General features: G+C 33.6%; 6 protein-coding genes across 9 annotated transcripts; 4 read left to right on the top strand and 2 right to left on the bottom strand.

Moving 5' to 3' along the window:
• The first annotated feature begins 8367 nt into the window (after positions 1-8367).
• On the top strand, positions 8368-11949 carry LOC146956693 (protein SIEVE ELEMENT OCCLUSION B-like). The gene is made up of 7 exons (XM_085730674.1): positions 8368-8658; positions 8909-8977; positions 9067-9479; positions 9760-9848; positions 9942-10078; positions 10266-10754; positions 11115-11949. Exons 1-7 carry the CDS (start codon positions 8443-8445, stop codon positions 11718-11720), a joined length of 2019 nt encoding a protein of 672 aa, XP_085586800.1. The 5' UTR covers positions 8368-8442; the 3' UTR covers positions 11721-11949.
• Positions 11950-20819: 8870 nt separating this feature from the next.
• LOC146956694 (protein SIEVE ELEMENT OCCLUSION B-like) lies at positions 20820-25874 on the top strand. 2 transcript variants are annotated; one of them, XM_085730778.1, is made up of 8 exons: positions 20820-21136; positions 21253-21306; positions 21522-21934; positions 22032-22123; positions 22232-22371; positions 23237-23469; positions 23743-23995; positions 25000-25874. In XM_085730778.1, exons 1-8 carry the CDS (start codon positions 20891-20893, stop codon positions 25594-25596), a joined length of 2028 nt encoding a protein of 675 aa, XP_085586904.1. In that variant the 5' UTR covers positions 20820-20890; the 3' UTR covers positions 25597-25874. The 2 variants fall into 2 exon arrangements, with proteins under 2 accessions (XP_085586904.1, XP_085586913.1); XM_085730787.1 differs by having other exon boundaries at positions 21259-21306.
• Positions 25875-28031: 2157 nt separating this feature from the next.
• On the bottom strand, positions 28032-28502 carry LOC146956695 (uncharacterized). Its single transcript, XM_085749622.1, has one exon. The coding sequence runs from the start codon at positions 28500-28502 to the stop codon at positions 28032-28034; it is 471 nt and encodes a 156-aa protein (XP_085605748.1).
• A 2914-nt stretch (positions 28503-31416) lies between these two features.
• Positions 31417-35182, top strand: LOC146956696 (protein SIEVE ELEMENT OCCLUSION B-like). 3 transcript variants are annotated; one of them, XM_085730797.1, is made up of 7 exons: positions 31417-31620; positions 32329-32397; positions 32584-32999; positions 33268-33356; positions 33467-33600; positions 33687-34157; positions 34306-35182. In XM_085730797.1, exons 1-7 carry the CDS (start codon positions 31471-31473, stop codon positions 34915-34917), a joined length of 1941 nt encoding a protein of 646 aa, XP_085586923.1. In that variant the 5' UTR covers positions 31417-31470; the 3' UTR covers positions 34918-35182. The 3 variants fall into 3 exon arrangements, with proteins under 3 accessions (XP_085586923.1, XP_085586942.1, XP_085586934.1); XM_085730816.1 differs by lacking the exon at positions 31417-31620 and adding an exon at positions 31907-32047; XM_085730808.1 differs by lacking the exon at positions 31417-31620 and adding an exon at positions 32085-32181.
• A 1795-nt stretch (positions 35183-36977) lies between these two features.
• CFM3A (CRM family member 3A) lies at positions 36978-43386 on the top strand. The gene is made up of 9 exons (XM_085730827.1): positions 36978-37988; positions 38562-39051; positions 39133-39263; positions 39810-40160; positions 40442-40598; positions 40788-41080; positions 42461-42520; positions 42630-42719; positions 42847-43386. Exons 1-9 carry the CDS (start codon positions 37161-37163, stop codon positions 42964-42966), a joined length of 2520 nt encoding a protein of 839 aa, XP_085586953.1. The 5' UTR covers positions 36978-37160; the 3' UTR covers positions 42967-43386.
• Positions 43372-48502, bottom strand: LOC146956698 (calmodulin calcium-dependent NAD kinase-like). The gene is made up of 9 exons (XM_085730836.1): positions 48371-48502; positions 48091-48282; positions 45735-45958; positions 45574-45635; positions 45147-45359; positions 44627-44756; positions 44209-44552; positions 43962-44106; positions 43372-43854 (listed from the first exon to the last, which is right to left on the bottom strand). The coding sequence occupies exons 1-9, from the start codon at positions 48378-48380 to the stop codon at positions 43609-43611; spliced, it is 1566 nt and encodes a 521-aa protein (XP_085586962.1). The 5' UTR covers positions 48381-48502; the 3' UTR covers positions 43372-43608.
• Between the last annotated feature and the right edge of the window lie 23587 nt (positions 48503-72089).

Raw genomic sequence — 72089 nt, forward strand, 5'->3', positions numbered from 1 at the left:
CTTCTTGTTTTAATCTCATGGTGGATGAAGAAATTAACTGATGTTATGTGAAAAGAATAGATTTTGATTTTCAATAATTAAAACTAAAAAACATAACAATGAAACATAATGAAAATAAGAGATCTGGTCATAAACATTATTGTTGTTGGTGGTTGAATTTTGGGAGTGGAATAGGAGGCCGGAGAAGAAAGTGTGAAAATTGAATTGGGAGTGAAAAAGGATGCGTGTGTCTAACTTATGGACTTATAATCTCAGCCATCTATTTTAATCTAAAGGCTGAAAAATATTCTCATCATTCTCACATAAGATGGTCATTCTCATGTGATATGGCGCATATATATATATATATATATATATATATATATATATATATATATATATATATATATATATATATATATATATATATATATGTATATATGGTTTTGCTAGAAGACACCTTTTATGAAGGTGTCTTTTAGCAAGTTATTCTATGAACATTTGTTAAAAGACACCAACTAATTTTTATAAAGGTGTCTTTTAGCAAAGTTATAACTAAAAAGTTGAAATCACACCTTGAGGTGTGGATTGCTAAAAGACACTTTCATGGGTGGCTTCTAGCAAAACCCATATATATATGTTGTTGACCCCAACTGTACCGACTACATGCTACACACAACACAGTTCGTTCCTGACAATGGCCACAAGTCACCACACAACATGCCCTTCTTTGATCGTCTAGAGGTTGATGGCGTGACCTTGTAGCCCTTGCATAAAAATTGTCAAATGTGTCCGTCCAACAATAAGATGGTTTATCGCCACTTGCCAGGGCGGATGATGAGACAATATGGATGTGTTCAGACCATTCTAAGACATCCTTCCTCCATCCCAAAGAATAATGTCTTCTAGATAGACCAGACATTCAATTTTTTTGTTGTTGCATGTATTTGAGGATGAGCAGAGTATATTTCTAGAGACACATTGGCAACATGCACCAGGTTACATTTCTTTTACTACTGGGAGAACCATCTAGGCCAACAAATGTGGAGGTTCTAATAGAAGAGGAGCATACCAGATATATTGTGGATACATTACATATAATTTTATGGCATCTCCAATATTCAATTTTGAATGTTGATTCAATTTCAATTGTTGATTGAAATAATTTTATGGAATTTTGAGTGTTGATTGAATTTTGAATGTTGAGTGTGTTTGAGTGTATTTAAGTGTATTTGTGAGTTGATTATGTTAAGTGTTTGTGTATTGCATCCTCAATTCTATATTTTGGTTCCTGCGACTGCATTTCTTCCTGCTATTGCATCTTAAATTTTTTTTTAGACGAATTAATTATATAAACCATTATTTACACTTGAATAGAAGGCAAACGGGCAACAACTTGCGCCGTTAGACCTTTTTGGATGACAAAACTAATCCTCGTAAACACAACATTCATGGTCTTAGGAGACATGACATTGATATGCATGACCTTTTGAACTCTATCTAAAAGGTCAACAACCTTTGGTGCTAGGAAACCGAAAGTGTCAAAAGCAAATGGTATAAAAACATGTTGATTGTCAGAACATGCTTTCTCATGTTTGGCCACTTTGCTTGACGCAACTTTTAGGGCTGCCTGTCCTACTGTAAAAGGCCCGACACCTAATCCCACAAGTGGTGAAACCCCAGTCAAGTCTACACATGCATGTTTTCTTCCTACCCATCCGTACACCATAACATCCGCAGGCTTGAGTGTTAATCTTCTATCCAGTGGGTCAATCAGGAAGTTCACAGACGCCTCCTTCTTCAGTGATACTCCCGCTCGTCTGAATATCAAAAATGACATCCCTAACAAAGTCGTGTCTGTACTTAAAGACGGAAAGCTTCTTACAATGAATGACATGCTCCCCAAAAGTATTCTGGCACGCCTTACGACAATCAGGGCACACCTCATCAATAGGAAATAATGAAATCATAAGACGATATCTAAGGATAGTACGATACTCCACTGGTGACATATGCTGATCTAACCCATCAATCAGGATAGCTAGAAGAAAATCCTGAGCATGTGCTGCTTGCAAACATCCAAAAATTGCCTTCTGTCTCGTGGTCATGTCAAACTTAACTTCCATATCCTGAACAATTTTACTAAGAAGAGCACTCGCCAAAACATGTTGTGCTTTAGGAGGGACAATGTCTTTGCCAGTAAAACTGCTAACATCAAATTCTGGAATTTGTGAAGAAGATTTCCTTCTTAGACTTGACTGGGTTTTGATGATAACAAACACACATCACAAAAGAAGAAAAACCATGGAGGCTCAAGTTAAAGAATGAAGACAATGGGACTTAGGCTTCATGGTTATATTTTTGTAAGTATGACACTTATCTTTTGATTTATCATTCTTAACTTATGGAACTACTTAGAATGCTCAGAAAATAATTGCTAACATTTTTCTAAGTCTCCATATGAAGCAATGCTTAAGTTCTCATGAAAGTAAATCACACACTCACAATCATTTTTATTTAAATGTGATTTTGATTTAAAATATTTTTGCATGAAAATGTTTTTGATTAGAAAAATCATTTTAGTTTTTGGAAAAATCATATAACCAATTATGCCACAAATAATTTTGTTTCAGCACATTTATCTTTGTAGGCATGATTATATATACATATATCATGTGTTTAGTTTTTATTTGTTTCGAGGGCCCTCAGTGGATGGTGTTGTTGGTTTGTTTGTAAAAGTTTGTATTTGATGCATGAGTGTTTGTTTGGGTGTTCCACATATATACATCACACTTTTCCATTGTATGTTCCTACGTAAGTCTCCTAGCCAAGCATTTCTTGTACTTGCTAGGATTTTTTTGCGTTTTGAATAAACTTCATTTTAGCTTCTTCAAAAAAAATACATATTTTTAAAATTCATTTAGCATGTATACATACTTTAGCCTTAAGCACATTTCGGCTAGTTTGAATTTTTTTTATATAACGGCTATTATTTCCAACTGCCAAGACTTTGATTTATTTTCCAACGGCCATATATAGGTTTAATTTGTTTCAATTTTGTTATGATAATTCAAATACGTTTTGGTAACCCTTCTTGAAAGATATTATTGCTTCATTAATATCTTTTTAGCCTCTATAAATTCAATTGAGAATCAAAACATTTAAGACAACAACTTTCATTATCTCAATTGACATTTTCAATATCACTTGCTTTTAAACTTTCATTCATATTGTTTGGAAAATTTTGCATACAGTTTAACATTTATTAAAAAGTTTTCTGAGCACTAAGTCCATTTGTTAGAGTGATATTGATAAAGATATACAACCATACATTTGTTATTTTTCAATTATTTTATTGTAAAATTTTTTGCCATTGTTGGTGAGAATTATTGTTAAAGATAGTGGGGTGCTATATTGTGATTGCTGTAAAAGGTTCTTTGATTCGGGAAGATTCAAAGTCCACCAAAAGTGTTTGGTCTTTGTGTTGTAATCAAGAGAGAAGGTTTCTTTCTTGTGTTTATGTTAGAAAGATTGTTAGGGGTCTTGGGGTGAGATTGCTTGTAACAAAGATTCTAACATAGTGAATTCCTTCGCGGGGTGTGAAGGGAGTGGACTGACCCTAAGGTTTAGAGGGGAACCATTATAAACTCTCTTGTTTTTTTTTTCTTCCCTTACTCTTTTATTTTTCCGCATTCATACCTTCATCATTATTTATCGAAAAAATAATCAACAACGCGAAACTCTTAAAAATTGACCAATATTCCTAGAAACCTAATTCACCCCCCTCTTAGGTTACAATCTGAACTTACAGAATCGTACCACGAAGACCATCTAAAGCATTATCAAAATCGGAGTCCATGCCACATAACCCACTGTCTCTCAAAATATGATCTTGTAGCACTCATAATTGTGCCCTATAAGCCACAAAAGCGTACGTGGAAGCCACTAATGCTAAGTACAAACCCAACCCTCCATTGAAGGTCCCCAAAGAAGGGACCTCCACCAACCACAATGTCCACAACCGCTTCACGCAACTCTTTATCTAACAACATAGCTACCTTCTCCATGTGAATCGGTTGGCACGTCCTTAAGCCAAAGAAAAGTTTGGCAATACCCATGCATGATTGAAGTAGAAGAAGCTCACTCTGAGGATCTCGTAACTGAGGAAGATGCATTAACTCAGCAGCCCTGGAAGCTCTCTTCATAGCTAACAGCCCCTCCACGCAATTTCACCCCATCGCCGGCCTCCCAATATCCGCAGGGAACAACCCTCCACGATGCTTATTACCATCACATGAACGCTAAAAGATCTCAATCTTACGAATAATCAATTCAAGGCCCAATTCTGGCCCAAACACCCATCCTAGGAACAGTCAGCAGTAACTCCCAATTTTGGGAACCGTTTGTAACTCTTATTCACAAGCAAACAATTCGTAACTCCCGATATGACTATTTTCATAACATACTACGATAAAGAAAACTTCCTAAAAAAATATAGGATAAAATCACAATGACTTTTCTCTTTAAAAAAGTATAAAAGATCAATTTTCATAGTTATGGTTAACTCTTGTAATTTTGATTGTGATTAAACTCCTCTTTTTTTAGGGGAACTCCTCTTTTCTTTGTTTCCTTTTAAATATTTTTTTTGAAGAAGCTAAATTAACCCACTCAAATTGACACCGGAGGGAATCGAACCTGAGAATTTGAGGAGGATTTCCTTTTAAATATTATTATTCACAATTAAATATTATTTTAAAATTTCGATATATTAAAGATTATTGTGACTATTTGTTATACATTTAAAACCAAAATTACCAAAATTACAATTACATCAAGAGTAAATGTTAAAATGCAGTAGAACTTTCCTCAAAAAAGAAAATGCAGTAGAACTCAATCTCTTTACTCTTCCCAAAAGCTGCTATAGGTTGGCGTTATTGTTTACAGACCAAACGCATCATATCCTACATGATATTATTAAATTCTCTTTTAATCTTGTCTCTTTCTGTTTACGATGATTCTATTATTTTGCTTGATCTGTCAACAAAAAACAAGAAGATTGTTCTTTTGCTAATAAAAGTTGCGGGGGCCTGCTGTGACGTTTACGATTGTCGATGATTTGGCTGGCTTGGTTATAAAGAATATAAAATTGTGAAACTATATGAAATTAAATTATAATCCGTTTATTTAGATTGATTGAAGAATTTTAATTTATATTCATACAACTTATTAGAAACTTTAAAATAGATCCCACTAAACTTTACAATATATCCCTAAATCCAACCTATAGAAGGAAAATTGTCATTGCCGCACAGAGGAACGACTTTGAGTTTGGTAACGTTCATCACTTCATTGAAAGTAAAATATCAGTTATCTTCTGTAAAAAAAACTGACATGGTGGCTTTGGTAAGTGGTGGACACGGTAGAAAAAATACTGATGTGTAAACTCCTAGTGTTTTTCGATTGGTGAAATTATTCACTCTTGTCTTTAAAGTGTAGGATTTTTATTTTCTGGTAACGAGTTTTGAGTACCGCTACATCACATTAATAAAATTTTGAAGGGTTCAACATTTTTGTTGAGAGGACAAAAGATTCAAAATATATCTCATTGTTGCCGAAAATAAATTTGCAATAATTCAACCCATTTGGGTTGGTGAGCAATGTTGATATGAGATCTTAGAGTGTGATGCTCTCAAAGTTTTAAAGTTTAATTTCCTCTAAGTGTTAATTTCGATGAATTAAGTATAAACATAGCTATGCTCTGACTTTAAATAGGGCCCACAGATAGACGGTAGAGTTGAACCTCTTAAATTAGTCGATCCTTTAGCTGAATACCAAGTTAAAAAAAAAAAAAAAACTACGGTTCTAGTATTAAAGTTAGTATGTTAAGAAGTTCTAAATTAATGGTTGCTATTCATGGGTCCATGATTAACATATTCAAGCGTAAGACCATTCTAAATTAGATGAAGTTCCAATAAAATCCCAGCTCTTTCTATGTAATGAACACGACATCACCGCAGCGTGTTTCACGTTTAGAGACCAAACTTGCAACTTGATATTACTTATATTCTCTTATAGTATGTTTAGGATTCTTTTTTTGCTTCTGACAACAAAAAAGGAAAAGAAGAAGTTGCTAAGTTGCTTTATGCTGATAATAAAAGTTTCTGGCTAGCTTTCAATTTACGATATGGTTAAATTATAGTTGTAGTAGTAGGTTTATATAGATATATTCAAGATTTTTTTTTTTACAAGATTGATTAAAGAGTTTAATATTTAAACATGTATTCTACAAATATTTTACACAAAAGTTCCATTAGTTTTCATCTTTTAAATATATTGCAGTATATTATTTTTTATGATATACTCATAAAAATCTAAACAGTTATAAGATCTTATTAAATATATGAGTATCACTATCTATTCTATACTACGGTATATATAAAGAATGTGTAAATATATATAAAGAATGTAAGCTGGGTAATGTTTGACTCAATTGCTGGGTAATGATAAAGAATGTAAGCCGATTGAGGTGATTTTTTCTCTTTTCAATTATACTCATAAACAAATTTAACATAAGAATGCTATTTTATTGGTGCCATTAAAAGAGATAAGAATTTAGATTGTATCTGTTAGATTTTTTTTAAAGATATTATATTTACTAAATTGTTGGTATCATTGAAAAAGATAAGTATAGTTTGTTACATTATGAAAGCACAAAATATTTATTATCAATACTTATAATTTTAATCAAAATTTCTTAAAAATTACTGTTCATAATTTATACGCATTAACATAATAAGAAGAGCGGACAAACGGACACAAAATGATACACATTTTGTAGATATAAGTAATCAAACAATAAAATGTTGCAGAGACGTTTGATATGCTAGGACAAGGAATCGAACTCACAGTTTCTCACTTCTCTACGCTTCTTGTGTGTGAGTCGTCACTAAACTCATTGAAATAATTAAGTTAAGAAGCATTTGAAAAATGCTTAATTTTTGTCCATATAAAAAATATGATAGAAATCTCTAATGATACTTTAACTAATCTATTTTTTCTTGTATCATTTTCTCTAATCATTTTTTTAACAAGCTAAACTGAATATACTACTACGAAAAAAATATTTTGTCTAACACAATGAGTGCCAAAACAGAACACATAGTTTAATAAATGGTTACAGTGCAGAATCAAACAATACAAATGAGAAAATTACACGCCGAAACTCACACACTATAGGATTAAACCACCAATTGTGATACTAATCGTTAAACTATCCCATGCACTATAGATCTTCTCTAGGCATGCAATAGTTTCAGGAATACTTAAATTTTCTTTCAAATCACTCATTGATATTATATTCTCATACTTGCAAGTTTTTGTTTGTTTGTTGAAAGAGTAGTATTTTTTTCCTTTTATGTAAGTAAATAATTTGCAATTGTACCAAAAAAAATAATTTGCAAGTATTTTTTTTATGTAAGTAAATAAATTTGTTTTCTTGTTGAATCTTAGTTTTCCCAATATTGAATCTCATATAATATTGTGATTTTTTTTGCTTCAATTAGAAAACAAATAATACAACTTTACACTTTTTTTTTGTCCTAATATTCTAAATCATCATGGACAAGCGACCCTAGCTAATCTGAGAAAATCTTGTGTGGTCCTGGTCCACACAAGTGGTCTTTGGTCACACAGAGAAAAAAGAGAAGAGAGAGAAGAGAGAAGAGAGAGAAAATGGAGAAGAGAGAAGAGAAGAGAGAGAAGGAAAAAACTTGTGTGTGTGACCAAACCAAAATTCTTTGGTCCTGGTCCACACAAGTGTTTCTCAGCTAATCTAGAGTTCAGTCCAGGATAAATAAAGTATGGCTCATGGTTGTTTTTAGCTAGGTATCGAACTTACTTGAATGTTTCAACTTTAGTATTCTTTAGTTGAAATTTATCACTTATTTAACTATGTTAACCAACTAGCTAGTGTTAAATAACACAAAGGTCTAATGGAAATAAGAAAACAAAATATTGATATAGATGACAATATAATTTGATAAAAAAACGATTAGATTTTTTTTTCATTGGTTGCTTCCATTTTGGATAATTTCATCGAGGGTTAGATATCTCTCTTAGTCGGGATTCAAACATTGATTCGTCATATTGTGAGAGTCTAATCCATTCCATTAGATCCAACTTCATTAGTGATCAAACGTTCTTCTAATTAAAAATATCCTTAGCACATTAATAACTATAAAATCATAATAACAAAATAGCAACTTTATTTCATAACACTGTTCTTTTCCTTCAGACAAGGTATCAAACTTTTTCTTAGAAATGTAAACGTCTCTTAAACTCTCACGCATTCCAGCCTATAAATAAGTTGAGCACCTGCTTCAACAAATCAAGCCAAACCATCATTCATTTCCTCTTAAATATACAAACCTTAAGAGGTTACTACTCCTCTCATATTGAGTCATCATGTCCCTTTCCAACTTAGGTGGAAGTGCCACTAATAGCAATTTGAGCCAAAAGAATGCCACAAATTCACTACAACAAAAAGCTAATTTCTTGCCAAACCCATTTGATCTTTCTGACCCACAGATCTTGGACAGAGTCTATCTCACCCATGTCACTGATGATGAATTTTGTGATACAAATATCATTTTTGAACTTGTGTCCAGTGTTGTACTTCAGGTTATACGCATTCACTTTATTTTTTTTTAAAGACAATTTAATATTATTTTGACCATATCAATTGAAGTCTTTAAAATATATACATTAGATCTCTTTATTTTATTTAAATGTTAAATTTATGTCAATGAACTTATGGACCTTGATAAAATAATAACATTGGTCACTATAATAAGATTGATTTGATACCCTTTTATGTATATATTAAGTAGTTCTTTAAAAAGCACAACTAACTTTCCAAATTGTTTTGCAGACTATTCCAAAGATTTCTGTAACCAGTTTCAAACCAGAATTTCCTACACTGAAGCTGATTTCTTGTCAGGTAATTATTTTCTACTTTATGTGTTATCTTAGTAGATTAAGGTTTAAAAAGAAAATTATGCATTGCTAATATAATTACTACAATAACAGATGATAACCACACGTAATGATGCTCATTGCATACACCAAACAACACTATGGATTCTTCAAAACCTGAGATCTTACTCATGGGATGCAAAAGCACTTATAACTCTAGCTGCTTTCACTTTGGAATATGGAAACTATTTGCACCTTAACGGTGTCGCAACAACGGACACACTTGGAAACTCATTGAGAGTAATGAATCAAGTTCAAACCAGAAAGATTTCAGATGATGTAACTGAATTGGTCAAACATATAGTGGAGATGTTGGATCACCTGAAAGAGTGGGCAATATGGTCTGCTGAAGGCTATGATCCGGTTGATGTTCCTGCTTTGACAGACGCCTTGCAAGAAATTCCTGTCTTTGTTTATTGGACAATTGCTTCAATTGTTGCTTCTACTGGCAACCTTGTCGGTGTTTCGTAAGTTTTTATGGTCGTAGTTACTATGCAAACCTTGATATTACGGAAAAATGTGGGAAACAATGACTAATGTGGCCACAATTGCGGTTGTGATGCTGTCGTGGTCTTGTGGAGACCACAAAAAATATTATTGTTAGATATAACGATCTAAAGTAACAAATATAACTAACTATCAACTAATCATAACTAATTTGTAACTACTTTAAATGATATTCAACTAATTATAACAAATTTCTAACTATATGTAATATTCAACTTATTACTTATCTTTGTTTTCTAGGGACTATAAATTATCAGCTTATAGAGAGAGGCTTTCTGGCATTGTTGAGAAGTTGGTTGCGCAACTGGGAACATGCAAACAGCAAATAAGTTAGTACTTTAAGCTATTTCATGTTTCTTTATCCCTCTGAGATTTTGATCACAAATAGTGCTATAATAAGAGCTTATATCTATTTGTTGCAGGCGCGATAGAGGATATATTTAACCGCACGAACAACTTTAAGAGTCCCAAAGATATTGTTGATCGTTTGAAAGCTTTGATCCACCGCAATGGAACTGATTGTCCACAAATCTTTGAAGGCAATGCCCAAGTTAAATCGGTTAGTTTTGAAACATGTAGTAGGAATCAAACTCAGTACCTTAGAGTTTACAGCACTCGCACACACTTCATACCAATCATTTGCGCTAGACCTCGGTGGTGCAACATGCATTAACTGATTATATATATGAATCAAATTAAAGAGAATCAGTGACTATATGTGTTTGTTCATTTATGTAATATTGCAGGGTCTTGATATTTTTAAGCAGAAACATGTGTTGCTATTCATTTCAAGCCTTGATAGCATTCAAGATGAGATCACACTTTTGAATTCAATCTATGAAAGATTGCAAGAAAATCCGAAAGAACCAATAAAAGGTTTCAAGAAAGAAGACTTCAAGATTCTGTGGATCCCCATTGTGAACAAGTGGGATGATATCCAGAGAGAAAATTTCAAAACATTGAAGAGTGGCATCAAATTTTATGTAGTGGAGTACTTTTCTGAGTTACCAGGCCTCAAGATAATAAAAGATCCAGAATTAATAGGCTACATTGATGATAAGCCTATTATCCCAGTGTTCAACCCTAAAGGAATCAAAACCAATGAAGATGCTATGGACTTGATTTTCCAATGGGGCATAGAAGCATTCCCATTTAGGAAAAGTGATGGTACTAACCTCAAGTTGAAGTGGAGCTGGCTTTGGGATGTCATCAAAAGAGCAACTCCTGGTATACAGGTAAAAACCTCACAATTTGAATAATTTTGATATATGGTTGAATCATGAATGACTATAAAAATTATAAACAATGTGGATCCAATTAAAAAGAAGTAAAATGATTATTTTCTGATCAATTGGTTATACTATCTTGGCGCAATTGGTAAAGTTGATGTCATGTGACTGAAAGGTCACGGGTTCAAGTCCTGGAAACAGCCAGGTAAGGCTGCATACAATACACCAAATGGTGAGACCCCTTCTCCGACCCTGCGTATGCTGAAGTTTTAGTACACCAGATTGCCCTTTAATTGGTTATAATGTCTGTGCATATATGAATTTATGAAAAAATATCTTAATTATCCATTTAATGATGTGATTCAGGTGAAAGTGGACAGATACATCTTTATCTATGGAGGTACCAACAAGAAATGGATCCAAGATTTCACACTTGAGTTGGAAAAGGTCAAAAGGCACGAGACTACCAAGCGTGCAGACGTTATAATAGAGAATTATCAAGTGGGCAAAGATGACCCTAACCGTGTTCCAAGTTTCTGGATGGGTATAGAAAGAAAGAAACAAAACAAGAAGCATCAAGAGACTGTGGATTGCGAGATTCAGGAAATAGTGAAAGAGTTGTTTTGCCTCAGACGTGATCCACAAGGATGGTTTATTCTAAGCAAAGGACATAACATTAAACTTCTTGGTCACGGTGAACCGGCTTATCAAACTTTGGTTGAGTTTCAGAATTGGAAAGACAAAGTGTTGGAGAAAGCAGGGTTTGATATTGCATTTAAAGAGTATTATGAGATTAAGGCTAAAGAGATATCTGATCGTGAACCATGTGAAGTTCTTAATGTTGATACCTATAGTTCAAATGTTATAGGTACTATATCATGCCCAAATCCTATGTGTGGACGTGTGATGGAGGTTAGTTCTATTCATTACAAATGCTGCCATCGTGATGAACCAAACAATCTTGGTGTTTGATTCATGTGACAAGTGATTGTTCCTAGTTAACTTGCTTTTGTTGTGCTATTTCAATTTCTGTTATGTTTTTGTTTGTTGACAGCATGTGACTGTCCAAATAATATGTAGTGTGTGATGTTTATGTAATAGCCCTTTAAATGGGTGAGAATAAAAGAGTGGCTTCAATATGTATTCTGTATGATATTGAAGTTTATGAATGAATAAAGTTAATTATACATGTATTCCGTAAGATATTGAAGTTTATGAATGAATAGCCCAGTTATGTTCTTCTGATTCGTTAACATTGTAGCATTTTTGTCATTCAAAGTGTAGTGTGTATATTTGATTAGGGGGAGGCACACTCCCAGTTAAGGTCGCGGAGAACCACAAACTTTATTGAGAATTTACAATAAAATTTACGCATAACCTACCAATTTGCAAAATTTTATACTAGAACTCAAATTACATTTAGTGTAATCGGAATGATTAACCTACTAATTTGTGAAATTTTCTACAATTATGTTAAGGGAATACTAAAACCTAGTGGAAGCGTGTTGAGGTTATTATATTTTTTTTAAAACTCGGTATCTGATCTAAGGATCGACTAATCCAAAGGGGTACAATCCTACCGTCCATTTGCGAGGGTCCTATTTAAAGCCAGAGTCAAAACACCATATGGACTAGTCCACTAAAATTGGCACAAGAGGGAAATTGAGGTTATTATATATTATAAACTTACTTTGTTTTGTTGTATTTCATGTCATATATTAACTTTTTTTTAGAAGAAAGACTGACCTCTTAACATAATATTTCAAGGATTGAGTTTGATTATACTTCTAGTATCAAATGGACAAAGAGTGCAATAGGAATATAGGATAAAGATGGAATGCCTATAAATATAGTTTAAGGTGTCACCATTATATCCTAACAAAAGTAAAGAAGACATAATTTTTAATCCTCTTTCTGGTGTGTCTTCTATTCTATATTAATTGGACGGCTTTTGTTCATCAATATAAAAATGGGCAAATGCAGGTATAAATATACATTGCAGATTTTTTTTTAGAAAGTGAGCAAAATATATTCACCGTCATTTTACATTGAAAGAGTATAATAATGGCCAACAAACATATTTAAAAACTGGGGGCTTCTACAGCGCACTCAGAAAATTGATTTTTTTTGGAAAAGTTATTTTGTTTAGCCAATAGTATAACTGCCGATGTCATGTCAGCTAGTGTCTTGCCGGTGGACCACTCTAAAACTAAACTTTACCTTATTACAAATCAGTCCTCATACAAAATATTAAGGGGAATTTCAATCTTAGTGCACAGATGGGAATCTATGTTTAATTTTGATTTAATCAGAGACACAATTGTAATAAGTAAAGATATAATGACACACCTTATGGGCAATGTGCAATACACCATATAATCTGACGTGACATGAATTAAATACACAAATGCTCAATGATTAATCATTTAACTTCACCAAAAAATTCATTCTCATGACTTCACCATAGAATTTTCCTTATAAATTATGCAAAATAAGTGAGCAAATTACAAGAAAGATTAATGTCTCGCATGCTGGGTGGGGGTTGTAATAGTAATGCAAAAAGGGGTTGTCAATTGTCAAATGGTGTTAATTATTTCAATAAATTTCTATATTATAGTAAAGTATTTTTACTTATAGGATAATCAGATATTGATTTATATTTTATTCTCAAATTTATATTTTATTCTATTGTCATATTTGTTAAAGAATGGAGCAGAAACCATTGTTGTATGGAAAAGAGATTGCATTGTTCTTGCCTTTTCATTATTCTACCATAAGCTTGTGTCGGTAGTTAGTCTCACATTGTCTATGAATGAGTTTAATATTTTTTTAAGGGATGAATGAGTTTAATGTTAGATATGTTTTATCTTGGTTTTCGGGTGTCAAACATTGATTACGTTTGAACCTTTTTAACCGGTGATATCTTATTTTTTCTTGGGAAGGGAAAAAAGTAAGCAAAACCCTTGAGAATCGAGGTCCGGGAGTTGTTTTCGCTACGGGAAAGTGTTAGGCACCCATAACGACTATAGTAACCTATAGGAACCGTCTTTACTTTCTACGCGCGCGCGTAATTTTTAAATGCTATTTTGAAAGCGTTTATTTAAATCTAAGAATTTCTAAGTGAAGAATTGGAGGGAGAAGAATGTGTTTGAATTTTTATTTTATTTGAATTGAAGGAATTTTGTTTCCTTGCCTACGTACCCGTTTAAGGGATCAAATCCACCGTAGTTCTCTTCCAAAAATGTTTTTGTTTTTTGTTGGTTGATTTTAAGTTTGAAAATTGGAGTTTGAAGAATGAGAGAGAGGCCTTAAAGGCGTGAGATTGTGAAAAAAGTGGGGTTGAATTAGTTATTTTGCAAAAAAGGTCTAAGCATGATTAAAGTTCATTGAAATTTTGATTAAGAAAATAAAAGGAAAATTCAATGGGATTTTAATCCCAAGGTTTATTAAGAAAAATATTTGAGTGATGTTGTTCATATTTTTGGGAAAAGAGATTTTTCTAAGTATAAAGCCTAAGCATTCATCTAAACATACAATCCTAAACATACATCTAAACATGCATATTCTAAGCATACATCTAAAGTGAGGTGTGTGCATGTGTCGGTGCTTGTGTCGGTGTACATTATTAGAGTCCATTGTCCTTTACATCATTGGCCTAGATACATTCTATGGTCTTGCAAGAATTTAAATGACATGAAAGTAAAATACAAAATATCCTAAGTATTACATTCTAATTTTTGCATGAATTTTAAAGTGTAAGAAAATAAGAGATGAAAGTATGAGGTGAAATGCTATGGAAATGAAACATGAAACAAGAAGGGTTAGTAGCATGAGTGAAATAGAAACAACATACTAAAGGCATAGTAAAGGAAATGTGACTTGAAAGTGAAGTAACAAGCAATATTAACTAAAAGTGATAAAAGAGACTTGACATTTTAATACCATTCTAAGGTATGGTTAAAGGCTTAAATCCTCATGACATTAGAGAAATTTTGAGTGGCTTAGTTCAAGAAAAAAGCATGAGAATTAAGGTCATTAACTATACCAAAGATCATAAAGGTTGCAAATCCTTTATACACTTTATTTCACAAGATAGCTTCGCATTATTTACTAACACAAAATTCACAAAAAAAACTATGCCAAGACAGCAAGCACACATCACATTTAATAGGTAAACTCACTCCAAAGATTACATGGTCAAGGCCACATTTATGCACCAAATCTCAAGAATAAAATCACATCACAACTTTCACAAGAAACATAACAAAAAGTACACAAATTAACAAAACACGAACACATATATTTTGAAGCAAGTTTCAACATGTGAAACAAACACTCAATGCCAATAATTGATCACAACAACTTCACACAAATGCTTTAGAAATTTTATCAAGATTTGAACAAAAATTGACACAAAGCAGTAATCAAGGATTAAAATATTTTTCACATGTTGTGATCAAGATTTGGCATGTAAGATACATCAAAAATTATCAAAAAAAAACATAAAAGAACTACTAGAATTTTTGTGGAATTTTTACAAGAGTTTTTGAATGAACAGGGGTGTAAGCAGCATTCATGGGGGGGATATATGCAGTAAACAGAAAACAGGCCCAGGCAGTTCAAAAACGGGCTTGAGAGGTGAACCGGTTCGGGAACCGGGTCGGTTCAACCGAACCGTTTCAGCAAAAGGAGCATATAAACCGACTCTCTTGTCTCCTTGTCATTCTTTCCTCAACTCTCTCTTTCTAAAAGAAAAAGCTCTCTTCTCTCACTAGATGCAGTAGACCGGAGAAGACGGTGGAGATGGGACTCCGACGCGGCGGCCGGCCGGCCTCCGGCGGCGGAGCCACCGCGTCGGAAGATTGAAATCACCTTTTTCGAAGAAATTTTTTATGGATCTAGTCCCTCTTCTCCTCCTCTTTCTTAATCCGGTGTTCAATTTTCGAAAACGTACACCAAAAGCTCTAGATCTAAACGTTAAAGGTGGATCCAAACCGTTTTTTTTCAAAACCTTCATCGTTCTCAAAACCAACAGAAACACAACATATAGCAAACGCAGATTCAATCACAAATCGGACAAGAAAGGAAAGTGATGATACCGTAAGGTTGAATCGGAGAAACAGAAGGCTTCGGATAGACAACTGCAACAGAAAATCCGATCCAGTGAGCTTCTTCTCCGATTTTGATCGATTCGTCCCCGTTCTTCGCCGATTGCTCCAATCTTCTTTGTCTCTGATTCGCGGTTGTGATGCTGTTATTGTTGAATGAACTGATTCTTGGTGTTTGTGCAAGATGTGATTGGAATCTCTGAGTGATTGTGGATTGAAAATCGGATTTACGTTGCAATGATCTTGTGGATGAATCTGAGATATGAATTGGTGTTTTTTGGTTGGTTGCGGTGGTTGAAAGTGGTTTGAATGGTGGTTGGAGGTGGTTGAGAGAATTGGTTACGGTGGAGAAAGAATTGGTTAGAAGAGAGAGAAAGAAATTTTCTCTCTCTCTTTTTTCTGATTTTTTTGGAGTATTTTTGGGAAACTGTGCAGAATTGAATGTGTGTCCTCTTTGACCCTTTGACCTTGACTTTTATAGATGATGTGGTAAGCCTTGGACCAATTGGAGTGGGACATGTGGCACTGGACTTGTAACAAACTCTTATGGACCAATAGCATTTGGACACATGGCACTTGGACAAAATATCTGCAAGATGAACAAACAAGGACCAAAATGCAAACAAAAAGACTCTAGGGACTAAAATGCAATTATTATAATTTTAGGACTAAAATAAAATTGAATTAAAATTGGTAAAATGGAAAATAACGTAAAGTGAAACGATTAAAATTGACAAAACGGACTAAAACGAACCAATTACCTAAATGAGGTACTTTAAAGTAACCTCTCTCTGCCGAAATTTTGTGTGAAATGACCAAAATGCCCCTGGGGACTAAAACGACTCAAAATGACTCAGATGCAAATTTAAAAAGGTTTTTTTGACATGGAATTAAAGCAAGAGCTTATGTAAGCAAGATTAAAAGACTCAGAGACAATTTTTAGAAATTAGACAGTGTTTTAACACATGAAAAGACTAAAATGCCCCTAGGGGCTAAATTGACTCAAAATGACCCCAAATGCAATTTTTGAAATGGTTTTTGACATGAGATTGAAACAAAGGCTTATTCAAACTTATTTGAAAGGACTCAAACAATTTTTAAAAGATTGAAAGAAATTTTAACATAGAAAATGACTAAAATACCCTTTTATATGAATTTTGCAAGTAATATTGAAATAGCATGCAGAGAAAGATGTGATTGATCAGAGACAAATCAAATGACTTGAAATACAAGATAAGAAGAATTGAGTCAGTATTTTTAGGTCCAAAATTAGGGTATAACAAGATACATAAGAGAGATGACTCATATATCTTATGACTTAAGATTTTGGATGGAGATGTGACGTCTTCCTCTTTTGTAGTCCATAAGCATTGGTCAGTTGTTACTTCGGATACTCCCCAGAACTCTCCAAAAAGTGGTATCAGAGTTATGGTTCAACTAGGTAGGGGAGCGGAAGTGGAGAAAATGTGACTGACCAATCCCATGTCCCCAGAGCCATTGTTACTCTTAGCAATCCCCTGATTATGGACTCCTCAATAAGTGGTATTAGAGTCTTGATTTAGGTTTATGAAGGATTAGTAGTGAGATCTCGTGTAGATAAGATCTAGTAATTAATGTCAGTGACTCATTCTTAAAGGGGAGATTGTTGTAATTCAAGTGTGAGTGCATCAACTAATATCCTAGTGTGTTATATACATTAGAGGCTACTTTAATCAAATCAGGGTGTGATGTTTTGGTGCTCTTTATTCATTTTTCTTGATGGAGGTGGTAAAGGATTAAATGGGAAGAAGTTTCAAGGTTTATGTTGTTTGGCATAAGAGAAGAAGCAATGTTTCAATACATGATGATTATTTGTTTTAAATTGTTTCATATTTGAACCGCATGATCTTTTAAATTTAATGGTTGAGATTTGGTGTAAGTCTTTTGACTTACACGTTGACACCAAATCCCAACCGTTCAGATGAATTAATCATACAATTAACAATGTTTAATTTAAAAAAGGAAACTTAGGTATCAAAATTTTTCACTTGACATTTTGTCAATGTCTTTTCTCTATATTGTCTTGAGGTTTTCATAGATAATTATAGTGAGTGACCGTCGCCGCCGAGGAGAAAAAAGTGAGTATATGTGCTTTTGATCCCTAATATTTGGGTGAGTTTAGGTTTTAGTCTCTTAATTTTATTTTATTTTTAGATTATGTTCCTATAATTTAAGATTTTGATTTTTTAGTCCATATTTCATTTTCTCACCCAATTTAGATCATGTGCCATGCTGAAATGGAATGCCACATCGTACTTTGGTGTCAGTTGGCACATGGTTCCCAAATCATTAATTTGGGTTGGTTAATGGTGATTTGGAGTGTGCTGTTTTCAAAGTCTTAAGTTTGATTTTCTATAGTGTCCATGCATAACTACACTATGACTTTAAATGGGGACCGCAAATGGATGATGAAATCGGACCTTTTGAATTAAAAAATGCTATAGTTCTAGTATTAAAGTTAGTATGTTAAGAAGTTCTAAATTAATGGTTGCTATCCATGGGTCCATGATTAACATATTCAAGCGTAAGACCATTCTAAATTAGATGAAGTTCCAATAAAATCCCAGTTCTCTCTATAGCTCTTGTCAATTTGGGTTATGTAATGAACACGACATCACCGCAGCGTGTTTCACGTTTAGAGACCAAACTTGCAACTTGATATTACTTATATTCTCTTATAGTAATGTTTAGGATTCTTTTTTTGCTTCTGACAAAATAGAAATGTTTAGGATTCTTTTTTTGCTTCTGACAAAAAAAAGAAAAGGAAAAGAATAAGATTGTTTTATGCCATAATAAAAGTTTCTGGCTAGCTTTCAATTTACGATATGGTTAAATTATAGTTGTAGTAGTAGGTTTATATAGATATATTCAAGAGTTTTTTTTTTTTTTTACAAGATTGATTAAAGAGTTTAATATTTAAACATGGATTCTATAAATATTTTCACACAAAATAAATATTTTTACACAAACGATCCCTTAGATTTTTTTTTTTTTTTGTGGTGGTGGAGGTTTGAACCTCGGACCTTGCATATATTATGCATTGTCCATACCAACTGAGCTAAGCTCACGAGGACACATTCCCTTAGATTTATCACTTAAATATATATATATATATATATATATATATATATATATATATATATATATATATCCTTATTTATTAATTTTGTTACGTCTGCAGCAACTTAACCTAATTTTTTCCCGCTCATTTGCTTTATTAGGTTTGCAATTATTTAACCTAACAAATTCCATCTAAAAAAATGCATTGCACATCAATTTCATTCCTATCCGCTTGCCTTTTTTTTTTGAAGAAAATATTTTCTACCCTATCAATGATCTTACGGGTTAAAGATTATTTATTGGTCTCTATTATAGTCGAGAAAACCCGTGCGATGCACGGGTCAAAAGTCTAGTGTGTGTGTGTGTGTATATATATATATATATATATTAAGATATACACATTAAAAATCTAAACGGTTATAAGATCTTATTAAATATATGTGTAGAATTTTATATAATAAGTGTATATAAATTTAATTTAATTTGTAAATATAAGTGATCAAACGTTAAAATGTTGCAGAGACGTTTGATATGGTTGGGACTCGGGGTCGAACTCGCAATTTCTCACTTCTCTACACTTCTTGTGTGTGAGTTTCGTCACTAAACTCTTTAAAATAAAAACAAACGAAGTTAAGAAGCATATGAAAAATACTTAAATTTTGTCCATATAAAAAATATGATAGAAATCTCTAATAATACTTTAACTAATGATCTATTTTTTCTTGTCTCTTTTTCTTTAATAGTTTTTTTTAACAAGACAAACTGGAACATTATTACTATGAAAAAAGCATTATGTCTAGCACAAGCAGTGCCAAAACATAAGGTGCCAAATCAAACAATGCAAATGAAAAAAATTACTTGCTGAAACTCAAACACACTAGAGGATTAAGCCACCAATTATGATAATAATGGTTAAAGTATCCCATGTGCTATAGATCTTCTCTAGCCATGCAATAATTCACGCATACTTAATTTTTTTTTTCTTTTCAAATCACTCATTTATATTATATTCTCATATTTGCAAACTTTGCCTCCATAATATTTTCATCTATGCGATCCCCATTCAAAGACCATGATTCATGAAAAAAAGTCTTTAAATATATCAATTCAATCACCCCCTAAACACAATGAGATCTTTTTTTTTTTTTTTTTTGAGGTAGATAGTCGAAATGACAAAGTCATTATAAACACACATATATAACTGGAAGCGCCAGGGTTTGAACCCTAACCATGACATCTGACCTAACAATTTCGACATTTTATTAGTTGAGCTAAGACTTGTGAATAAACACAATGAGATTGAAAATATTAAATTATCGGGACACAATCTAAAAATAAATAAATTAAAGGGACTAAAATTAAAACTTCTCAATTGTCACATGGACCAAAAAAAAACACAAATAATCCAATAAAAATAAAGTAAACAGAGCATCTTTATTCATTTTTCTTTTTCTTTACCAATTGGCATGTTACTACTTCAAAAGCAAAAGTTCCATGGATCGTGATACTCAAATTAACAAACCCTCCAGAAGTTTGTTCTTTATCGTATTGAAGACAAAAAACAAAAAGAATGTGTACATAAGTTTGTACTTTCGTATTGAACACAAAAACAAAAAGAATATGTTTGTGAAATAATTTCAGTTAAATGACAATGAAATCCCTATTACAAAGCCAATCTCACATACCAACAAACATAGTCATGTGAGGGTATATTATGAAAACCACATCATATAATCATGTTTCACGTTTGTAGACCACTAATGAAGAAGCTACCTTCTTTATCTTTGTTTTTTACTTTTACTTTTAGAAATATTTGTCTATTGTACATGTCAAGTATAAATAGGGGATACACCTAGCAGAAATTAAGCAAGGTGACATAACTAATTTGCTAATTACTTATATCAAATCTTATTAATTTTTACACAAATCATCACCATGTCCACTGCATTGTCCAAAGATGTACCAATCAGTGGCACTACGACCCAAAAGAATGGTACCTCCCAAGAACAGAAATCTCAGCTCCCTAATCCCTTTAAGCTTGAGGATATTGATATCCTTAACAAAGTTTATATCACCCATGTCAAAGATTATGAGGAATATGATAATGAAACCCTTTTCAAGCTTGTCTCCAACATCCTCTCTGCCTCAACTCAGATTTCTGGAACTAATTCTGCACTTAACGTAATTAATTAACCTTTCACTTATACATTTTAATAAGTTTTGCAACTTACTTTATATTATTATTTATATAATGTCACACACACACATATTTTATTGTGCAATTTAATTGTTTTCAGACTCAGATTTCTTTCAAACCAGACTTCTCTGTCCTGAAGAGGATTTCTTGTCAGGTTAGTTGTTAATGTCGGTCATTTAAGTTGTTATTTTATACTTTGCATTTATGATAATAAAAAAAAAAAACTCCATCTGTTAATAAGGATAATTTAGTAAAATCACCATCTTGTTTCTTTCGTCTATCATCTTTTATTAATCTGTATGAAATGGTCAAATGCGACAATTATTGTGCAACAGAGTATGATAGATATACTGTTGCTAAATATGACAGATGATAACGACCCGCGGCACAGCAGAATGTGCACACCAGACAACAATGTGGATTCTCCATCACCTCAGAGACTTCTCCTGGGAAGCAAAAGCATTGATAACTCTAGCTGCATTCTCTTTGGAGTATGGTGCAATTACGTATCTTAATAGGATTCAATCATCAGACACACTTGGAAACTCATTGAAGCAACTTAGCCAAGTTCAATTCAGAAAGGTTCCTGCTGATATAACTGATCTTGTCACATTCTTATTGGATGTGTTACAAGACATTAAACAGTGGGCAGCATGGTCTGCTTTCGGTTATGACTTGGACGATGTTCATTCTTTGCCTGATGCTATGCAATGGATTCCTCTTGTTGTGTATTGGACAGTTGCTACCATTGTTGCATGTACTGGTAACCTCGTCGGTATATCGTAAGTTCTACTCTACTCAACTAAATGAAATTTCTCTCTAATTCCGTCACTATATCGTATATACATGTAAGTGTAAATGGTTCATTTTTTCTTGTAGGGAGCATATATTATCTGATTATAAAAAAAGGCTCTCTGATGTGGTGGTTAAGCAGTTGAGGCCTCATTTGGAAAGTTGCAAAGTGGAAATTGGTACATAAATAACTACATATGCGGTGCTTCTAAGTTTAATGTATTTTTTAATAAACTAAGTTTGATGTTAAATGCTAATTAATAATATATTGTTTCCAATTTTTGCAGGGAATATACACGCAAATGAAGATCGTCTGAAAGAGTCTGATACTATTAAAGATGTTGTTGCTTTCTTGAGACTTCTGATCAAAGGCAATGGAACTGATCAAATACCACCAATATTTATAGGCAACAACCAAGTTAAACAGGTTAGTGCTGGCCTGAGTGTCTTAACTATTATTGTCTCATATATATATATATACACACGCACACACATAGAGAGAGTATTTTTTTACTCAATAATCAAAGTAACTTTGTCAAAAAAATAAAATCAAAGTAACTTATCTTATATTGACAATTATTATGTCAATACCTAAAATAAAAAGAATGTCAACGCCATTTTTTTTATAGTGATCCCAATATAATTGTACTCAGATTCTTTAAGTAAGGTATTGAGTTCGAGTCTTGTAAATGAATAAAACATGGTTGTGAGTGGATATTTAACTAAAGATGACCATTAAGATTAATTTTCATGTGAAGATTAGTCATAGTTACAATTTTTTTATCCCCGACATGTTAATGAAATTTACTTTATATATATATATTGAAAAAAATTTACTTCATATACAAATGTCCAGATTTCTGTTTTCCATTTTGAATGATATGATTTTCAAATAAAATAATAAAATAACTTTTATATGAAATTAATACTTCACCTTGTAAAACACATGAATACATACATTACTAAATGATTACTATGCAGGGGAGCATCCAGCATAAGGCATAGTGTGGCTGTAGCCACACTAGATTATTACCCAATTTTTTTCTTCATATACTAGACTTAAATAATGCATTATATACAATTAATATATGTTGTATATTGTTTCATGTATTCTTACTTGGTATAAAAAGGACACATCCAAACCATTTTTGCTCTTGTGCTTTAAGTGTAACTAATTCGCTTTATTAATATATGTAGTTTCTTTGATATTTTAGTCACACCAATATGGATGGTCTAGGTCCGCCCTTTTACTATGTTATCTTTTACTTTTAATTTTTTTCTTCCCAACACAGGGTATTGAAGTCTTCAAGAAGAAGTGTGTGTTGCTGTTCATTTCGAGATTAGACAGCATTGGAGATGAGATTTTGATGTTAAATTCAATCTATAAAAGATTGCAAGACAAACCACAAGAAGTGATAAAAGGTTTCAAGAAAGAGGATTTCAAGATTTTGTGGATTCCCATTGTGGATAATTGGGATGAAGACAGCAAGAATGAGTTTAAATATTTGAAAGAAAGCATGAAATGGTATATGTTTGAGATTAAATAGAAAACATAACTTTAGATTTATGAAGTACGGATACAAACACGGATATGATACAGACATTGATACGCCGACACCGTTAATAATTTGATAAAATTACATAATTTAGTGTAAATATATGTGTCGGTGTCGTGTCGGTGTCACCGAAACACGTCTAATCCAATGAGTGTTTGTGCCTCGTAGCTTTTTAGATATGCTTAAATAATTTCCATGCATTTTGGTACTAACAATATTATTATTTTTGTTTTTAATAAAAGGTATGTGTTGGAACACTTCTCTGAGCTACCAGGGCGTGGGATAATAAAGAAAAAACTGAATTATGATATTGGTGACGATCCTATTTTCGCAGTGATCAACCCTCAAGGTGTTATAATGAATGAGAATGCAAGGAAAATTATCTTTGAATGGGGAATCGATGCTTTTCCTTTTAGGATAAGTGATGCTGAAGATATCTTCAAGAAATGGGAATGGTTTTGGAAGTTATTGAAGAAAGTAGATATCAATATTGAGGTGAGTCCAAACTACAGACACATTTTTAAACTTTCTACTTTCTTTTCTACTATTCACTACTAAAAATATTGAACAATAAAAAAAAAATCTTACTTGTTTACTAGAAAAATAGTGAAACATCCATAAATCTCTTGTTAATCTAAATCTAGAATTTATCAATGTTTTTTTATTATTCTTTTTTTTTTTTAAAGAATTTAGGGACGAAACTCAAATACAATAAATAATAAGAACAATTATTTTATTTTTTTAAGAAATCAAAATGATATATTAACACCAAACAACGGACTATCTAGGCGGCACAAGATGTACCATCTAAGACGACCGAAAAGTACAACAAGAGTTCAGCAAAAAGTATAATAAATTAGCCAATACCTGCACATAAGAATGGGTTTTGACACCAATTATGAAAGCTATAATAAAAGTTTACAGATGTAGCTTTAAACCACCAGAAGGAGAGAAGTTTAATATTCTCCAGTATCTGAGTCGGAGAATTTTCTTTATTTTGAAACAACCTGTCATTTCTTTCCTTCCATAACACCTACGAACAAGCAAACCAAATCAGATGCATAAGCAAACATCGAGATTTTCCATAGCCGGAAGAAGTACCAAATAGATAGAAATGATCTACAATATTAGATGGAGTAAACACCAAGCCAATTCCTAACCAACTACCATAACTGGCCAAAAAAATGACAAGACAAAAATAAGTGAGTCTCTGATTCCTGTTGCCCACAGCCAGAAACACACAGCCGAGCCTCAGAAGTAATAATGCCTCTACGAAACAAATTTGTCTTAGAGGGCAATCTATTCCGAAAAAGACCCCAAGCAAACACGGAAACCTTCAATCATAAGAACAATTAATAGATTGCAGATTCAAATTTGTATCCTATCATGTTAAATATCTCTACAACGATAGTTTTATCATCTAAGATGTATTTACGAATATTATATAATGTTTTTTTTACATGAACTTATCAATATATATGATGTTACCTATGATTCAGGGCATGAAATGGGATAGATACATATTCATCTATGGAGGCAACGACCCAAAGTGGGTCCAAGAATTCACAAGAGCAATTGGAAGCATTAAAAAACATCAAACCATAAAAAATGTGGACGTTGACATTGATTACCACCAACTAGGAAAAAAAAACCCAACAAAGATTCCATACTTTTGGATGGGTATAGATGGAAGAAAATTACAAAACAAAACATGCAAAGACAGCATAGACTGTGAGATACAAAATGCTGTAAAAAAATTGCTATGTCTCAAACAAGACCCATCAGGATGGGTTCTTCTATGTAGAGGGCATCATGTTACACTTTTTGGTCATGGTGAACCTATGTATCAAACTGTGGCTGATTTTGAAAAGTGGAAAAATAATGTGGTTGAGAAAGAAAGCTTTGATGAAGCTTTTCAGGAATATTATCAAACTAAGCTTACAGAGATGTCTTCTAGTGCTTCATGTGCTATTAATTCTTCAGATGTTCTTGCTACTATAACTTGTCCAAATCCTACTTGTGGACGTGTGATGGAGGTGACTTCTGTTAATTACAAGTGTTGCCATCGTGATGATCCAAATAGTTGCTGCATTTGATTCATGTTGAGGGAGAATTAATCAAGGAGCTAGCTATATATCTTCTAAAGTTTATGATTATCATAAGTTTGAAGTTTCAATTCAAGTTTAGTGTGTTTAATTTTGATATGCATATGTATGTGTGTTTTGGTCTAGACGAATTTATGTTGTGTGCTATAGCCAGTTTGTTCCCCTTGTTGAATGGGTTGAAACTAAATAATGGCTTTAATTCGTCTTGTATGTTGCTGAATTTATAGTGATTAATGAATAAAATTAGTTATGCAGTTATGCTTAGCTTACATGCACTTGTTTTAATATTTTTTATTTTATTTTTATAAGCAAATGTTAGTAAGTTGCGTTAGTTTTTAGATTTTGAACTTTGAACTCTGGATCTCGTGTATGTATTATTGTTAAGAGAAAAATGTTTCCAAAGAAGAAAGGTATACATGTAGAGAGAAAATTTTAAAAAGTTAATTTTTCAGTACAATAAAATGAAATTTTTTGCCAAAAAAGTTATTTTTTTAGTAAAATAAGAGGATCAAAAGTGTTTTAAGCCTAAATTTAAAGAAGTTAAATGAGAAAGGAACTAAGAAATCAAACATGTTTATGTGATTTATTTCAAAAAAAAAAATTAAACGACAAATGTTAATAATTATTTTTTGGGTTAGTGTTTTTTTCTTTTGTCCATGTTTGAACAAGTCCTTCAATTGTTTTAACATTTAACTCAAAATAGTTGAGCTAATGAGTTATCTCAATATTAAAATATCACACATGCTCTTTTCTTAAGATAACTTGTTAAAAAGGCTAACAAGGCTTACATAAAGTAACATAAATGAGAAATTCATGAAAATAATAATTTAAGGGACCAATTAAGGATGATAATAAACCGAGCCAACTCGAACATAATATAAAATTTGACTCGACAATTAATTCATTGAAATTGATTCATGAACCAAACAAGTTGAACTTGAACTAAAAATTAAGCTCGTTAACTAAATGCGTTTGACTTGACCTATATATATTTCGATATTTGGTTAATGAGACTCGTTTGGTTTTGAACTTTGTATTTGTGTTTATCTTTTGTACGCTCTGGTCTTTGCCTTTTTGAAAAGAAAAAAAAAACGATTTTTAAATTATGTGATTCGAACAAAGAAGTTGAATCAAACGAGTTGAACCAAATTATTTGTGAAACTGAGACAAGTTGAGTTTGAGCTGAAAAAAGTTTGTATCAAACTCAAATTGAATTTTAAGCCTAATCAATTTTTATTGATTCGAGTGAAGCTGATATGAGTTCGACTCAACTCATTTTAAAATTTAAGACCAATCCTAAAAAATGGTCAAACTTAAAAACCACAAATAGGAATTTTTCCTTTTCACAAATAGATACTCGTACATTGATATGAGTATTGAAAGTACTCGATCCATATACAATAAAACAATACAAAATAGTAAAAGGAAAATACATGATTACAAAAGAACCCCCAATTTTAGTAGAAAATCACACCCTAAATACACAATCCATAATATAAAGACAGCTCTGGAAGATTAGAACCTTTTTTTTCATTTCAATCGTCTATCCAAATAATTTTATGGCAGCCACTAATAATTGTTCTTTGCTTTTATTCAAAAAAAATAATAATTGTTCTTTGCTTTTCCATGTATGATGAAAACAGAGTTCTTGAGTAAGGATGTCCATTCGTACATGCAGAAAAGAAAGATGCCAAAGTAAATGTCGTAAGAGAGTTTAAGTCTTGAAACCAATCCACTAAATTTGACTCAAATTAATTGAGATTCAATGTGTGTTTTGAGAAGTCTCTTTTTTGACAAAAACAAAATAATATTCATTCATTCAAATCGAGAGATTACATCATTCAACACTGCTAAAAATGTAAAGGATGAACTTGCGAACAAACTCACATGATCCAAGTTAATAGCATATAACGGCATAATGCCTACAAAAATGTATGATAAAATTAAAGTGACAGGAATATTCGTGGCCTCCGGATCTGCAACGTTGACGCCCAAATCTTTGATTGAATAATCAATCTTTCAAGAAGACGGGAAATCAAACAGCGCCGCACAAGACGACGAACAACAAACCACCACACTTAGATGATGAAATCACAAAGACAAAACCTAGATCTATGTGAAAATCACTTATTTAGATTGAATAGTGAGAAAAAGATGAAGAGGGGGTGATTCCAGGTCAAAAAGTTGACCCAAAACCACCCCTCAATGAAGAAACTGAAAGAGAAAACCTACAGAGCGAGAAAACTAGGGGTCGGACAAAGAGTTGTGATGTGTTTTGAAAAGTCTCTAAATACTTATCTTTCTTATATCTTTAAAATTTATTATAATTTTAGATATATATTAACTTTAATATATCTTATAATTTCTTACATTTCCTGTATACGTGGTGCCTTTGAATCTTTTTTTTTATTTTTAAGGAAACATGCTTATAGCATTTCATTGGTAATAAGAGTTTCAATACAATTGGGTATATCATAATAAACAGCGGGACTAGCTAATAGCGTGGTTTCTCTTGCAAGAGCATGAGCAACCGCGTTGGTTTGTCGCCTAACAAACTCCACCCTAGAGTTAGAAAAGAAAGAGCTAAATAGCAAACGACAAGATGAAATAATGGAACCGAATTCAGATGTGTCGTTCCTAGTAGACTGAAAGGCCTCAAATGTCAACTTAGAGTCCGTTTCAAAATCCACGCTATCGAACTGCATATCACTTAGCCATTGTAAAGCCAAATGTAAACCTAAAGTTTCACCAACATCAACCGAAACAATACAAGGATATGTAACAGTCTTGGCCAGAACAAAAGTACCGTCTGAATCACGAACACAAATACCAATACCTGTACGATTGAAATGAGAGGAGAAAGCCGCATTGATGTTGCATTTATATCTCCCCGACATAGGGTGCTGCCACGCAGTAACAATATGTTGTGCTGTAGTAGAACCCCCACATCCGGAGTCGGTGAAGGCTGATGATGCGCATTTGATGCAAGGACAGCAGGAGCATTCGCCAGTTGCCAATCAACGACCATATTCCTAGCGCGCTCCACAACCGTAGCACTGGTTTCTGTAGTATTGTCCCAAACTCTGAGATTGCGGTGTTTCCAAATGCTCCAAAAGACAGTTGTCAGGCATTGGAACTAAATCAACAGACAAATGCTCTAGAAGTGAGAAAATGCTCCAAAAGACAGTTGTCAGGCGTTGGGACCCACCATCTATTTTTTTGTGTCTATCTCTTTCATAATGGCAAACTCCATTTATTTTCATAAATTGATAGGATTTCAACTCAATGCATACTGCATACATACTTCCCATAGCAAATATTTTATCTACATCTCAGTACACTCTATTGAGGTCAGCCTAATGTATTTGTAGATCTAAAACGAATTTTAAATTGAGGTCTCTTTTTTTTGGTACAACAAAAAAAATAAGAACACTAAATACTACTCCCTCCGTTTCAAAATGAATGTCGTTTTAGGTGTTTACACACATATTAAGAAATGCAATGATTAAAAGAAAGAGAATGGTTATTTTACCAAATTATCCTTATTAACTATTGGTTAGTTTTAAAAATAATATTTTGGAAGTAGTGTGCAGAGTATTAATTAGAGGGTACAATTGAAAAGAAAAAGTTATTATTGCATTGGAACTAAAAGTGACATTCATTTTGAAACAATTTTTTTGGCTAAAGCGACACTCATTTTGAAACGGAAGGAGTATTAATTAAACTAAATTAAGAACACTAAATGTATAATTCTATTTTATGCATGTCAGACACTAAATACATCATGTATCACTCTCACTCAAAGTTCGACAATTGATTCATCATGTTGTGGGAGGCTAACTCCTTCCGTTAGACTCAACCCCATCAATGCTAGAACTTTTTTAAACAAAAGTTTCGTTTAATTAATAGTATATGTTGAAAATAATATAATATTTAATATACATTTTTTTTACCGATTGTTAAACCTTGAAATAACAAAGTAATAATATTGAATTCTAACACAAATATAAATTACTTTTTTACCTTTGCATATTTTGGTTGCATGCAACTTGTCTTAATATATTTCCAAAAACTAACATCATATTCATAGAAATATGAAGAGAAACAGAATTTAAGATACATATAACCAAACAAATAGCTACATTTATGATCAAACTTGCAACATGAACTACATGTCTACAACTATCAATCAAGTTAGGCGCAAAAATATTAAAAGAATTTGACTTATGAAAATATAATTTATACGAAAAAGATTTAGGGACCTGATATTTGGCCTAAAAAACTTGGAGGCCTAAAGCCGTTGCTTTAGTGACAATATGTGAAGCCCCGATACTTCAAAAATGGTGAAGAATCGTGTCTGATACATATCTGATACCGACACGTCTCGATACGTCCCAATACGCGTATCAGAGAAGTATCAGCCAATTGATATTTATTTTTTTTGAAAAAAAATGACCGGTACGTGTCGGATACGGCTAACTTATACTCCGACACCGATACTTCTGTCTTACATATTTAAAAAAAATAATAAAAGAATAGGAAAATAAAAGTGCATGTTTCTTTCAAAAACATATTGTCTCTTCTAACACAGAAAAATAGGCTTCCTTGTCACAATTTAGCGATAGCTATTCCCTCTTCTAACCATTACAACCGATTAACTCAATCTCAACATCAACATCATCGTTGCCTCCATCAACACCTCCAATGAGTTATACTTTGTTTCCCCTCTCTCTATGTTATGTTGCTTGTGTTCTTCACCCTTTAATATCTTCTTCTCTCTAATTGGGAAAAAAATTTGTTTTAAAATTGTTTATTTTCAATCTCAATTAGTGTTAACTATTAAGTAGTCAACATTAGACAATGATGTTCTTTTTTATAGTACTAATGATGTTCTTTTTCGAAGATACTAATGATGTTTAGCTATATTCTAATTTGTGCAAAAAAAATATGTAATTGTCACTTGTTTTGATCATTTTCATTAATGTGAATGTTTGTTTATTATCATTTTTAGTTATGTTTATACTATTAATTTTAAATTTAATTTTTTAATAATGTATCGAGGCCGTATCATATCGGGAGTTTTGAAAAATTTCTCATATCACCGTATCGATATCATATCGTATCTATATATCACCGTATCAATATCGTATCGTATATGTATCGTGTGTTTCATAGGTGACAATCCCTTTGGGCAGGCTCTGCACTCTACGACAAGAATATGAAAGAAATAAAAGAGTTAAATACAAACTTAAAATGTTTTCGTCTGATATATTATTCTGGATGATGCGAGACTTGTACGAAGATTTTATTTTACTTTTTTTTTTTTTCAATCAACTCCAACATGTTTAAAGTTATACTCTAGACCAAAAAAAAAAAAAAGTTATACTAAGATTTGTTGTAAGATTTCGTCACGAAAGCATCTTTATTGATAAGTAACATTAAGGAATATATTTTTGTTCTTTCCTTGGAGACAAAACATTTTTCTCCAGTTACTTGATTTTACTTTTTCCTATTATAACAGTGGAATGAAACAATTTTTTACAAAAGTTTGGTGAAATCCCAAGCAAAAAGACATTGATATCCTAAGCATCTTACGTGACTAATGAAGCCTATAAGGGGCATGTTGTGAAAATCATATCAGAGTGGCATGTTTTACACCTGAACAAGGCCCCATTAGAAGCTACCAAGTATATTTTTCTCTTTATGTTCAAGTAAAAAACAATTATCTTATATACTAAAGTAGTTATGCCAAGTGTAAACTCTTATGATTTTAGAGGCTATAAATATGTGGCAGCACCAATACTACAACACAAAGTATCCAATTTACTTATTCACTGATAATAGCCTAAAGTTGAATTTATCAATATGTCATTGTCCAATGGAACTAAGCTGCCAAACCCATTTGATCTGGATGAGTCTCAAATCCTGGATAAAGTTTATCTGACTCACCTCCATGATGATGACAAGTGTGATAAAGATGTCCTTTTCCACATTCTGTCCAATGTTATACTTAGGGTAAACTCACCTTCTTATGTTCATTTTTTATTTCTTTTTTCATTTGAACGCATTATTGATCATTAATGATTTCCTATAAAGCACGGACGCCAGATATGATACGGATACTGACACAGATAATAATTTAATAAATTGATATAATTCAGTGTAATCATATGTGTCGTGTCGGTATCGGACACCGATGTGTCGACACCAAGACACACCTAATCCAAAGATTGTCTGTGTTTCATAGATGATTTCTCTTTCTATATATGCATTTATTTATTTATAACACCACTTTCTCAATGTACTGATATCTAAGTATTATTATGTTTATTACACACATACCACTACATAGAAAAATGTTATATGTTTAGTAGTTACATAAACACAAATTCTATAGTAGACCACCTTAAACTTTGGCGCTAACCAACTTTAATCCACAAAAGTAGAAGTTTACGATCCTTATTGTCATAATGTCTAAGATAGCAAGAGAAAACATATCAATGTGCCTCAAAATTTAACTTATATTTGTTTTCCCTTGTTTATTTCAAGCCTATGTTATCTTTGACTCTAGCTACTGTGCGTTGGATTATAACTTATAGTTGTTTTCCCTTATATTTGTTTTCCCTTGTTTATTTCAAACCTACGCCTCTAGTTACTCCCGCCGGATATTTTTTTTTTTTTTGGAGAACTAACATTTTTATTGGTTTACCAAATGAATCACAGACAAGGCTAGCAGAAAGCAGAGCTGGTTTCGAGCCAGAATTTCGCACAATGAAGCTGATTTCTTGCCAGGTTAATTATTATGGCATAATCATAATTAATCACTACTTTATTTCTATAATTTTATTAAGTTAAATGAAATGTGTCATGCTTTTATAATGTTTCAAAAATGGGAGAGTTTGTTATATGACATTGTGTATGTAGTGCGCGTTTTGTGTATGACTATTACTAAATTATCCTCTCTGACATTATCAACAGATGATAACCACGCCTCGTGGCGAACGCTATGTGCATCAAACAACAATGTGGATACTTCAACAGCTGAAAACCTATTCATGGGATGCAAAAGCACTTGTAGCCCTAGCTGCTTTCACTTTGGAATATGGAAATCTTTTGTACCTCACTGAGACTTCAACCTCATCAGATCAACTTGTTAACTCTTTGAAAACCCTGAATCAAATTCAAAACAGAAAGATCACTGTCCCTGTCACAGATTTGGTGGAGTTGATAATGGAAGTGCTTCTGCATATTCATGAGTGGGCCACTTGGTCTAGTGTTGGTTATGACACTCTTGATGTTCCTTCTTTGTCTGATGCATTGCAAGTTATCCCTGTTGCTGTTTATTGGATAATTGCTTCCATTGTTGCTGCTACTGGCAACATCATTGGTGTATCGTAAGTTATATATCTTCTTTTCGTTCCATTTTGGTTCCTTAAGTTATAAATGTAAGACACTTAGGTCCGTTAAGTTTATTTTTCGTTCTATTTTAGTCTCTTAATCACTAAGTTATAGATGTTAGACGCTTTAGTCATTTCTGTCATTTTTTCATATGAGTTCGTCATAGATGAACGAAGAAATTAAATTGTTTTACATGTAATATTTAACATACATTTGTATTAATTGTAGCAATTCTTTTTTTTTTTTTTTTTGTTCTTGTTTCAGGGACTATACACTATCAGATTTTAAAGACAAACTTAATTTTGTTGATTCTAAGTTGAAGGAACATCTGAAACTAATCAAATCACAAATAGGTGACACACTTGGTGGTTATTTTTTTTGTATACATGTTAGGAAGCAAAGTTATTTTCAATCATTTTTGGAGAATAGAGTTAAGTGCTATGTCCATATATATTTGTTGCAGATTCTGTTGAAGAATACTTGAAGCGCAAGAAAGCAATTTCCAATCCTAAAGATATTATAGATTTCTTGAAGCTTCTGATCCAACGCAATGGAGATAATCTCCTAATATATGATGGCACCACCAAAAACAAAACGGTTAGCACTAAAGCCTCGACTTTTGTTTATTGTTATATTGTATGATATAACGATTATGTTTCGTTTTGTTTTCATGTATCAAACAGGATTTAGAAGTCTTCAAAGACAAATATGTGCTGTTGTTCATTTCAAGCCTCAGCAAAGTTGACGATGAAATTCTGCTGTTAAACTCTATCCATGACAGATTGCAGGACAATCCACAAGAAGCCATAAAAGGTTACAAAAAAGAGGATTTCAAGATTTTGTGGATCCCCGTCTTTGACGATGACCAGAAGACCAGATTTGATTCTTTGAAGAATAAGATCAGATTTTATGCAGTGGATTACTCTTCTGAGTTACCTGGCATTGGACTCATAAGAGAGCATTTGAACTTTTGGGATAAGCCTATCGTCCCGGTGTTGGGCCCTTTAGGTGAAATAATGAATGATGATGCAATGGACTTGATTTTTCAATGGGGGATAGATGCACTCCCTTTTAGGAAACAAGATGGTTATGATCTTACTCAAAAATGGAAGTGGTTTTGGGATGTAACAAAGAGAGTGAATCTTGGAATACAGGTAATTCAGTACAACATTTTGTTTTACACATACACGCAAATTTAAGTTTATTATAAGATCTAGGTTTTAGGATATTATAAGATCTATGAGAAACTCATATGAAAAACTTAGTGATTCATATATATATGTTTTCTGTGTGAGTTACTAGGTGAAAGGAGACAGATACATATTCATCTATGGAGGCAGTGACAAAAAATGGATCCAAGACTTCACCTTGGCATTGGAGAAAACAAAAAGGCATGAAACTATCTTAAGGGCAGATGCTATAATAGAACACTATCACTTGGGAAAAGACGACCCTAAGATCGTTCCTCGTTTTTGGATTGAAATAGAAAACAAGAGACTCAAGAAACACCAAGATGCTATAGACTGTGAGATTCAAGATATTGTGAAGAGTTTGCTTTGTCTCAAACAAGATCCACAAGGTTGGGTTATTCTCACCAAAGGCTACAATGTTAAGCTTTTAGGGCATGGTGAGCCTATGTATCAAACTTTGGCTGATTTTGATGTATGGAAAGATAGAGTGCTACAAAAAGAAGGATTTGATATTGCATTCAAAGAGTATTATGAGACTAAGGTTAAAGATACATATGCTAAGCAACCATGTGAAATGATCAATGTTGATAATAATATCAATGGAAATGTTATAGCAACTATATCATGCCCAAATCCTACTTGTGGACGTGTGATGGAGGTGACTTCTGTTAACTACAAGTGTTGCCACCGTGATGATGCTGCTCCACAGAATGGCAAGAAGTGAATCTGAGAGAGGGAAGAGGTTACTACTATAAGTTTGCTATATAGCTTATATAATTTGGGAAAGTTTGAATTTCTGTTATTATCTACATTTTTCTATATTTATGCATGTGTGTATGTGATGAAGATGAAAGTCTAGTACTATGTAACCACCTTGTTTACCCTTTGATGCAAGGGTGGAAAATAAATTATGGCTTCATTTCATCTGCATTTTAATTATAAGATTGAATAAATACTTTGCATGCACATAAATCTGCATGCAATTGCAATTCCCTTTTGTTCCATTCATTTAGTTATTTAACATGTTAACATGTTATTGCTTACTGCCTATGTATTAATGAAACAATGAGTAACTAATTAACAAAGTACTTTTTTTACGGTAAATATAAATTTCATTTATAAAAACATAAGGCACATAAAAAGTGATCCAAAACCTAAAGAAATAAAATTGAACCAAGATCTCGAGCCTACTTTCCAACTAAAATGCTTTGTAAAACTGAAAACTATGGAAATTAGATGCTTGACGGAATGAGCGGTTAGAAATAGAATAAAAATTAACAAGTCACACTTGTGATCATCTATGTAATCCCTTATTTCGTGAGACAAAACATTTCCATAATAAAACAATAGTACAATATTTTTTATGATTTTTTATTATGAGAAAGGCTAGAAAAACTCTCTTTCTAGCACCCACTCTCATATTGGGTGAAACACATGTTGGTCTCGGCACTTTATGTGAGATCCATTAATTTTAATGTGTATCACCCACATAAATTTCACCAAATAAAAGAAAGTGTGTTTGAGAAAGTGTTAGAAAAAGTGTCCACAACACTTGTTTTGTTATATCAACTTGAAATCAAGATATGTGTGTCGCTCTGCTAGGGTTTGCTTGACGTCACATAGTTTCACATCCCCTTTATGGTGTTTCAGACCCCCTTTATGTTTCCTCCTTTCCCCCTTCGTGTGCATCGTCTACTTCTCCTTTGATCCATACATCTGCCGCCAAAACCTTAATCTTTTCTCCATTAAGGTGGTATGATTTTCCTCTGACAAAAGTTCACTGCTCTTCCTACTGTTTGGAGGACTATTCTCTGTCCTCGTCCTAAAATTTCTCTCATTTTGCATCATCGTCGTGTGGCCACCCCCGCATGATAGACTCAAGATTGTGTTGGAAGATGAAAACCACACAAGTAAATGTTTTCGTGTTAACTCATATATGTTGCTTTTCTTCTGCTGGATCCAGTCTTATTCCGGCCCCCACGAAAACCACTAGATTTAGTCGTAGAATGATCTAAGGGTGCTCTTGAGCTATTCTTGAAGTAAGGGACTTATGACGATTATCGACAAATTCATAATTCTCTCAACCTTACCGAGAACTTGTCATCATTCCATTCAGTTGGTCATATCAGACACCACCTATAGTCGAAGTAAATTTGAGCTAACACCTACACAATTTTTTTTCCAGAGTTGGATGACGTTAAAGACGGTGAAGCTCTCAAAATTATTGACCATCAATCATTTGTGGAAGAAATTAGTTTGTTTTTAAGGTTTTTTGAATTTCAGTTTAATTACGTCATATTGGATCATAATATTTATATATGTAGCGTTAGCTATAGTACTTATCTCAAAATGGAAATGAACTATGTCCCAACTCACGATCTTCGAGATTATATCGTCTTAATTTTAGTTTTCGAATGAATGAAATTTCTTTTACCCAAAAAAAAAAAGAGTTACAATATCTAATGAGAATGTTGACTCAATTGATTTATTTTTGGCTTCTTACTAGAATCTTTTTGGTTGAAATTTATGATATACTCCCTCCGGTCACTATTATAAGTAAAAATCAATTTTTACTATTGATTCAATAAATGATGTATTTGATCTATATTGACAAAATACATTATTTATTGAATGAACTAAAAAAATTATTTTTGTTTATAATAATGACCGGTAATTGATATTTATATTTCTCTTAAATAATATTTATGTGTAATTTTTTGGGTACAATTTTTCCCAATAATTTTGGAGAAAAATATAAAAATAAAATAAAATAGTGGCAATGGGAGAAGGAAATGAGCTTTCCAGTTCTCTATCCACTACTAGTATCAAGCTTTGGCGCTACCAAAAACCAGAACAGAGTAAGAACAACCAGAATCTTCATCTTCAATTTCAATTTCAATTTTAACCCAACACAATAATCATCCTTTAATTTCCACTCTTCATTCATCCATTCATGTAAATTCATCAATGGCTCTTCTTCCCACTCGCCAACTTCACCCATTTCACACTTCTCCTAACTTTCATCATTCTCTCCGTTTCTTCACCACAATTTCTTCTTCTTCTTCAATCCATAAAAGCTTCACTTTCAAAACACCCACAAAAAATTTCACTTATCTTTCTTCAAAAAATCCCATTTTTTACCATAAGAGTTTCTGCACTGATACATGGTTAAAACGCTGGAATGAACACAATCGATCGAAACCGCCATGCGGGGTTTTAAATTATCAAGGTTCTGGAAATGGGCATTCATCAAAATCTGATTTTGATAGCTCTGATGATGAGGGTGATGGTGGTAGTAGAATGGATAGAATTGTTGAGAAATTGAAGAAATTTGGGTATGAAAGTGATGAAAATGAGAATATAAAAGAAGAAGGAGTGATAGAAAAAGGGTCAGTGGAGGATATATTTTATGTAGAAGAAGGAATGTTGCCTAATACAAGAGGTGGGTTTTCGCCGGAATCACCATTTGGGATTGGAAGTTATGGAAGTGGTGATGGTGGTGAAGTGAGGTTTCCTTGGGAGAAACCAGTAGTGGATGAAGAAGTTGAAGAGAGGACGAATTCGCGGAAGAAGAGTAAGACTTCTATGGCGGAATTGACTCTTCCTGAGTCTGAATTGAGGAGGTTGCTGAAGTTAACTTTTATGAAGAAGCATAAGACGAGAATCGGTGGTGGTGGTGTTACTCAAGCTGTTGTTGATAAGATTCATGAGAGGTGGAAGACTTCTGAGATTGTTAGGCTTAAGTTTGAAGGTGATGCTGCACTTAACATGAAGAGGATGCATGAGATATTGGAGGTTTGGTTTTTTACCTTTTGCTTCTTGTATATTCAACATTTAATTGTCTTGTTTTCATTGAAAAACCAGTGCAACTTAGGGGATTCGTGAAAACTAGATAGACCAACCCGAATTGTATGCATTTGTGTTTAAATATAGGACCTTGTCGACTAAATCACAGAAATTAAGAAAGTTGGTAGTACTATTGAATTTGTTAGTAATTGATATTATTTCAACATGTTCATCCTTCAAGATAGAGTTTGTTTATGTTTCCATCGTAGTATTTATTGTTGGTTCAGGCGTATGTTTGTAAGGAAATTATTAATGCAGTTGAAAATTCAGATTAGGTCGTATAAAAAGAGACAGACATTTCTCAAGAGGGTCTTATATTTAGGGATGAAGGTAGTATAATATATTTATTTGAAAAACTCTCCAATCCAATGTAGTGATGCGTAATTGTGCAATCTTCTATGATGGATTTCATATATATTTTGTAGACATTTCACTGGAGTCTTCTTCAATTGTTCTTTCATACCTGCATCCTTGACTATCAATAACTGTGGCTTTATTGTTAATTCTTGATACTACATTCAGAAAAAAACTGGTGGTCTGGTGATTTGGAGGTCTGGCAACTCTGTTTCCTTGTACAGAGGTGTGAGCTACAAGGATCCTTCAATACAACAGAATAAACAGTTATATAGGAAAAACGAGAAACCTTCGAAGTTTCTGTCAGCACCTTCGAATGATTTTGAAGTGAAGCCTTCTGAATTTACTTCTGATTCTGAGACAAAAACATCGTTGGAAAAATTGGAATCTACAAATGATCAGAAAGAAAAAGTTAATCTGCCAAAACTCAGTTATGAAGATGAAGTAGACAAGTTATTGGATGGTCTAGGTCCTAGATATACAGATTGGCCTGGATGTGAGCCACTGCCTGTCGATGCGGATATGCTTCCTCCAACTGTTCCTGGTTACCAACCTCCCTTCAGAGTTCTTCCTTTCGGAGTGAGACCGACACTTGGTTTCAAGGAGGCAACTTCTCTACGAAGGATTGCTAGGGGACTCCCTCCACATTTTGCATTAGGTTGGTCATCATTTCTGTTATGCAGTTATGCATGTGAAGTTTATAATTTCATTGTGATCATAAATTAATTGTGAAATGTAGGTAGAAACAAGCAGCTTCAAGGTTTAGCTGCAGCCATGATCAAACTGTGGGAAAAAAGTTCTATAGCGAAAGTTGCACTCAAACGTGGTGTGCAGCTAACTACCAGTGAGAGAATGGCAGAAGAGATCAAGGTGATTTATCATGTTCTCCCGGTTCAACTAATAAATTTTGTTGACTTGTTTTTTAGTTTCATTTTCTTAAGCAATCTCTTCACTGTTCATGCATCCTTGGTATGCCATTCACTAAAGCATAGATTTTCCTTCTGTTTGAAAATGTACACAATTTTTTGCATCGTTTGCTATATGTAGGCAGCCATTAAGTTGACATTAAGTATAAAGAGGATGAAACCAGTACACTATGTTAGTTTGTAATCCATAAGTGCTAGGGCACTTACACTGAGAAATTAATTAATGCATCTCAACATCTATTACGATCAGCATTTCATATTGACTTAACATTGTGATAAACTTAGTGTGGATTAGTGCATAAAAGTCAGCAAGATAGTTTTGCAATTAGCTTGGTGCTGATGGAATTTTCTGCTAACATCAGATATAAGTATTAAGTTATAGGCTTTTTAACACAAACAAAATATGATCAGGTAGTTTGTTATATGCATCTGTACTACACCACTATGTGAGGATTTGTTGATGAATATTTTTTTTTATTTCCGGATGCAGAAACTGACAGGTGGCATAATGCTCTCCAGAAATAAAGACTTCTTGGTCTTTTATCGAGGGAAGAATTTTTTATCACCAGATGTCACTCAAGCCTTGCTAGAGAGGGAAAGAATGGCCAAAGCAATGCAGGATGAGGAGGAGCATGCAAGATTGAGAGCGTCATCATTGATCTTACCAGCTATTAATACATCAGAGTTGTCAGCGGAGGCTGGGACTCTTGGCGAAACTTTGGATGCAGATGCAAAGTGGGGAAAGACATTGGATGAGCGTCACGAGCAAAAAGTTATGAGAGAAGTAGAACAACTACGGCATGCCAACATCGTTAGAAAGTTAGAAGAGAAGCTTTCACTTGTAAGTCCTTCAAGTTTATATCTGAAATTGATTCCCTAATTACCAACAAGCCTAAATTTTGTGTTATAGCTGTTGGACATATTTGGTTTTTGAATCTGTTTAATTCTAAGACTCATATAGAACCCCAGATATTCATTATTTTCAATATTATGTACACAATGTTAGTGGTATCGGAGGTTTTGTTATTCATTATTGTCGACTTTTGGTACTTAATTTCACACTAGGATTATTTTCCAGTTTAGAATTTACGTGATTGTGATCCCTGGATTTTTGCTTACCAGGCTGAAAGAAAGATAAGGAGAGCTGAAAGAGCCCTAATGAAGGTGGAGGTGTCTTTGAAGCCATCAGAAAGCAGAGCAGACCCTGAAAGTATAACCGATGAAGAGAGATTTATGTTTCGCAAGTTAGGATTGCGGATGAAAGCTTTCTTACTTCTTGGTAGAGCTCTATCTAGATGATATTTTCTTACTCTGTTAGAACCACTTTGATTCACTTCACCACATGCTAAGGGTGTGATGAAAGAAACCAGATAGAAAAATTTACATTACAAATAAATCTGATTCATGATAATGATATGCGAGGGTACTTTAGTTGTGGTATCAAAATGAATGTAATTCATGGTTGCAGGTAGACGTGGAGTTTTTGACGGTACTATCGAAAACATGCACTTGCACTGGAAGTACCGGGAACTGGTCAAGATAATTGTTAAGGCTAACAACTTTGAACATGTAAAAAAAATTGCACTAGCACTTGAAGCTGAGAGTGGTGGTGTTCTGGTTTCAGTTGACAAAGTTTCAAAAGGATATTCTATACTTGTTTACCGGGGAAAGGATTACCAGCGCCCTTCAATGATGAGACCGAAGAATCTCTTGACAAAGAGAAAGGCTTTGGCACGTTCAATCGAGCTTCAACGACATGAGGTATGCATACAGACTTATTTCTTCCAATCAAATGCTAATTGTAATATTTTCCACTTCAATTTGTTGCATTCGAATAGAAACTGGTACCAATTAATATAAATACTGTATAACAACTGACTTTTATTGAGTAATCTTGGGAGAATTGTTTTCAATCAGAGATAGAATACAGATTTACAAACTTTTACAAAAAGGAATATTGTGCTGGAACTAGGAATTGCAAGGTCACGTTTCTACCAAGTCTTTGAGAGCTTGGTTCTCTCCCACCCAATTAACCACTTGATAACCCACTCTGCCTTCGCTTTCCTATTTATTCTGAATTCAATACACATAACTAATAGCATAATTAATTAGCAAATGTAATTATATAATACACAATTAACTGCAGTAATTGATCAAAGTCACTTTTGACTGTTTCAACCCCTCCTTCTGTATTGTTCCTTTATCAGATATCTTAACACATTCCACTCCCGATTAGATATTTAACATACATAAAAGTTTATCAATTTGGTGCCTAATACTCCCCATTCTTTCATTTTTTCTGGCAAAACAATTTTTTTTTTTGGCTTAGTTTGTTGTGTTGGGTATGCAATGTTTATCCTTAATGTTATAGAAAATCTTTTGTTAACAAAGTTAAACATAAATAGTTTAGATGAAAAAAATTTAGAAATGTCAAGATTACTCTTAGAATTTGGGTTGAGTCTAAATCAACCTTAGAAAACCGGCTTGTAAGGTGAGGGCTGCCCAATCTTTATAAACACTACACAGACCATATGATATGTCTGGGCAATGTGAGACTAAATCCACCCCTTAACACCCAACACAATGAAGGTGTTGAAGGTTGCAATGATGGCAACCCAAATGCCACAATTAGGGGGCTACGGCGGATTGCAATAAAGGCGAAATTTCCAACACACCCCCTCACACTTAGGACCCAATGAGCTTGACGCATGGACGACACAACAAGCCCAACAACAGATCTAGGACAGATTCTTAGAATTTGGGTTGAGCCTAACTCAACCTTACGAATCTGGCTTGTAAGGTGAGGGCAGCCCAATCTTTATAAACACTACACGTGGTCTAGGCAACATGGGACTAATTCCATCCCTTAAACCCAACACAACGAAGGTGTTGGAGGTTGCAATGAAGGCAACTCAAATTAGGCAGCTAGGGGCGGACCGCAATGAAGGCGGAATTTCCAACAAGGACTACCAAGATATAGTGGGTAAATTGATAAAGGATATATCAGATAGAAGATTTTACTTTAATTCTTTTATATTTATTTCTCCATCTTGTAAATGTGCATATGTATACGCGTGTTTTTTTGTTGTTCTTTTCATGTTCATAATAAATGCTCCTTTGCCTCATTTTATTGACAAACAGGCACTTTCAAGTCATATTTCAACTTTGCAAAGTAAAGTGGAGAAGTTAAGATCCGAAATAGTACGTACTATTGATAGCTACATTTTTAGCATCTCATTACCATCTAAGCTGTATATTATATGGAAACCTAGGTTTCCTGATCTTTGTTTGTCTGGACCAATTTTCACAGGAACAAATAGAGAAAGTAAAGGAGGAAGGAGATGAAGCATTGTATAACAGATTAGATTCGGCTTATTCTACAGATGATGATAACTCTGAGGTCTCTCTCTCTCTCTCACACACCACACACACACACACACACACACACACACACACACACAGCACTGTAAGAATTTATGACACTGCATTTCCTTTTATATTTGTGTGTAAATATCTTATACATGTAGGCGGAGGATGATGAGGAAGAAGTTGACGCATATCTTCAGAGTGACAATGATGAAAATGATAGTGAAGTTGAAAGTGATGCTATTAATTTCCAACCTGAGGAATTTGCCTCACAAAGTTGAAGGTCAGGTGTCGTGATTTTGTGGATTCCTGATGCCTATGTGAATCGTCAATGGCAGTGACACTCAATTCATGGGAACACAGCTGATTGATGAAGAATGTAACAGCTTGTTCAGACGAAACCATTGATAAGTTCATGCTCAATTCAATGAGATCATAGAGTATGAATGTAATTGCTTATACACTATTAAGGTTAGTATAAGATGCATGTATATACATTTGTTGGTTAAGTTCTCTAGGATTGAATAAGTCAAGGGGTCTGTTAACATATGCTTGAGGAATAGGACCTTCATTTTAGCTTATAGAAAAACTATCTGCTGATTTTGATGAATTTTATTTTATGAATTAAAATATTCAATAGAAATTGTTTTTTCTGTGTATAACTTCAAAATATTCAATAGAAATTGTTTTTCTGTGTATAACTTCATTTTGATCAATACCTTTTCATTTATACCAATTTACAAGTCTCAGGATGGTGTGATGGGTTAACACCAAAAGTCCAAAACCCATAAAAATAAAAAAATAAAAAACCTTTTCTTTCTTATCTTAGTAAATCATACGATTGAAATAAACAATATTTTTTTTATAACATCACACACACTTCATAAGACAGTAACACTTGGTTCTGGCAGCAGCCATATTGGTCACATTTTTCTGATGGACTTCTCTATTTTTTGAATGGATTCCCTTAACTCTTTCTGAACACTTGACCTTGAAGGTGACAGAACAAAATCCTTCCAAACAGAACCAGGTTCCATTGCTGGGCTAGGTTCCTTGTAAAGTTCGCAGATGGAATCAGCTTCATTATTGAAACCTGCTACATTTTTCAAGCTTTTGATACCAACAGGATCCTCTAGTAGATTGTGATCACCCTCCTTCCATCCAATAAGCTGTTTTGTGTGAAAAGAAAATTATCTTCTTGACATTTTAATTTTAATATTAGTAATAATAAAGTGTAAAATCAATCACAGTCGAGGAAAGTTGATCCTGTTTTTACCTTTGGTGGACCACCAACAGCATCTGTGCAATAGAGCCTAGCACTGTCAACAAGTTTGCAATATTTGGGAAATGCATTAGCAAATCTTTTGTGAGATTGCAATTGTGAATTCACCCTCACTGCCCTTCCTGTCATAATAGCTCTCCTGTTAAAATTCCAAAAGGAAAATGTTAACTATATCAGCATAACAAAAAATCACACCACTAAAGTATATTAATAAAGTAGAGTTCCACAAGCATATATACACCTAATGCCTCTAATAACTGCAAGATATCCATCACAAACCACACCAACTAGCTCAATTCTATAAGGCTTTTGAGAGTGTTGTTCCCCTGTAGAATTTTCCTCTTGTTGATGTTCTTCTTCTGCTTCATTCACTGGCTCCCAGTAATTTTCATTAATTGTACCATCCTCAGCTACTTTATATCCTACCCCCATTCTGTACTTATGTTTGTGAACATTTCTTGCCATAGCAATAGTCTGCTCGACAAAAGGTTCCCATGATAAGGTACCGTCCATGATAACATCTCGCCCTTTGTTTAGAGCCGCCACTAGTAGAGATGATGCAGCATCAGTGGAAGATTGATGCACCTGTACAGATTTTGAAATGTTTAGCTCATACACTGACCATAGTAACATTTCATGAAGGTCAGATAGAAGCTTACCAATTCAGCAGTTTGAAGCATGTCAGCATGGTGACCCCTAGAGTTAAGGGCTTTATATATAACATCACTCTCCTTAAAAGCATCTGCCTCAACAACCACAGCCTTTGAAGCTGCTCCTAACCAAAATGATCTGCCAAAGCCATAATATTTATTTAGGCATAAAAGCAAAGCTCTTACTACAAAGTAAGCAGGCATGTATGGTTCTTTTAATACTTAAATATGCATGTAGTTTCCTTTCACAAAAAATGCATGTATAGTTTGAATAATCATATTTGCAAGACTCATGCATACAGGATGGATCATGTGTATGACACACGTTTGGATTTTGTATTGTCTCTCCAGCCGCACCTCATAGTTGGATTGATCCAAATGCAGACATTAAATAATCCAACAATGGAATTGAGGTGCGTCTAGAGAAACAACATTTGACTATTAAAAGTGAAAAGATAGATTTTGTAAAATTATTAAAAGTGAACAATGATAAACCTGCGAGAGTAGAATTAGGATGGACGATACTTACTCTTTAAGAATGTCTTTGAGAACAGTGCTCTTTCCAGCTCCCATGCCACCACCCATGAACATTAGAACTGGACTCCTCTCACTGAGGGCCATGGGGACCATGACTTCTTTAGTTTGTGAAACACCACCATTTATTACTTTCATCTCTTCTACCAAAGTAGAGAACACTCTTGTCACCTTCAGATTCTTGGTTACTCTCTCAAACCTTTGTTTCCTGTATGTGAACATATACAGCACTTACAAGTTACATAGTGTCATTCTCACCTATTTAAAAATAAATAAATGTTAACTTTTCCTTGAATTGTCTAACTCTATAATGATGTAACATTTTAAGGTGAATTTTTAATTAAAAATTTTAAACTTAAATTATTTGAATGAATGATAAAAAAAAAAAAAATAGAAATTATAAGTTAAAAAGAGCAAGTTACCTTGTAGCTGCCAATAGAATTTCTTTCAGCTTCGTTTTGTGCTGAGACTCAGTTTTCAGTACCTAGAATTTGGCCGAAGAAAGACATACTCAATACTTAACTGAGGAGAAAAATATGTATTAGAACATAAAAAAATAAAAATGAATAAATGGAGAATGAACCTGACTAATAACAAATGGAGCTTGTTTCCAATGAAATGCAAAATAACTGAGGATGCATTTCTCAAACTCATCAACCAATTTGACATAGAGAGATTCAGAGTCCTTTTCATTGCCAAGATATTCAAAGATGCTTTGATCACATCCTTTGGATTTTTGCAGATATTCTTGGGCAAGTATGCATAACTCTGGCACCTCACTTGCATCTTCAAATCCTATTTGCCTAGCTGCCAACACACGCAAACACACAAGCCAAATTAAAATTGTGAATTTTGATCAAATATTCAGCTGCATTTCATCTTACTGATTTTCTAGAATATGCAACATTAATATTTCATTGAAGGGAGGGCCAAAAGCTTACCTACTAGTATATGGCAACAATTCTAAGAACAAAAATATCAACAAGGTCATTCTTTACTAGGGATGGCAATTGATATGCACGAGCACATATATTAATAATCCGCTACCTGTCCCGCTATTTTTTATTACATTCGTCACGAAACATAAGATCATGCTGATTGAATCACAAGAATTAAGAAAGTTGGTTGTCATATTAAATTCGATGACAATTGATATTGTTTACAAATTTACTCTAAAGGATCGAGAATGAGTCAATATTTTTATCAAAGTATTTATTACATATTGCAAAAAATTTATGTAACTTAATTAAGACTATCTTGGTGAATGAGAGAATTCATTGGCTCATAACTCATAAGCCTTACTTTTTAAATATTTATTTAGTCTCACCTAATTTTTATAGACTAAAGTTGAATAAAACTTATATTATATAGTTAAGCTTTGAATATTTGATAGGAACTAAAAATATATTTAATAAAAAAAATTCTTCAAAACAACTTTTTTTTTTTTAGGAATTCAAAACAATTTATTATTAGGTCCAGTGATGTGATATCTGACGTTAATTTGATTGGGATTTGTTCGGTTTAAATTTAATTATTTTTTTTAACAAATCTAACTAAACCTACCTAAACCAATTTGCATTTAGTTAATTCAAATGATTTATGCACCTAAAAAAAAATTAAATGATTTGAATTGGGGTACTTGTCATTTTGTTCCTTTGTATCTACAATATTCCTTCAATGTATCGAAATTTCAAAATAGTATATAATTGTGCAATATGTTAGTCAAAATATTTCTTTCCGTTAAAATATTTTGTTAATATTGTCATGTTATCCCGTTAATATACTTACTTAATGTCATATGTATTTACTTACTATCATATCAGTCCTTATATGAAAATAGTTAATGTCAATGTTGAAGGACTATTTTAACGTTATAGACTATTTTAACTGATGAACTACACAATCAGAGACTATTTTAAAATTTTGATAGATTGAAAAACGACTCAGGCTACTTGTTTCACATTCATAACCTAAAATGGAAAAAGTCTTTCATGGACACATACCTAAATCAACATTATTTGGGTACACTCACATGAAATCAACAAAATTAAACAAAAATAATTTAGTCACATCAATCAATGTCATTTAATTTTATTGATATCATGTGTGTGCCTAAATAATATTTATTTGGGTATGTGCGCATGCAAGACTTTCTCCCGAAAATGACTATTACCCCTGTTTTGAATTATCTTTCTTTCTAAAATCCAACTTGACCGGAACGCAATCCCTAGGACCAACACAGTTGATTTTGCAGATAACTTTGTAATGAACAAAAATTTAATAATTAAAAATAAAAATTATTTAATTAAATAGTTAAATTAAATGTTTTCTTTCTTTCTTGTATTTTTCTTTTAATTAACAATTTATGTGGGTCAAGTTTTGAAACTCGACGAACAAAGGTAAATTTTAAAGCCAAAAAACACCGACATAAATATTTATAGATTACCAACTAACAAAAGAGAAATGAATAATGATATTTGTACATCCATTTTGTTACAATTTTTTGATAACTTTCTTTTCTCATACTCACATGATGTTGTTCTCCTTTCTTTCTCATACTAACAAAATTCTTGTGCTAATGCGGAGAGTTGAACTCACGCCCCATAATATGAGAATTTTCTTTTGAAGGATAATTTTAGGTTTTTCTTACCTTTATATTATAGTAGTGATTTTATTTATTTTTACTAAACTCTTTTATAGTTCTGTTTTCTTGTTCAATTTTTTCCTTACACTACTTTTTTTTCTTTTCCTCTTTTGACTAATACACCACTTGAGTTTTGAGGCTATCATTTTGGTGAAGCACATCTTATCTACAATAGTGTTTGTGTTGTAAACATTTGTGAATTGTGATAGTCTTTGTCACAGTGAGATTGAAAAAGAAAGGACAGTCACAGTATACTAGCTTGCAAGAATCCCAAAAAAAGTGAAACATTACATACCAACATAGTGGGAGAACTTTTCTATCTTTTCCAAACGACCAGATTCTGTTTTATCAACTTGAGGAATGATCTTCTCATCTGTCACCACCGTCGACTCTTGCTTCCGGTAACGCGAGGCAGCAGCCGCGGCAATCAAACCGGCAAAGGAGGCAGCCAGAACATGTGTGAGGCGGACGGCTTTACCAATACCATCTGAAAAACATTATGAACTAAATTGAACATATGCTTATTATTTATGTGTTGTGAATGAAAGAAGAATGAAGAGAAAAAAATAAAATACCTTGCTCCATCTTGTTGGAGATTGAGATTCACAGTCACAAACACGACCACAAATAGACTAGAGCCAAAGAAGAAGCTGTAGCTGACTGCCTTGATTGTTACCTCTAGCACTCAAATCAAGTGGTATGAAATCATGAAACAACTCAGCATTTCTTTATTAAATACTCTTCCATATTTCATCTACTTTACATATATTAAATAAGTGGAGTGTTATATTCAACCGTTTTTGTTTGCAACTTATGCGTCAACCATAATATGCAAAGAAATATGAAATATGAGTATTGATACAAAGTCAAAACAATAAAGAGAAATTAAAAACACAATGTGAATATAAGAGAGAAAATTGTGACAAAAATTGTAAAAAATAGTTATTAAAATATCATTTCTCATTAAATAAACATGATGCTAACAGATATCTCTTGACATTTTTTTAGGTTGGTTGAAATACTAAAAATAATAAATTTCTATTAAAGTAATGTAATTATTGCATTGGCAAAAATAACAATCAAAATTTCTGAGACAATTTTATTTTAAGACAATTTTTTTTAATGGATTCTTTAATCAATATCCATCAAATAAAACTACTACATCGACTGGATTAATTATGTGGACCGTGCCAACAGAAGATTTGAATTCCAACTTAGAATGACACATTCACATTTAATATTATTTTAAATAGGATTATCTTCTCCTGGAGATATTTAAGATTTTTTTTTATATTATAAGTATACCTTATCCAACCTGTTTTCAACGTTTAAAAGATATTTTCATCAGCACGTTTGTGACTGAATCATAGCGTACGTTAGGTGATAATAATTGATATCAAATGACGGGGACACAGTGTTGGTAATAAGTGCATATTGTTCCTCTAAAAAGAAACGGCACTCCTTTCCTTTTAAAATGAATATCATTTAAAAAATTTTATACATATATATATATATATATATATATATATATATATTAAGAAATACATTAAGTAAAAAAAATTATTTTATCAAATTATCCTAATCAACTACCCCCGTCTTTATTGTTAAGAATCATGGAATCATGGGGAGAGAAGTCATAGATGTAAGCAAGATAGCAAGCATAAGAGTACTCATGAGGGAGATACTCAAAGAAACTCATTAGAGAATGAATAGATTGATAAAAGATGATGAATGAGTACAATAGTGTTCCTATATATAGAGATTAGTTTGAGTAACTAACTCTAACTAACTTCTAACCAAGCTACTAACTCTAGTTTAGTTATCAACTATTTTAACAGCCTCCCTCAAACTCAAAATGGGGAAATTCACCAATTTGAGTTTGGAATACAATGAATTACAATTGAAATTTGCATACTACAAGAACTAAGTAAAACAATGGGTGTAAACTAATAAAATCAGAAAAACTAATATGAAATGAAAAAGGAAGCCCAATAATGTGAAGGATGCCCAATTGAGAACATGTGAGAATTCTTGAAACTCTGTGCTCAAAACACTCTTACGTGTTTCTGACTTCTTCTTCCTCTTAACACTTTAACAAGCTTATTCCAGAAGCACTTTTGCATTGCAACCAAAAGAGCTTTCTCCAAACGCACTTCTGAACAAAAGTAACTTGTTGAAAATGAGCTTTTGTAATGATTAAGCAAACATGACATAAAGAAAACACAGCTGAACCAAAGACAGCTTTTGCAAAACGCGATTCTGAAGTGCTTTTCTAAAACCGAAATTCTGAAACACACTTCTGTGAATCTGTGATTGTCCAAACACACTTTTGAATATCGGGATGAAAGACACTTCACCAAAACGCACTTCTGAAAACGTGATTCTTCAAACATTTTTCTGAAAACATGATTCTGAAAACGCGAATTTGTAATAGGAATCAAACGCGATAATCTTGTTTTCTTCTTGAACTTTGATATTGTAATACAAAACCGAGAACAAGAAATCTCTAATTAGAGAACACAGGAGCGATGTTGAGAGATAGAAGGAGATGATCGCGATAAAACATACAACTTGATATGGTGTTTAAGCAGAAAAGATGAAACTTGTTTGGACAAAAACAACTTTTCCAAAATACAATTCTGGAAAAAAATGATTCTGAGACCCAAAGGCATGAAATGTGATTCTTTGCCAAACGCTGCTACGAAAGCTTCTGACACCGATCTAGAAAGAAATACAATAGGGAACGATTTCTCATCTATCTCTGAAATTCCTCCAGGATCAAAAAAAAAGTGTGATGATTTGAGGCGTTGTGTTTGTAACATGGAAAGAAAACTAAGATAAATCGCCACCGCAAACACAAGCGACGAAAACAGAGATGATCGGAACGAACTTGTTCCACCGGGATCGAATACAAAATCTGAACAATTTAAGTATGTTGTTGAGAAATCAGAACGAAACATCACCTTGGCGGTGGTTGTGCAGGCACTCGTAATCTCAGACGATTGCAGCACCATTGCAGCAAGTTGCACGCTTTTCTTGATTTTCCGACGATGTAAGAAATGATCGACGTCGTTTCCGTGTTGACACATGATCGAAGATGGTGAACCTTGAAATGGAAGATTCGAGCTTTGTTGTTCCTCCACTGTAACAAATTTAGAATCCGAAAGAACGCATTCAATTTCTCCAATCTTGAACGATTTTCCTTCAATTAAAGGTGTAATCAGCTTGAGTGGAGACACCGGAACATCATCAGAAGCTTGACCGAAGCTACCAAAAATCAAGTCGGAATTGTGAACTGTGACGAAATCAGAGGAATTGAATTCTGCAGGAGTTTCACCGGAATCTTCATCGGAAACTACAACCTCGTCGGAATCTTCACCAGAAATCGCAACTTCGTCGGAGTCTTTAATAGAAATTGCAATTACAGCGGAATCTTCAACTGAAACTGCATCCTCATCAGAATCATCAACGGAAGTGTCGTCTTTATCTTCCTCCCTAGGGTATCGCTCTGATACCATGTTAAGAATCATGGAATCATAGGGAGAGAAGTCATAGATGTAAGCAAGATAGCAAGCATAAGAGTACTCATGAGGGAGATACTCAAAGAAACTCATTAGAGAATGAATAGATTGATAAAAGATAATGAATGAGTACAATAGTGTTCTATATATAGAGATTAGTTTGAGTAACTAACTCTAACTAACTTCTAACCAAGCTACTAACTCTTGTTTTATCTTGGTTTTCGGGTGTCAAACATTGATTACGTCTGAACCTTTTTAACCGTTGATATCTCATTTTTTCTTGGGAAGGGAAAAAATAAGCAAAACCCTTGAGAATCGAGGTCCGGGAGTTGTTTTCGCTACGGGAAGGTGTTAGGCACCCATAACGACTATAGTATCCTATAGGAACCGTCTTTGCGTGCTTTATTTTTAAATGCTATTTGAAAAGTGATATTTACACCTAAGAGCTTACTAAGTCAAGAATTGGGGGGAGAAGAAAGTGTTTGAATTTTTATTTTATTTGAATTGAAGGAATTTTGATTCCTTGTCTACGTACCCTTTTAAGGGATCAAATCCACCGTAGTTCTCTTCAAAAATGTTTTTGTTTTTGTTGGTTGATTTTAAGTTTGAAAATGGAATTTTGAAGAATGAGAGAGAGAGGCCTCAAGGGCATAAGATTGGGAAAATGTGAGGTGGAATTGGTTATTTTGCAAAAAGAGTCTAGTATGATTAATTTTCATTGAAATTTGATTAAGAAAATAAAAGAGAAAATCAATGGGATTTTGGATCCCAAGGTTTATTGTGAAAATGATTTGAGTGACATTATTCAAGTTTTTTTGGAAAATGATTTTTCTAAGTGTAAATCGTAGGCATTCATCTAAACATCCAATCCTAAACATACATCTAAACATGCATATCCTAGCCATACATCTAAAGTGAGGTGTGTGCATGTGTCGGTGCTTGTGTCGGTGTACATATTAAGAGTCCATTGTCCTTTACATCATGTCCTAGTTTACATTCTATGGTCTTGCAAGAAATTAAAAGCATAAGAAACAATATTACAAAATTCCTAAGTCTTTACATTCTAAGTATTGCATGAATTGGAAAGTGTGAGAAAGATAGAGACCAAGAATATAAGATGGAGAATGAAATGCCTTATGGAATGCATGAAACATGAAATGGAGGAGTTAGTAGCACATGATAATATCAAGGAAATAAAGCAAGTAAAAGTTATTATAACAAAAGCAAAGAAACTACCACAAACATAGCAAAAAATGATGCAAAGCCTAGCCAAAATTACACCACAAAATACAAAGCTCTCATGACTTATAATCCTCACATTATAACATTTTTCAAGGAGTTTTGGGGTCAGCCCTAATATGAGAGTTACAAGAAAATTACAAGCCAAAGAGTTATGGTATATTCTTAGGTCTATTTTGCACTAATTCGCATATTAAAATTCAAGTAACTTGCCATATAAGAAAACAATCATCACATATCACAAACAGCACCAAATATTCCAAATTAAACAACAAACAAATGCCTCAAAGTTACTCATCAAGCACCAATTATCATGAGTCAAAGTATTGGAACTAAAATGTGCAAAAAAGCTTCACAAAATATGACAAAAAAACAACACAAATCACACACAATTTCACATGTATTTTTTCATCAATTTTCAACATGCAAAAGGTCACAAGAAACAAGTCTTGATTATTCAAAACAAATGTAAAAGAAATCACAAGGTTTTTACAAGTTTTTTAACAAAGTTTTTAACAAAAAAAATGAAAAAAGAATTGAATTAACAAAGAATAAATTATTTCCATGTATTTTCATCAAGATTAATATGTAAAACACATCAAAATTTAATGAAAATAACAAGAAAATATCGAACAAATTTCTTTAGGAATTTTTTAAAGGATTTTTAGTGAAAACAGTGGTGTAAACAGCAAGACTCAGTGTGCATATAGTAAGAAAACAAGCAGAAGTCGAAATAGACGGACAAATCAAGCCCATGCCGAATCCAAATTAAAAAACGGGTAGGGTTAAAGAGTTGGAGCGGGTATGGAGCAAGGTCCATGGGTTAGGCAAAACCAGTTTAGAATAAAAGAAAGATTGCTCACTTCTCACGTGTTGAAATGAACTCTCTTCTTCCTCTAATAGAAAAAATGCAGCGCCATTCCCTTTCTACTTCTTCTCTGAAACTTATTTCTTAAAACTTATTTCAAGACTCTTTTGACCGGAATCAAACAAGACATGCATGAGGTGATTCGAAGTTAAACAAAACTCAAACGTAAAGCTTCATCCTAAGTTAACAATGGCCCCGATCTGGATTTAGAAATTCGTTTTCAAGCAATTTGTTCAAAAACGAAGCAAGATTCATATGTTACCGGCATATTCAAAACAAACTCAGAGCAAAAGATTGAAGGGAAACAAACCTTGGGGTTAGATCAGAGAAGAACGGGTTTTGCAACGGGAAGCTTCTGCTTGGATTCGGCCTTGTTCTTCTTTCGCTTTGAGTTTGTTTTCTGTTCACTTGTCGTTGTTCTCCTTACTCCTTTCCAATCTGGCTCCGATTTGCACAGCACGAACTTCTGCTCTTGATTCGTTTTCGGGAAACGGTTGCTTATGATGTTCAAATCCGAAAATGGTTGATTCTCGAAAATGAAATTCGAGTGCTGGATTTGTGTTGTATGTGTGTCTATGAGTGCCGATTTGAAAATGCAAGGTTATTGTGATGGATGATGACGATGATGATTGAGGTAAGATGAAGGTGATGATGAAGGTTTTGGTTATGGAGGATTTGTGATGGTGATGGAGATTGAAGATGAAGTTTGATGGTGGTTGTGGAGATTGAAGGTGGAGGAAGAGTTAGTTGTGGTGGAGGAAGAGTTAGTTAGGGTGGTTTGAGTGGTGGGGGAAAAGTTAGTTACGGTGGAGGAGAAAGAGGGAAAAGAGAGAAATTGATTTTTGTGACTTTTTTATTTTGTGGAAAAATGATTGGAAAAAAAAAATTGGTGGAAAAAAAAATGATTAGTTTTTTGACCTTGACCATGATTCATCTATTTATAGGTGATGTGGGAATGCTTGGACCAATGATGTGATGCCATGTAGCACTTGACTTGTAACAAACCTTGACTTTGACTTTAACAAACTTAAAAAGGGATTAAAATGCAAATAACAAAAGTACAAGGACCAAAATGAAAATTAAAACTAAAATTGAATTGAAAAAGTAAATTGAAAATTAACGTAAAGCGAGACGATTAAAAGCAACAAAGCAGATTAAAATGAATCAGAAATTTTATGTGAAATGACCAAAATGCCCCCAGGGACTAAAACGACTCAAAATGACTCAGATGCAATTTTAAAATGATTTTTTAACAGAGAACTAAAGCAAGAACTTATACAAGCAAATTAATAGACTCAGAGACAATTTTAAGAGACTAAACAGAGTTTTAACACTGGAAATGACGAAAATGCCCCTAGGGGCTAAACTGACTCAAAACGACTCAGATGCAATATTTTGAAATGGATTTTGACATGACATTAAACAGAAACTCATTCAAACCGATTGAAATGACCCATGGACAATTTCTCAAGGATTGAAAGAAATTTTAACATAGGAAATGACTAAAATGCCCTTTTTCATGAATTTTACAAATAACATTGAAATAATATGCAGAGAAAAATGCAATTAATCAGAGACAAATTCAAATGACTTGAAATGCAAGAAAAGAAGAATTGAGCTAGTATTTTTAGGTCCAAAATTAGGGTATAACAACTCTAGTTTAGTTATCAACTATTTTAACATTTATATATAAGACCATTTTGTCAAAATCACAAAAATTTAGAAAGTTGATACTTGTATTAAAGTTGTTTGTAATCACCGTTGTTTCTACAATTTTATTCTTTAAGTGAGAGAGCTAATTTATATTTTCAACATATTATTTATTGTTGATTGAAAAAAAAATGTATAATAAATACCCTTTGTCCCAGTGACGGATCCAGAAATTTTTGAAAGTGGGGGCACCATATATATATATATATATATATATATATATATATAAATTTGAAACATTAAATATATATAAATATATTTAATTTTTTTAGGGAATATATATTTCATTTTTAATAGCATAAATAAACATCATAACTGTGTCATAGTGTATGTTTATATTGTAACACAAAAATAAAATGTATGTTTATATGTGGATCAATAGAAAAGTGTCGTGTGGGCTATTTAGTCAACATTTCAACTATAACTATATATTACTTTATTGCTACCACCCAAACAAAAATTCTCAAAATTTAGTGACAGCACAAGCCTACAGAGAGATGCACATGTATCCGTCCTTTCTCCGTCCCAAATTTTATGTAGTTTGGAAAAAAAATGGTCCCAAATTATATGTCGTTTTACCATACCAATGAAACATTAATGTTATTTTTCATATTATATCCTTAACTATTTATTACTCTCTTTTCTTTCAATTCTATAATTTATTTTTCTCATACCATTTATTAAGGACAATTTTGTAAAACAAACTTTCTCACGCAAAATTAATTATTCTTATTTATTAATTTTGTTACGTATGCAGCAACTTAACCTAATTTTTTCCCGCTCATTTGCTTTATTAGGTTTGCAATTATTTAACCTAACAAATTCCATCTAAAAAAATGCATTGCACACCAATTTCATTCCTATCCGCTTGCCTTTTTTTTTTTGAAGAAAATATTTTCTACCATATCAATGATCTCTGATAGAGCCAAACCGCAAGTGCACGGCCTATCGAAGTAATAGTAGTAAGAAAGAGTATCGTTCCGCTAGGGAGTTGTGAATTCAATCAACTTTTAGAGAATGATTAGAAGAGAAGAAAGCTTATAAAAAGGGGTTTAATTACTGAAGGTAAATAACAATAATAATAAAAGAGCCTTGAGATTATTGGTTTGTCATAATAACAAATCTTTCACTAGACAAGACTTTAACTTCTAATTCCATGGTTTACAACGTAATTTCTTAAGACCGGTTTCCCTTTAGCCCCTCACCTTTCCGATGAAAGTCCGGTGAGAGTTTACTTCTAGTAACCAAGCCTATTTCGCTGACTTGATTACTAGAAGATGCTTATAAGGATTGAAACTACCTGTGTCTCAATAATTGCAAGGACTATTTCACTGTCTTGCAATTATTGTCTAGATTCACTTGTTCCAACATCAAAGCTCCGCTCTCGCTTTATGAATTGATGTTTGGGATAATGGATTAACAATTATCAAACCCTCCGCTTTCGCTTCCACAGTTTGATAATTGTTAATTCATGTTAAAACGGTGAATCTAAATTAGAAAGTACGGCTACATAGAATTAGGGTTAAAGCTTGGTTTGTTAGGATTATGTCATTAGACTTTTCCAAGAATCCCAAGACAAAGAAGTCTACTCACTAACGTTCATTGTAGACATGGGGGAAGAAGAGAGAAAACAGTAATATAAAAGAACAATAATATAAAAGTGAACTTTTATTCCAAGAACAAAAGATGAATGTTTATGATGGAGTGCTACTCTATTTATAGCTTTACAATTGACTTAAAATCTAAGCAACTACAAGGGCAAAGCAGTAAAACTACAACAGAGTAACTTGGGCTCGAAGAAAAGCAGCAAAAGAGGCTTCTGGGAGGTGGCACGGGCCGTGCCACATGTTGGCACGGGCCGTGCCAAGCTTCTGACTATGTGGGAATATATTTTTGTCCCGTATCTTCGTATTTTCGCACTGTATTTGCTCCAGTCCTCTTTCTTTTGCTCCAAGACACCTTCCACCATATATTCGTTCCTAAAATATAATAAAAAGCAATTTAAAGTAAAATATTCAAAAAGGAAATAAAATGCAATAAAATAAAATCAAATCTTAAATAAAACTAAACTAAATAATGCAATAAAATAGACTAATTAATGACTCATCAAACTCCCCCACACTTGAATCTTTGCTTGTCCTCAAGCAAAAGGCAACAGACATAGCAGCAACAAAAGATTATTCATGGCAATATTAAGAACACATGTCTCAAAAGAAAGGTTTTGCTTCAAGTACACTAATTACAATTTCAAATACTTCTCATGAACCTATTCTACCCAACATCAAGTCTCAAGTGAGTGTGTGTGTGTGCAGTCCAACCCTTTTCTTGCTCCTGTATAAGACATATATTATGAGGAACATGTTCTATCCTTAACGCTAAAGTAACCGAGAAAAGTCCTTTCTTCATTTCATATAAGAGTGATGGGAATTTAAGTTAAAATTAGATTAGATTAACAATTAAGCACAAGGGGATGCAGATGCTTAGGGGCTATCTATCCTCGTAGGAAGTCTTCTCGGATGTAATTTTTCTTTCCCCCTAGATTCAAAATCACCCTAAGCAGTGCTGCAAAATTTTATTTATTTCATCTCCGCGTAGGAAGTCTTTTTGGATGTAATTGTCCTTTCCCCCTAGCATTGATGAATTTGTTTCACTTTAACTTCAAATTAGGGAGTCACCACCACAATTAGGAAGTTAGGGATTGTCCTTTCCCCCACATGTTGGTGCCATTCTCCCGCCCCATTATAACTTTAACAATTAAGCATATAACAATTAAGAACATTGATTATTTTCCCACACAAACTTATACTACTTTTACTCTGAAGACTTTAAAGGGTCTAAGTTAACACTAAAGATAGAACGTACTCCTTAAAATACCTATTCATACATTTACTCAATGATTGCAACTGGGTGCTTTTCTCATTGGAGATTTTTCACAATAAGACAAGATGTGGGTATAACAAGAACACAAGAAACACAAGAAACCACTTTCATGTACAAGAAACAACCTTTAAAGAAGAGACAAAACAAAAAATTTATGCCATATTTTGCATTAAAAACAAGCTACTAATCATGCCTCTTCCTATAAAAACAAAACAAAAGAATAAAGTTCAAGGGAGTTTGGGAACACTACGACTCTAGACACTTTATTAGCCCCCCCCCCCCCCCCCCAACACTTAGGGGAAGCATTGTCCTCAATGATTCAAAGAAAAAGAAATTAAAAGAGAAGAAGTAGAAGAAGAGGAAAGAAGAAGGAGTAGAAGAGAGAGAGTAGTAGAAAGAGAGAAGAGATAAGGGAAGAGAGGAAGAGGAAAGCTCACATTTGTTCATTGAGGTCCATAAGGTGGACTTTGGAGGGTGAAGGTGTTGCGTCATGTTTCGGAGCATGTGATTATTTTCTTTATTTATTCAATTGCTCCTTTGGACATTGTTCCTTTCAACACATTGTCCTTGTTTCTCGGTGCTTATTCTTTGAACTTTGGTTTGCATCTATGCCCGCCGTTCATCATTATATCTTCCACCGGCTTCTTGTTTATGATGCAAGTTTGCACCTACCTCCTCTTCATTACCACCATCATCTCCATCATTATGTACCTGTGGGTTAGTACCAACATAAAACAAATTTTCCACCACATCCGGATTAGTTATTTCCGAATTAGATATAATAGTCAAACAAATTCTCCATTCATATTGGTAGTTGTGAGTAGGGCCATGGGTTCTAAGGAAGGACAAAATAGTATATAAGTCTAGATAATAGTTCATCTCTATCCTCTTGATCCCTTGATTCACACTCACCCCAAACTTCCTAGCAAGAAAAGTGATGATTCCACCTACCATTATATCACCCTTATCATTCGGTTTCTTTTTAACAATTGCAACAAGAAAATCAAGCAAATAATAGCAAATGTTAATATGATGGTTATAAAGCATAGTCCACAACATAAAAAACTCATTAATCCTCATCATTCCTACCTCTTTCCTACTCTATTATGCATCCATGCCCATCTTTGGTTTTCATTAAACTCACCGGCTTCATGGCCATGATATTCTTCCTCTTGGTGCAAGTTAGCACCTTCTCCCACATCATAGTGCAAGTTAGCATCATCTCTCTCATCATCATCTTGCTCACTAAGAACCTGCACATCATCAACATACAACAAATTTGCTTCCACCTCGGTGGTAGTCCGAGATGGGTTAGGAAGTAAAAGCATAATAGGCACATTAAGCTTTGGGTTGGTGATGGAGTGGTGGACGAGGTTTGATGAAATTTATAGCAATGAGGGTGTCCATGTTAAGTCTATTGTTTCCCTCAATTTGTTTGATCCCCTCATCCTCACCAATTTCAAAATGCCTAGCTATGTATGTAATGATGCCACCCACTACTATATCTCCTTTACCACCCGGTCTAGTACCGAGAAAATCTAGGTAATCAATCAAATAAAAGCAAGTGTTAACTAGGTGGTTGTAGAGCATTGCCTATAACATGAACAACTCATCGGTTCTAGTGTTTCCAAGCTCGGTTCTACCCCAAATAGTGCAAGCCATTACCCTTTGAAGGTACCTAAGTACGGGGTTATGAATGTTGCTAGCTTTGTTGGCTCTAGAGACAAATTAGGTTAGACCGGTGATGCGTTCCCAAAAGGCAGCTGGTTGGTAGTTATCCGGTTTTAGGCTAGGGTCCCAAGAATCATGAATATACCCCTCATTTGCAAAACCTATGGTATCACAAAAGTGTTGTAGAGACATATCATAATTATCATTCATTAACCGGAAAGAAACTCTATGCTTAGGGTTATCAAAATCCAACTTATCTTTAGTAAAAAAAATAATTGAGCTTAAAAATTCATAAGTGAAATTTTCATAACCCCGCATAGGTTTCAACAAATCAGTCCAACCTAGCTTTCCTATAAGCCTATAAACATCAGCACTATGCTCTAGCATATTCAAAGTATGAGAATCGGGATATCGAGAAGGATGCAAGGAATTAGATATTAGAATTTTATACCTGTCCCATTGCTTGTTGTCTCAGAATTGGATTCCATGATTCTTTGCTTGTGCTTGCTTCTTTGAGGGAGGACCTCCAAAAGAGCTTGTTGGTTCCTTATCACTTCTTCTTGAAGCCATATGACCTTGGGTGTGGATTGGTTTTGAAGGTTTAGGGTTTGGGAAGATATTTGGTGGAAAGGATTGGTTAAAGGTTGGGGGTTAATGGAGTATGAATTTGGTGTTTGGTTGGATGAAGGTTGGTTTTGATTGGTGGTTAAGTTTGGAAAGATGAATTGGGATAATTTGGTTAAGAATTTGTTGGATTTGGTGGAGTTATGGAGGTTTGGAGGTTGGGGGTTAATGGAGTTTTTAGAGAGAAGTGAGTGAATGGGGAAGGAGAAGAATTTTTTTTTGAAGGTATATGGTGCAGAAGCTTGGCACGGGCAGTGCCAACATTCTGCCAGTTTTTTAGTTTTGGGTGGTTTTGGGTTGGCACGGCCGTGCCAACCTTAGCACGGGCCGTGCCAACATTCTAGTCACGGGGGCTTCAAAATTTTCAGTTTTTCTTGAATCATACTTGGACAATTACCTACAAAACAACTTAAAACAAAGAAAAACAAACAAAACGAAAGCAATTAAATGCGTGGGTTGCCTCCCACGAAGCGCTCGTTTAATGTCATTAGCTTGACGATCAAAAGGTTTCTCTATCCGATACCTAATCTCTCACTAAGGGACAATGGCATCAAACTAATATTCTCCCCCAAATCACATGTGGTTCTTTCTATAGTCTTGGATACTATGACATATGGTATGGAAAAACTCTCTGGATCCTTAAGTTTAGATGACAATTTGCTTTGAATGATTGCAATGGATTTCCTAAACTGCTCATCTAACTTGGACTCATCAAACCCTTGTGGGAAATGAATTTTTGGATCATATGGTGGTGATATGTGAGGCTCTCCACTTTCTACTACAACTTTCTCACTTTGTGGCTTTTCACTCTCTACCTCAACCTCAATTTTCTTAGTTTCCACAACGGGGTCTTCTAATTGCTTACCATCCCTAGGTGTAATAGCATTTATTAGGCTTTTGGGGTTGGTTTCAGTTTAACTCGGGAAGACTCCGGAGGGTTGTGGGGAAGAGGTTACTTGTTGGGCTACTTGAGGGATTTGAGTCTCAAGCATTTTGTTGTGAGTAGAAAGAGAATCCACTTTTGCGGAAAGCCTATTGAGAGAGTCATTCAAAATTCCAGCTTTGACTTTAAACTCTTGGTTATGCCTAATGTTATCTAATTCAATATTTTCTATCAAAAGTTCCAAGTCGGATTTTTGAGAGACTCTTTGGTTGTTTGCAAAACCGGGTGGTGATGTTTGTTGTCCAAAAAGATTTTGATGGGTTTGAAAAAAAATTTGACTATTCCTAAACCCATAGTTTACCTGCTCGGGACTTCTAACAACACTACCTAGTTGACATTCAACACCAGTGTGACCAAAAATTTCATAAGCTTTACAAGGTGGTGAAAGGGGGGAAAAGGTCCATTGATAAAGGTTTTGAGCCATGCCTGAAATCAAAACAGTTAGAGATAGAATGGAAAAAGAGAAAGAGAGAGAGAGAGAGATATTTTTTTACTTTTTATAAATATATATATATATATATATATATATATATTTATTTATTTTTTTTGAAACAAATATAAAACGAAAATAAAATAAAATAGAACAAAATAAAGATTTTTTTTTTGGTCTAACCACTATTAAAAAGTTAATCAAATTACAACAACTCCCCGGCAACGGCGCCAAAAACTTGATAGAGCCAAACCGCAAGTGCACGGCCTATCGAAGTAATAGTTGTAAGAAAGAGTATCGTTCCTCTAGGGAGTTGTGAATTCAATCAACTTTTAGAGAATGATTAGAAGAGAAGAAAGCTTATAAAAAGGGGTTTAATTGCTGAAGGTAAATAACAATAATAATAAAAGAGCCTTGGGATTATTGGTTTGTCATAATAACAAATCTTTCACTAGACAAGACTTTAACTTCTAATTCCATGGTTTACCCCTTAATTTCTTAAGACCGGTTTCCCTTTAGCCCCTCACCTTTCCGATGAAAGTCCGGTGAGAGTTTACTTCTAGTAACCAAGCCTATTTCGCTGACTTGATTACTAGAAGATGCTTATAAGGATTGAAACTACATGTGTCTCAATAATTGCAAGGACTATTTCACTGTCTTGCAATTATTGTCTAGATTCACTTGTTCCAACATCAAAGCTCCGCTCTCGCTTTATGAATTGATGTTTGGGATAATGGATTAACAATTATCAAACCCTCCGCTTTCGCTTCCACAGTTTGATAATTGTTAATTCATGTTAAAACGGTGAATCTAAATTAGAAAGTACGACTACATAGAATTAGGGTTAAAGCTTGGTTTGTTAGGATTATGTCATTAGACTTTTCCAACAATCCCAAGACAAAGAAGTCTACTCACTAACGTTCATTGTAGACATGGGGGAAGAAGAGAGAAAACAGTAATATAAAAGAACAATAATATAAAAGTGAACTTTTATTCCAAGAACAAAAGATGAATGTTTATGATGGAGTGCTACTCTATTTATAGCTTTACAATTGACTTAAAATCTAAGCAACTACAAGGGCAAAGCAGTAAAACTACAACAGAGTAACTTGGGCTCGAAGAAAAGCAGCAAAAGAGGCTTCTGGGAGGTGGCACGGGCCGTGCCACATGTTGGCACGGGCCGTGCCAAGCTTCTGACTATGTGGGAATATATTTTTGTCTCGTATCTTCGTATTTTCGCACTGTATTTGCTCCAGTCCTCTTTCTTTTGCTCCAAGACACCTTCCACCATATATTCGTTCCTAAAATATAATAAAAAGCAATTTAAAGTAAAATATTCAAAAAGGAAATAAAATGCAATAAAATAAAATCAAATCTTAAATAAAATTAAACTAAATAATGCAATAAAATAGACTAATTAATGACTCATCAATCACGTATGATCCTTCTATTTTATACTTTTTTTTTGTCAAGAATTTTACACTTTTTTTTTGGATTTTTTTTTTAATTTCATGCCTTTTTTTTTTACTTCCTTATTTCTTAATTTTGTTATGTCTGCAGCAACTTAACCTAATTTTTTCCCGCTCATTTGCTTTATTAGGTTTGCAATTATTTAACCTAACAAATTCCATCTAAATAAAATGCATTGCACACCAATTTCATTCCTATCCTCTTGCTTTTTTTTTTGAAGAAAATATTTTCTACCATATCAATGATCTTACGGGTTAAAGATTATTTATTGCTCTCTATTATAGTCAAGAAAACCCGTGCGACGCACGGGTCAAAAGTCTAGTATTTCTTAATATTGTGAGGGAATATGAGTATGTAGGTAAAGAAATAATTAATGTAGTTGGAAATAACAAACGAGTCTTATAAAAAAGGATAAAAAAAATTCTCAAAAAAGATTTTATAATTAGAAACGGAGGTAGTATTCGTTTGTTTTCCATTAAAAAAAATAATACTTTGAAAGTAGTGTATATAGTATTAATTGAAAGGTACAATTGAAAAGAAAAAAATTATTATTACATTAAAAACGGAAAATGACATTCATTCTAATAGAAGAAAAAAAAAATTCTAAAGTGACACTATTCGAAACGGATGGAGCAGTATTTTTTTATAGAGAAAATGGTCGTGATATGCACTTACATGTTGCAACTAATATGAATTGATCGTACCTGATCAGAAGGTGACTGCCGGTGCTTTGAATGCGGTGGTTGAGACAGTGGTGGAATACGTCAGAATGCTTCTTGGAGCGGATGGGGGTGTCTACCTGCAAGCACTCCGACGCTCAAGTCAGTAGAGATCAGAGAGTGAGGGTTTAGAGGAATAGATAGATTCTACCTTGGGGACTGCAGTGAGTCCTCTATTTATAGAGGTGGAGGGCTGCAGAGCCGTTGTAGTGGCACACCTGGCTCTGGCGGTTACGAAATCGTAGGAATTGTAACAGCCAGAGAGTTTATTGCGGGAACATGCAGAGAGACGTTGTGACTCGTTTGAACCGGTCTCGCTCGCTCCGTGCACCCCCCCTCGCTGGGGAGGGGTGTGTCGCAAGTAACTTTGCCAAACGTGGTGTTTGGGCTTTGGATTGTATTAGGCCTAAGTAAATGGGCCAAAGGTCGTTTTGGCCGGTCCAGAACATGAATCATTTGTCAATATAATAACTATTGTGATAGGGCCAAACCGCAAGTGCACGGCCTATCGAAGTAATAGTAGTAAGAAAGAGTATCATTCCGCTAGGGAGTTTGTTCAACTTAATTAACTTTTAAAGAATGATTAGAGGAGAAGAAAGTTTGTAAAAGGAGGTTTGATTGCTGAAAGTAATTAACAATAATAATAAAGAGCCTTGGGATTATTGGTTCGTCATAATAACAAATATTTCACTAGATAAGACTTTAACTTCTAATTCCATGGTTTACGCCGTAATTTCTTAAGACCGGTTTCCTTTTAGCCCCTCACCTTTCCGATGAAAGTCCGGTGAGAGTTTACTTCTAGTAACCAAACCTATTTCGCTGACTTATTTACTAGAAGATGCTTATAAGGATTGAAACTACATATGTCTCAATAATTGCAAGGACTATTTCACTGTCTTGCAATTATTGTCTAGATTCACTTGTTCCAACATCAAAGCTCCGCTCTCGCTTTATGAATTGATGTTTGGGATAATGGATTAACAATTATCAAACCCTCCGCTTTCGCTTCCACAGTTTGATAATTGTTAATTCATGTTAAACGGTGAATCTAAATTAGAAATTACGGCTACATAGAATTAGGGTTAAAGCTTGGTTTGTTAGGATTATGTCATTAGACTTTTCCAACAATCCCAAGACAAAGAAGTCTACTCACTCATGTTCATCGTAGACATGGGGGAAGAAGAGAGAAGACAATAAAATAAATTGCGAAGGAAGGTAAATAAAATAAAAGACTTTATTGAAATAATACTTGAAATATTCTAAGCAAAAGTAAGGTGAATGTTTATGGTGGAGAGCTACTCTATTTATAGCTTTACAATTGACTTAGAAACTAAGCAACTAAAAGGGCAAAACAGTAAAGCTGCAACAGGGTAACTTGGGCTTGATGAAAAGCAGCAAAAGTGGCTTCTGGAGGTGGCACGGCCGTGCCATATGTTGGCACTGGCCGTGCCAAGCTTCTGACTTGGTGGGAACATATTTTTGTTCCATATCTTCATATTTTCGTACTGTATTTGCTCCAGTCCTCTTTCTTTTGCTCCAAGACACCTTCCACCATATATTCGTTCCTAAAATATAATAAAAAACAATTTAAAGTAAAATATTCAAAAAGGAAATAAATTGCAATAAAATAAAATCAAATCTTTAATAAAACTAAACTAAATAATGCAATAAAATAGACTAATTAATGACTCATCATATTGCGAATCACGTATTTTATAGTTATTTTTAAAATGTAATTATAAAATGTCCTTGTGAGCTTAACTCAGTTGGTTGGGACAATGCATAATATATGCAATGTTCGAATTCGAACCCCGACTACCACGAAAATAAAAAATAATGTAATTATCAAATGGGTTTACGTGTTTTATTTTTAACAAATTTGTCGATATAATAAATTGTTATTAGATATCAAAGAGTTACACAAATGGCGAAATACTTCTACTTTAAATTGAAAGTTGCAGAGATTATATCATACCACGCGTTACACAATTTTAATATTTTGGATTCATTGTACACAACGTCAAAGAAATAGAAGAAGATTTAAATCATCGAGTTCAAGCTTAGTGATTGAAAAGAAAAAAAAATTCTTAGATGTTTTATGTCATAAGTACAATCAGGTTGAAAGGAAAACAAATTTGGAAAATTGTAAGATCGATGATGTTGTATGAAACAAAGTATTATGCGGTGAAAAACCAACACAAGAATAAATCAGTGTAACATGAAGATGAGATCAATGGTGCGTTGGATATGTGCTAAGACCAGATGTGATAGAATTAGAAATATAAAATATTAGAGAGAGAGAGAGAGAGAGAGAGAGAGAGAGAGAAGGAGGGAGGGAGGGAGGGAGAGAGAGAGAGAGAGAGAGAGAGAGAGAGAGAGTAACACTTATAGTAAAAAATGGTTGGAAAATAGACTTATGTGATTTGGATATGTAAAGAAAGGATCTATAGATTTTGTGTAGTAATGAGAGTAGATCAAGTGAACGATATTCAGATCTCTAGAGACAGAAGAAGACCTAAAAAACATAAGAAGAATTAGTAAGAAAGTCCTAAAGATTAATGAGTTGAATCAAAATATGGTTTACAATAAAACATTATGACGTAATTTGATTCATATAATTGATCATACCTATTGAGATAAGACTTGTTTTTATGCAAATCACATCGTGGTATTCAAAGCATCTTGAAAGAGATTCACCAGTCAACTCGTTTTGAAATTCTAGCGCACTTGTTTTAATATGTTCTGTCAGATGTTTTAACATTTGCAGTGTTCCATTTAATGTTCCAACATCATGTGATAAACAGAAATAAAAGCAAGAAAATAAATGACAAGAAAGTAAAGAACACAATGAGTTTGTTGACCCAGTTCGGTGACAAACACACCTACGTCTGGGGGCTCCAAGCCAGGAAGGAAATCCACTAATGTAGTCCTTATTCAATAGCTCTCAGCAAACTCCTCGTTTACACTATATGACCTAGGACCTATCCGTCTAGACTTCAAACTAGGAACTCCTAGATCTGAGATCCCATCTCACTATCCTACTGGTCAGTCACAGCCTCTGTGTGTAACACCCTATTTCTAATAAGCGGTAAAACGCGCGAATATATATAACATATTCTAGAAATAGATGCTACGTACCACAAAAATACAATACATGCATAAAGATCATGTTACACAACATAGCAGCGGACAACATATAATTCATAAACAATCTCTGGATCTCCAAACTAAATACAAATGTATCATCCAAATCTCAAATAACAGAATATCTCAACAACTCCGAAATATAAAGTCAAATAAACAACATGCAAAGACTATCCTAGATCAGAGCCCTAATCTAGACACTTGCATGAAAAAGAGGAACTCCACTCCTCGGCATCAACAAGCAACAACTAAGCATCCTGCACGCCTTCTACCCATCCATACAGAGAGGTAGGTGGTCCACCACAGACCACTGAGGGTTAGCATTACATCATCATAATCCATAAAAGATTTAAACAAGAACATTGGAAATGAAAGATATATTCAAGAATACAGAATAACAAATCATACATGTATTCACAAGTATTCATGATTCTCATACCATTCAAACCATTCCATACAATCATTCCAAGTTCATATCAACAAGTGTATCATACACGTATCACATATACATAACCCTCCCTCCTAGAACACTAGCATCACATGATCATTATTATCCCCCATCACTTACATTTCAAGCTATCACATTATTATCATAGCATAGCATGCATATTCAACCTCTAATCAAGTCATCAACAAAAGCTCATCATTTATCAACATCAATCAATGAAAACATTACTCACTTCATTACTCATCTAGCATGCTTATCTCAACAAGTACAATTCGTCATATCGAAGTTATAAGCAAGCCATCATCATTATCAAAGAACATCACCACATCATATATGTATATATACATATACAAATCTCACCTCATCATTATTATTAAAATAACCATCATCAATTGATTCACCAAGTGTATAAGCACAAACAATTAAGACATGCAATTAGAGCATAATACAATTAGTCACAACCATCCACAAAATTCACCAATGTACATATACACCAATCCACACAATCACAACATTCACCAAATTTCACCAATACACAAATTCACCAAGTCATATATTCAATTATGACACAACTCATCAATTATTCAAATGCATGCAATGTTCTAGACTCTTCTCTAGATGCATGTGGTACCAAAACACCTCAAGGTCGTCACCTTCGATGCAACAAAAACATCGTACTCACCTCAATTGGATATAAAATCCGCCACCATCAGTCTTGGATATAAAATCCACCACCATCAGTCATGAATGCATGAACATATGAATCAACTACAAATGCATATGTTCACACAAACAATAATCACCTCACCATCACCAATACATGTATATATGCAATCATCAACAATTCATCACCAATTAACACATATACAATCACCAACAACATCAAAAATCACACAACATAAAGTTGTCACATAAATGCACCACCAATCATCTTCACATATAATATAACAATTCCCCATAAAGGATTCACAATCAATTGGTTCTCAAAAGTCATCTTTAGTCAAGTTCGTCTCTCCAAGTCATAACTTAAAATTAATTGAACAATTAATTCAAAACCAAGTAAACAAGCTCAATAGCCTATGCCTTGTATTCTCACAGTCCACATGTGTGTGCAGTAGAGGTTACGTAAGCATATACGACGAATTCATAAAAATCACAAAGTTCGTCTCATTTTATCACTTTTCAAGAAATTTTCCATTTTCTAAGCAAAACAAGTTAAATCCCTCACCTCATAGTTTGAATACTACTAAACACCTTAATTGAACTCATAAAACATAAGTTTGAAGTTTGGAAACAATCCAGAGGGTTTGGGTCGATTTAGAAATAGTTATGCGGATTTTTCGTAAAATTTTCTCTAAGACCTCCTCGGAGTATTTGCCTCATAACTCAAAAACCAAGAATCATTTTCAAGTCAAACCAAAGCCATTGGAAAGCTAACAAAATTATCTACAACTTTCATGTTTACACCAAAGACCAGATCAAAACAGAAACGAGGGAAAAAGACGCAAGAACGCGAAACAGAAAAGCTGTTTCTGGGCAATTTCGCTATTAGCCTAGTTTGAGCTATTAGCGCAATAACTCCAGACAGTTTCGCTATTAGCGCAGTTCTAGCGAATTTCTTCAGTAGTTACGGGTTTTTACACCATTTTTGCCCAAAATCCCAATTTTCAAACCCCCAACTCCCAAATCAACTTCCAGAAAGTGTTTATGGGTCAAAACAGGTTCAATACACTTAAACAAACATGATTCAAGCATTAAAAACAACAACATAGCTCATTTCATCAAATTCACAAAATTCTTCCAAAACACCAACATAACCACCAATCTCCTCATGAATCCATAAACAACGATTCCAGTTACACAATTTTGATTCTAACAGTTCAACAATCATCAACAACAACTAATGAACACAAATTCATGCACAATTCAACATCACAACCTCATTTTTCATCAAAATTGCTCAAGAACACAATATACCCACAAATGCACATTTCAACATGTTAATTCACATACTAACATGCAATTATCATACAAATCATGCTCTCAATCATAACAACAACAATTATGCACGAATTCAGAGCAATTAGATTCAATTTATCAATTTCATAAAAATGGGTATAAATGAAAAATGATGAAATTATGATCAAAAACTAACCCCCTTACCTCTAACACCAAGAATCTTTAATTCAAGCCTCAATTTAGCTCCTAGATGATGAATCCCCTCCTCAAGCTCTAGCCCTTGATCTTGTTCTACTCTCAAGCTTCTATCTCTTCTCTTCCCAAATGAAATGAAATGTGAAATGTTGTGAAACCTAATTTTCACCAACAACTAGAGTTTATATATGTGCTCTATTCAATTGGGCTTATCTCTCAAACCTTAATGGGCCTAACCCATTTCTATTCTAACACCCAAAATGTTACTACTCACTTAACGGTAAAATACAACACGGTCACTTTACGGTAAACTAAATAATTACCCCACTCTCCAACACTTAGTAAAATAACACCCTCACTAAGCACTAAAAATAACCTTCATCAAAATTACAAAATTACCCCTGCCCTCAAAATGACCAAAATACCCCTAAGTCCAAAATGACTAAAATACCCTTCTACACCGAATTCTACAATTCCCAACCAAAAATACACACAGATGCAAATAATCACATAATAGCACACACCACACATAAATAAATAATAAAATAAATCTAGCGAAAATCGGGCTGTTACACTGTGACCTATCAGACCAAAACCAAAACAAAAGTAGAAGTTACCTTCAAACACAAACAACTAACACCTTGTTTCACAACTTCAATGTAGTGCACAAGAGTATCAAACTCACACAGACAGTCCTAAACAAATATCACAGACGATACAAGAAAGGCACACAATAAAGATTCTAAACTTGCATCAACATGATATAAGAGCAGAATACATGTAGACTCAAAACCCTAAAAATCTAAACTTTTTAGAATGACGGCTTGAATGAACAATTAGGTCTTGAAGTCTTCTTTATATACTAAAGCAGCTTGGGCTAAATAATTCGTTGGGCTTCAGTACCAAGCAGATCAGTTCAACTAATCTGCAAAACAAGAATCAGAAACAAATCTGGAAAGTCCTAAAATGTCGGAACATTTATAGGATCGTTCCAAACAATAATAAATATTTCCTAAAATATAATATCTACTTTAGAAATATTCCACAGCTGATTCTTAGATGATATGCGCGTTGCTTGATCAATAAGTTAAGTAAATATTGTTTCCTTAAACAATAAAGGGCGCGCGTACAAGTAAGCATGAACCCAGGCACACTGAACCGTGCCAGGATGTTGGAACATTGTATCCAACATCTTACAAAGTTGCCTAACCACATGTTGGAACTTTGGTTCCAACTTCAGAACAAGGATATTTGTTTTAGCAATAATGCAGCCAACACAAATACCCAACACGTTTACATCCAATACATATAGATTCGTGGATGCGAATTGAACCTAAGATTTAGTGTGATACCCGCTTTGGATTTTCTTTATGAACTACATAACAACTCTGTTGGAACATTGGTGTGAAGATGAAAAGAAATTGGAAGGTTGGAAGATTAAACACCAAGTAATTAAATTTTGATTTAGTGTTGTGTGAATTGAAAAAATAGAATGTGTGGGTCCCACATAAAATAGAACACACACATTAGTAGTGTTCAAATAGTGATATTTAATTTTAAATACCTGATAATGATAATAATAATAATAATAATTATTCTTTAGTCATGGATAACACTTCCCATAATTTTAGGTTATGTTTGTTGTGATAAGATTGAGAATCTAACCGAATTTCCTATCTTTCTTTCATTAGTTTGTTTAAGCTAATCTTGTGTGTTTGTTTTTCTTTTTTGAACATATCCGATTAGTTTGTTACTTGAGTTGATTTGTGGGTCGCTTAATTTTTAATTTTACTTAATTATTAAGTTTCTCCAAATTAGTCACAAACTCCCCCTATAAAAGGAGAGCTCACCTAGTTCAAAAATCACACCAAAGAGTTTCTATTGAGTTGTCGATAACTCTTTCTCTATTCTCCCTCCAGCTTGTGTTGACGAGCTATTCTTCTCCTCATCTCATTTTTCTGTTCCTTCGGGAATAAGAGTGTTCTTAAGACCTTAGTCATATTCAGTATAATGTCCTTTCAGAATTAAGAAATGTCTTAAAAACATAGTCCATTCGATAATGTATGTCCCTTTGGAATAAAGAGTACTTTTAAGATCATAGTCCCTTTTGGAACAATAATGTCCCGTCAAAATTAAGAATGATCTTACAATATATAAACATTCTCTCAATATTTTTCTAATTGAGGAGAAATTAAAAAGTCGAAATGATGGCATCATCATATTTGAGTGGTTGTAGTGCCATATTGATGTATTGGAGAAATTAAATTTAGAACGGTGGTAACACCATATTTGAGTGGTCTTAGCACTATAACAGAATGGTAACAATACCATATTAAAGTGGTTTTAGTATTAAAGAGTGATCTTAGTACCATATTTGAGGGTGTAAATCTCGAACGGTTTCTACAAAGCAGTAGTTAACCGCACAGTTGTAGTTGAACTTGTTTTATCCTGGAGGCGGCATGGTTGATAGTCT

This window comes from Medicago sativa, chromosome 1 (genome assembly GCF_051527215.1).
Source record: "Medicago sativa cultivar Bolivia chromosome 1, Bolivia_mono, whole genome shotgun sequence".
NCBI classification, from domain to species: Eukaryota; Viridiplantae; Streptophyta; class Magnoliopsida; order Fabales; family Fabaceae; genus Medicago; species Medicago sativa.

Excerpts from the sequence above, each read along its gene's own strand:
- LOC146956696 (XM_085730797.1), top strand. The coding sequence starts at position 31,471 with ATGTCATTGTCCAATGGAACTAAGCTGCCAAACCCATTTGATCTGGAT. Across the intron at positions 32,398-32,583 it reads TGAAGCTGATTTCTTGCCAG|ATGATAACCACGCCTCGTGG; the intron begins GTTAATTATTAT and ends CATTATCAACAG. Across the intron at positions 33,000-33,267 it reads GGCAACATCATTGGTGTATC|GGACTATACACTATCAGATT; the intron begins GTAAGTTATATA and ends TTCTTGTTTCAG.
- LOC146956694 (XM_085730778.1), top strand. The coding sequence starts at position 20,891 with ATGTCCACTGCATTGTCCAAAGATGTACCAATCAGTGGCACTACGACC. Across the intron at positions 21,137-21,252 it reads GAACTAATTCTGCACTTAAC|ACTCAGATTTCTTTCAAACC; the intron begins GTAATTAATTAA and ends AATTGTTTTCAG. Across the intron at positions 23,996-24,999 it reads AAGTAGATATCAATATTGAG|GGCATGAAATGGGATAGATA; the intron begins GTGAGTCCAAAC and ends CCTATGATTCAG.
- LOC146956693 (XM_085730674.1), top strand. The coding sequence starts at position 8,443 with ATGTCCCTTTCCAACTTAGGTGGAAGTGCCACTAATAGCAATTTGAGC. Across the intron at positions 8,978-9,066 it reads TGAAGCTGATTTCTTGTCAG|ATGATAACCACACGTAATGA; the intron begins GTAATTATTTTC and ends CTACAATAACAG. Across the intron at positions 10,079-10,265 it reads GCAATGCCCAAGTTAAATCG|GGTCTTGATATTTTTAAGCA; the intron begins GTTAGTTTTGAA and ends GTAATATTGCAG.
- LOC146956698 (XM_085730836.1), bottom strand. Across the intron at positions 44,757-45,146 it reads CTCAAAGACATTCTTAAAGA|ATCATTTTGGTTAGGAGCAG; the intron begins GTAAGTATCGTC and ends TGGCTTTGGCAG. Across the intron at positions 43,855-43,961 it reads CTGTTGGTGGTCCACCAAAG|CTTATTGGATGGAAGGAGGG; the intron begins GTAAAAACAGGA and ends CACACAAAACAG.
- LOC146956695 (XM_085749622.1), bottom strand. The coding sequence starts at position 28,502 with ATGTCGGGGAGATATAAATGCAACATCAATGCGGCTTTCTCCTCTCAT.
- CFM3A (XM_085730827.1), top strand. The coding sequence starts at position 37,161 with ATGGCTCTTCTTCCCACTCGCCAACTTCACCCATTTCACACTTCTCCT. Across the intron at positions 37,989-38,561 it reads GGATGCATGAGATATTGGAG|AAAAAAACTGGTGGTCTGGT; the intron begins GTTTGGTTTTTT and ends TACTACATTCAG. Across the intron at positions 42,720-42,846 it reads CAGATGATGATAACTCTGAG|GCGGAGGATGATGAGGAAGA; the intron begins GTCTCTCTCTCT and ends TTATACATGTAG.